The sequence below is a fragment of the Crocuta crocuta genome, unplaced genomic scaffold (assembly GCF_008692635.1).
Source record: "Crocuta crocuta isolate KB4526 unplaced genomic scaffold, BGI_CrCroc_1.0 scaffold190, whole genome shotgun sequence".
Taxonomy (NCBI): domain Eukaryota; kingdom Metazoa; phylum Chordata; class Mammalia; order Carnivora; family Hyaenidae; genus Crocuta; species Crocuta crocuta.
In genome coordinates, this window is record NW_027527955.1 from 8,255,382 (window position 1) to 8,327,470 (window position 72,089).

The window sequence follows — 72,089 nt, forward strand, 5'->3', positions numbered from 1 at the left end:
AAAAAAAAAAAAGNACACAAACATTCCCAAATATCCTCTGAGTGGGGGTGGGGTGCTACCATTTCACAGTGAGTTTAGATAGAATTTCAAGTAAATGTCTTGAAATTTCCATATATCACCTGCAGTAAAATAGAGAGAATTAATTGATTTTCCAAAAACAGAGGATACAACGTCAGAACCAGAAATCATGATTCAGATTGCTTTGCAATTAAAACCCCACCAAATCAGCCCATATCCCCAAAATTCATATATGGCTTTGGAGGAATGTTTGTACTGTCGACACAGTACTTAGCACAGAATAGGCACTCAGATAAATATATGCAGCACATACATGTGGTATAATTGGAAGGATACATAATCTGATTGGGTTAAAATATACTGACCTCTGATTACTATTGTTTTATAGCCAATTGTTTGCATGCCTGTCGTCACTCCAGAGTGAAGCTGTTGTAGCTAGGGATCATAACTTATTCACTTTTATCTCCCACAGTAGATCTGCAAGTAACAGGAAGTATCTTGAACATAGTAAAGGCCAATATCAGTGGAAAGATAGTAAGCAGTTGAATTAACTGGTAGCGTTGCTAATGCATTGCTCCCGTGACTCCTGGCTGTATTGCAGAATCACTTGGGGGGGAGGGAGGGTTGTTAAAACTCCAGACTCCCAAACCTCACATCAGACCCTCTGAAATCAGAATTACTGGGGCTAAATCGGCAGCATTTGTGTTTTTGTCAAACTCCCCAACTGGCTCCAATATGCCTGCCTGGTGCGGAGGGAAGCTGCATTAACAAACATCCCGGTGATTTTCATAACCAATCAGGATTACTAGCTTAAAGGGAGTGCAGCTTAATCCAGTCCTCATGCTGAGGGCTGGTTGTTATGCAGCACGTTATACCAAGAACTAACCAATACTCTTTCAGAAAGCTATTGAAGGATGTGCTTCGGCAAAAGATGACATAAACTAAGAAAGAGGAAGATGTAAGCGATATAGGAAGAAATATAAGCAACATAGGAGAGAAGGCCCCTTAGGAAGATGTGAACAGACATCCCAGGATAACACTACTCACCATGTGCGGTGTGCAGCCACTCCAGAGCAGGTGAAGAGCTCCAGGCAAGCCTCCCTCAGGGAGGTGAAACTGATAACGTGAGAAGCGGCTCAATATCTTCAGAGGAGAGATCTAGACCTTTAGAGAGTTTCCATTTAATTTCTCTGTTGTTAGTACAGTGCCTCTTATCAGAGCCTGGTATCCTCCAGCCCAAAACGTTTGTTTTACCCTCTCTGCAACACATCCCCAGAGGTAGATGAGACAGGCACCTAGCTTCCAGTGTTTGTTGTTATTGTTCTTTCTTTTTTTTTTTTTTTAAGTAAACTCTACCCCCAATGTGGGGCTCAAACTCATGACCAATAGTCACACACTCTACTGACTAAGCCAGCCACATGCCCCACCTGGCTTCTTAAACAGATTTTCAACCTATCTTCCTTATTTTGCCTATTTTCTTCTACCCTTGCCTCCAGAGGAATCTGGTGCAATCAACCACCAATTGTGGGAAGCAGGTAGGTTCTGTAGCATAAAATAGGTCGGTCCCATTTTCCTGGTCTGTTAATCCCTTATCACACATCCATTATCCATCCAGCCTCCAAAATGTTTTCATCTCTTCTCCATTCTGTCCAACTTTATGCACTTAGGCCTCTTTTGATTATTAAAGTTGTTTATTGGGGCGCTTGGGTGGCTCAATCGGTTAAGCGTCCGACTTTGGCTCAGGTCATGATCTCGTGGTTTGTGGGTTCGAGCCCCGCGTCGGGCTCTGTGCTGACAGCTAGCTCAGGGCCTGGAGCCTGTTTCAGATTCTGTATCTCCCTCTCTCTCTGACCCTCCCCTGCTCACGCTGTCTCTCTCTCTCTCAGAAATAGAAAAAATATTTTAAAAATTTAATAAAAAAATAAGTTATTTTTGAGAGAGAGGGAGGGGAGAGAACGAGCAGAGGAGGGGCAGAGAGAAAGGGAGACAGAGAATCTGAAGTGGGCTCTGCACTGTCAGCACAGAACCAAATGCAGGGTTCAGATTCATGAGCCATGAGATCATGACCTGCTCTGAAGTTGGACGCTTAACCGACTGAGCCAACCAGGCACCCTGGCCTCTTTTTTTTTTTTTTTTTAACATTTATTTATTATTGAGAGACAGAGAGAGACAGAGCAGAGCATAGGAGGGGCAGGGAGAGAGGGAGACACAGAATCTGAAGCAGGCTCCAGGCACAGAGCTGTCAGTACAGAGCCCAACATGGGGCTCGAACTTAAAAATTGTGAGATCATGACCTGAGCCGAAGTCGGACGCTGAACCAACTGAGCCACCCAGGTGCCCCTAAATTTTACTTATTTAAAGAAAAAATTCCTTTACAGTCATTTTACTAAGGCTTCAGGAAGGAAGGTAGATGGCATGTGTTGGGTACGTTATCTTTAGACAGAAACTCTGGTATAGATTGCAATAATGATGTATTTCAAAAGTTTTTTTTATGGAAAGTTTGAAGTACGTACAAAATACATATAATGTTAATGGCCTATCCCCACATTACCCATCACCAGTTTCAACAACTACCAATTCAAAGTCTTGTATCTTGTTTCAATCTACATCCCTACCTATTTGCCCCTCCTCCTGGATTATTTTGAATCAAATCCCAGGCATTATATCATTTCATTTGTAAATCAGTGATGGATTTGAAGTGTTTGCATAACTACCTCAAGTAATGAATTTCTGATTAGGGTACTTCAAATGCTAACTAATCCCCCCCCTAGAGTGTGGGTTCCTAATTAGGGTACTTCAAATGTGCACAGCCTCTAGGGTGTAGATTAAAGTTAATTTATACACACATACATCACACTGTTAATACTAAAGGATTTTAAAGTAAATCATTATACAGACAATTGGACACGGTGAAACTCAGAAGTCTAGGAGAATTAATGTGTTTTGTTGGCCAACTAGACAGAACACTAAGAGCTGATAGGTGCATTTTGCCCTTGGGAGAAGAAGAGAAGAGAAATACAGTAAAACCTTGGGTTGCAAGGAACTTGTTCTGCAAGTGTTCCGCAAGACAAACAAAGAATCCTAGGGGCGCCTGGGTGGCTCAGTCAGTTGAGTGTCCAACTTCGGCTCAGGTCATGATCTCACAGTTCGTGGGTTTGAGCCCTGTTTCAGGCTCTGTGCTGACAGCTCGGATCCTGGAGCCTCCTTCAGATTCTGTGTCTCCCTCTGTCTCTGGCCCTCCCCTGCTCGTGCTCTCTTTCAAAAATAAATAAGCATTTTAAAAAATGACAAGCAAACATTTCTAATAAATTTGAACTTGATATATGAGCAATGTCTTGCAATACAAGTAGTATGCAACGAAAAATGTCACGTGATCACAACCGAGCCAATCGTTCTTCTCTTTCTCTCTCTCATTGTGAAACTGGGTGATTGTCTCCCATGCTTGATACTTAGTCTCAGGCCGTGGCGTTTGGCAGAAATCAGTGATTTTTCAGAACGTTGGAAGGTGTGACAACTGGTACGAGTATATTTTTGGTAACTTCAAAGCACTTATGGACAGTCCTTTGCTTTTCTGTACAAGAAGTAAGCTTAGGAATGCTTTGCTTCATTCTAGGTCAGGCTGCCTGCAGATACAGACCCTTCCCTATGCTGCCTTATTGCCAGTTACATTAAAGACAGTGTATGACAAGAGTCTATTAATACTGTACTATATACTCAACATCCGTGCGAGCGTAATAGCCTCATGCAGAAAAAGGTTGAAAAGAAAGGTGGTAAGATGATGATTACGATGGAAATTAGGAAGGAAATCATCAAAGAAGTGTGAACGAGGTATGCTAGTGGCTGAGACTGTAAGCTTTTAAAGTCTACATCTGCATCTCATCTGCAGAGGAGAAGAAAAAGGCAGAGGAATCCCTCACTTCAAATGAGAGTAGGGAGATGTGTAAAATGTGGGAAACGGTGGAAAAATTGTGTACAAAAGCACTACTTGAATAAGGCTACATATAGCAGTGCGAGCAATGAATCTGTTTAATGACAATGCAATGTCACACGTTCACGAAATTCTCAAAAGGAGGCAAAAGCACGTGTCATTGGATAGGTTCCTTGTTACAGTTGCGCAAAAAGAAGATTCCATTGAGCCAATAGATAGCAGTGATTCTGTTAGTGATGGTGAAAGTCGTCCTACACAGTAACCCTCCTCTCTCTTGTCTCCCTCACACCAGCCACAAAGGTTTTCAAAGGTAAGTGTGGGTTAATTTATTTTTCTTTATATTTTGTATTTTCTTTATTATTTTTTTATATTACAGTATTGTAATCATTTCATATGAATATTTTTGGGTTGTGGAATAAATCATGTGATTTTCCATTATTTCTTATGGGGAAATTCACTTTGATATACAAGTGTTTGGATTATAAGCATGTTTCCGGAATGAATTATGCTCACAAACCAAGGTTTTACTGTATTAGGAAAAAGAGGTAATTTGCGGAGAAAGATGGAGAACTTGAGATAATGTTGGGCACAATGCAAGAAATAAAAGACAATTTGTTACTCCAGGATTAGGGCTTAGAGAGAGGTCAGCCTGGCTATTTGTATTTAATAATCATTCTTACGGAAGTAAGAATCAAAAACATGAGAACAAGAGATTTGTTCAACTAAAGAGAGTGGAAAGAGACCAGAATGTACAGAATTGGGGGATGGGGAGAGTAAAAGTGGTACCTAATTGACAGAAAGCGAGTTGGGTTATGATACCCGCAATTTCCATTACAATACTTTACTGTGGAGAATGTACTGTAAATTTAGTATAAGCCACACCCTCAGAGTAGGGTTCTTAACCACTTGTACCATGGACCTTTTCTTTAGACTTCCCCTCAGAATAATGTTTTTAAATGCCTAAAATAAAATATATAGGATTATAAAAGAGCTAATTATGTTGAAATATAGTTATCAAAGTATTTTTGCAATATAATATAATAATAAGAGTTATTACTTTATTGACACATTAAATAATAAGATCTAGTGGCAGGTCTAATAATTACTGTAATTTTCAAATAGTAATGAGCATAAATTATATTTTGAGATATCTGCAACAACATTCTAATGGGATATGAAAATAGCTGTGACTTCTGTGGGTGACAAAGTCATAGCACTGCTATTAAGACTGGGTTGGGATGTGCACATTTATAAATGAAGGGAATGCTAATTTTCTGTTAGAGGTGAGTGGAAATAAGGATATTTTTTCCTATCTAAGTTGACAGACACTCCCTCACCCTGAACTCTTTCCCAGACACACCGCCTCTCTTAATAAGACCTCCACCTTGGGTTAAGACCCTATTCTAATGATAGACAGTTGAATCTAGCTGAACCTTGAACAACTTGGGGGTTAGGGGCACCAACCCGGTAGATATATAACTTTCGACTTCTCCAAATTTAGGGGCACGTGGGTGGGTTAAGTGTCAGACTCTTGATTTCAGCTCAGGACACAATCTCACGGTTTGTGAGTTTGAGCCCAGCATCAGGCTCTGTGCTGGGCTGAGGTTCTCTCTCTCTCTCTCCCTTTCTCTCTCTCTGGCCCTCCTCAGCAATCTCTGTCTGTCTCTCTCAAAACATTAAAAATATTTTTTTAAAACTTACTAATTGCCTATTGCTGATCAAAACCATACTGATAACATAAACAGTTGACTAACCCATATTTAATGTGTTAAATTATGTTCAACACAGGGCTCAAACTGACAAGCCATGAGATCATGACCTGAGCTGAAGTTGGATGCTCAACTGACTGAGCCACCCACCTACCCCAGTGGCCGACTCTTGATTTCAGCTCAGGTCATAATCTCACAGTTTGTGAGTTCAAGCCTATGTTGGGCTCTGCACTGACAGTGCAGAGCCTGCTTGGGATTCTCTCTCTGCCCCTCCTTTGCTCATGCTCTCTCTCTTCCTCTCAAAATAAATAAATAAACTTAAAAAAAAAAAGAGAGCCATGAGGGAGGTCTCTGGAAGCAGTTATGCATGACATAAAGGAATGACTTGAGGCCAGAGTAGTCCACAAGGGAGGATCTCTGGGCTAAACTATGAAGAACCCTGTGACATGCAGAGTCCTCTGCACGAAGCCAACATGCCTTTCCAGGCTCTGCACCATCCATCCCTGTCTTCTGCAGTCCCCCCCTTTTTAAATATAACTTTTATTTATTTAAAAAAATTTTTTTAGTGTTTATTTATTTTTGAGAGAGACAGAGCATGAACAGGGGAGGGGAAGAGAGAGAGGGAGACACAGAATCTGAAGCAGGCCCCAGGCTCTGAGCTGTCATCACAGAGCCCAACACGGGGCTTGAACCCACGAAACATGAGATCATGACCTGAGCCGAAGTCAGATGCTTAACAAACTGAGCCACCCAAGCGCCCGTGCAGTCCCTTCTTGAACGACTCCCCCATCACTTCATCTTAATCTTCGTGTCTTCAACACACCTTCTTTCCTATCCTATGTTTTACAGCTTCTTCCTGTCTTCTCCTTGCTTCCAACACATACACACACATTTCACATAGCCTATTCCTAGTTGTTCTTTTCTTTTTTTAAAGATTTTATTTTATTTTTTTTTTTTACAAATAGTTTANCTAAAGATTTTATTTTTAAGTGATCTCTACACCCACCATGAGGCTTGAACTTACAACTTTGAAATCAAGAGTCACACGCTCTACCAACTGAGCCAGCCAGGTGTGCCCTATTAAGTTTTTAGCTCACACCTTAAACAGGCTTCTAGGAAGTTGTCCACAACTCTCCCCAGCTGCACAGTACAGTAGTTCAAAGTATTGAACCAGCCCTCTCTCTCTCTCTCTCTAAATAAGAAAGAAAGAAAGAAAGAAAGAAAGAAAGAAAGAAAGAAAGAAAGAAAGAAAGAAAGAAAGAAAGAAAGAAAGAAAGAAAGAAAGAAAGAAAGAAAGAAGAAGGAAGGAAGGAAGGAAGGAAGGAAGGAAGGAAGGAAAGGAAGGGAGCATTTTAGGAAGGAAAAGCACTTTCCCAACTTTGATATAAATGGCATTCATGCCCAAAGCACCTCTTGGCGCAAGCAGAACATTTTGAAACCACATTAAATCTAACCCATATATATTTGGCTGCTCTGCTTCGGAATTATTACTGAAGAGGCTGCAAGATCCTATAATCGGTAAATTTTCTGAGATGTAAGCTTTATAATCCCCAAACAAGCTTCCACCCGGTGTGTACATCTTGGTTTCTAAGTTATTCTCCAGTAAGAGAAATCAGGGTTTCTGAAGGAGCTGATTGACTCTGGGCTGGGGCAGGGACAAAATGAGCCTGGAGCATCTTACGGTACCAAACACCCAGGAAATACTTTATTTTTTATTTTTTTAAAATTTTTAATGTTTATTTTTGCGAGAGAGAGACAGAGCACAGGTGGGGTAGGGGCAGAGAGAGAGGGAGACACAAAATCTGAAGCAGGCTCCAGGCTCTGCACTAGCCGTCAGCACAGAGCCCGACGCGGGGCTCGAACCCACGAACCATGAGATCATGACCTGAGCTGAAGTCGGACGCTTAACCGACTGAGCCACCCAGGTGCCCCCACCCAGGAAATACTTTACAAAGGTGGGAGAATGTCAAAAGGACACAAGAGCCAACCCGAAAAAGGTTCTAAAGGCTAAAGAGAGAACAACTTGAGCAACACATAATAATAGTGTCGATACTTTGGTTTCTCTTCAGATCGAAATTTTTTTTTTTGCCTTTTACTAGAACAATAAAAAATAAATAATACAAGTGTTGGATTATAAGCCATGAAAGAAAACAAATAACCCTAGGTAAGTACTGATATAAATAACTGAATACATAAACGTGAGAGAGAAGGGCAACTCTTCTTTCAGAAGAACTGTGACTCATCAATGCAGAAGGAATGGGGAAAATACAGAATCCCCATTAGACCATCTTGCTGCAAGCAAGACCTCATGGGGGTTACAATCAACAGGCAAAAGTTTGCAGAGAGACAGGATGTTAGCACCGTCCCAAAGCACCTCTCCAAGATAGTTCTCATTACAAGGGGAAAAATCATAACATTATAGTTGACAAACTGGGCAGATATCACCTTAACCAACTTATCAGACTTCACTAGGAGTAAGTCATGTTGACACTGTGTGCCCCTAATATGAAATAATGAGAAGAGTAGTGCACCTCCGATATGTCCTTCCTCCGAGCCTATGACCTCAGTCCAACCATGAGAAAAACATTGGGCAAACTCAAATTGAAGGACATTCTAAAAATAGCTAACAAGTACTCCTCAAAAAAGTCCATGAAAGACAAGTGAAGACTGAGAAGCCAGCACGGACTGGAGGAGACTAAGACTCAGGAACTAAATGCAAAACATGGGATCTTGGGTTCTAGGCTGGAACACAAAAATAACATCACGGGGGAACATGGTGAAATTCAAATACAATCTCTAGTTTGCTAGTATTGGATCACTGTCCATTTTCTGATTTTGATCGTGAACTATGGTTATATAAATTCTTAACATTGGGAGGAAGCTGGATGCAGATGTATGTAAACTCTGTATTACTTTAGCAACTTTTCTGTTGGTCTAAAATTATTTCAGAAATAAAAATGTTAATTAAAAATAAGAATGTTTCATCTGCAGAGCAATTTTCATAGTGTACATTAAGAAAACACATGCTCCGGGGCGCCTGGGTGGCTTAGTCAGTTAAGCGTCCGACTTTCGCTTAGGTCATGATCTCGCGGTTCGTGGGTTCGAGCCCCGCGTCGGGCTCTGTGCTGACTGCCAGCTCAGAGCCTGGAGCCTCTTTCGGTCTGTGACTCCCTCTATCTCTGACCCTCCCCTGTTCACGCTGTCTCTCTCTCTCCTAGAAATAAATTTTAAAAAAAAACATAAAAATTAAAAAAAAAAAAAAAGAAAGAAAACACATGCTCCTGGGGCACCTGGGTGGTTCATTTGGTTGAGTGGCTGACTCCTGATTTTGGCTCAGGTCATGATCTCACGATTTCATGAGTTCGAGCCTCGCATATCGCTCTGTGCTGACAGTGTGGAGTCTGTTTGAAGTTCTCTCTTTATATCTCTGCCCCCTCCNCCTCCTGATCATGGCTATGCTGAGAATGTGAATCTTATTCAGAATTTATTATCTAAACTATGTGCTTTCAAAAAATGCTGAACTTTTTAAAAATTTTATTTATTTTTAATTTTTTTCTTTTTCTTTTTAGTTTATTTATTTATTTTGAGACAGAGAGAGAGTGTACAGGGGAGGGACAAGGAGAGAGGGAAAGAGAAAATCCCAAACAGGCTCCGTACTGTCAGCATGGAGCCCGACTCAGGGCTCAAATCCACAAACCATGACATCATGGCCTGAGTGGAAATCAAGAGTCAGAAGTTTTTTGTGTTTTTTTTTTTAATGTTTATTTATTTTTGAGAGAGAGAGACAGAGACAGAGACAGAGTGTGAGCAGGGGAGGGGAAGAGAATGGGAGACACAGAATCCGAAGTAGGTTCCAGGCTCTGAGCTGTCGGCACAGATGCAGGGCTCTAACTCATGAACCACAAGATCATGACCTGAGCTGAAGTCGGCTGCTTAACTGACTGAGCCACCAGACGCCCCTCTTCTTTCATCTTTTGAGTTTATTGAGTCCCCTGTTGTTCATTCAGAAAATAATTCTTACCAGCATAAACTGCTAATGTATGACACAGTGGACGCTGGACGCATCCCTGATCTGAGATCTGAGGTTCTTGTTTCTGCTCAGCCATAAATGAACAACAAAATCACTGGCAAGTTACTTCCTCTGGGCCTCAATTTTCCACACCTATCCAATGGGAGAATTAGAAAAAGAGATCTGTCTTTCTCAGTTTGAGAATCCGTGCTTCATTCTTCCTAACTCTCGACTTGGCTTGCCCTTCCTCTTCACGTGAGGCTCACAAACTGGTGTAGAAGTCACTCACCAAAGCTGTAAATGCCAGTTTGTGGCTCAAAACTGGCTCACTCCATCAACACATTAACCGAGATCTATTTACGTGGCAGAAGTAATTGGAGTCTTAATTTGTAATTGCTCAAAAAGTTTAATAGAGAGCTCTTTTTAAAAGAGCTTAATCTCATTGAAATCTCTTGATTTTACACAGTAATGAACAGCAATGAGCTACTTTCACATGGTGAAATTCAATCCATCTAAATCGGAAAGTTCATTTTAGGACGTTTCAGATTCCCTTCCCGTGTAAGCATTATCAGCAGCCAGAAGTACAGCACACCAGCTCCTTTCTTTTCTTTCCTTGGTCCCTCTGGGTGACGGTATAGGGGATAGAGACAGACTCCAAGTCAGACTCTAAATCACCAATCTCTGGATTATTACAAAGTGACTTACAGTCTAAAAGAACAGCCTCCTATACGCCCAGAACGACGCTGGAAAAGTGACTTCTCTTTCCGGTTGCTGTTTCTCACTTACCAGCCCATTTCTAAAATTCTTTTCTCATTGTGGCCATTGTGGCCTTTGTTCCACTGAGCCTTCTGGCTTTAATATTTTCTCCCTCGATCAGTCCCAAAGAGTCCTACCAATTAGCGTCCAGGAACTCTCTGATTGCACTGTTATTTCCACTCTTTAACCTCTTTAAAGATTTTTCTTCTAACCATTAACCACCACTCCAAAGTTCCTATGTTTGCCATCATCCCATTGGTACACCTCACTAAACCCTAATGAAGAAATTCCTATTCCCTTTACTCCGGATTATCCATAGAATTGTTCCTAAAATCTACTCTTAAGGGGTGCTGGAAAAATACTTGGGTTTGGAGCTGCTATCTAAGGTTTAAATCCTGGCTGCACCTTGGAGATTTTATTAAATTCTTACAAATGGGAATAATATCTACTTCAGAAGATGTTCCGAAAACTCGGTGAGATAATATATGTGAAGGACACTGCACCAGCTGACTAGGACCCCTCTCACCTTATCATGGTAGCGAGGACTCTAGCCATGATAACGAGGATGGTAATTACCCATAAACTAGCAGGAACAGAGCAATCCCCTTCTACTGACCTCAGTCTCCAGACCATACCCCTTCCTCTTTCTTTTTTTTTTTTTAAGGTTAACATTGTATATCAGCTTGCATCAGCCTTTTTTTTTTTTAATGTTTTATTTATTATTTGAGAGAGAGAGAGACAGTGTGCGCAGGGGAGGGTCAGGGAGAGAGGGAGACACAGAATCTGAAACAGGCTCCAGGCTCTGAGCTAGCTGTCAGCACAGAGCCCGACACGGGGCTCGAACCCACGAACCGTGAGATCATGACCTGAGTCGAAGCCGGACGCTTAATCGACTGAGCCACCCAGGCGTCCCAGCCCTTCCTCTTTCCTGCACCTTTAGCTGGCATGTGCTCTTTTCCTGGAATGTTATGTGGTTTTGAAATCAGCTTGAGAACAGAGCATTCCTCCTTCAAATGGTTGGAATATCTTTTTATAATTTAATTTTACGTATCATATTTTATTTTTTTGATTTTAATTTTTTAAAGTTTATTGAGAGAGAGAGAGAGAGAACAAGCAGAGGAGGGGCAGAGACAGAGAGATAAAGAGAATCCCAAGCAGGCTTTGCACTGTCAGCTCACGAACTGTGAGATCATGACCCGAGCCAAAGAGTCAGAAGCTTAACCGACTGAGCCACCCAGGCGCCCCTATTTTTTTATTTGACAGAGAGAGAGAAAGCATGAACCAGGGAGAGGCAGAGAGAGAGGGAAACAGGAGACCAGAAGCAGGCTCTGGGCTCTACCCACTGAACCACCCAGGTGCCCCTGGAGTATCTTTATTATGCTCATGGTCTGCACTTTATCATACAATTTTTTTAAATTTTAGTAATATATACATCAGATCTGCCACTTAGCCATCTTAAATGCCTAGCTCAGTGGTACTGAGTACATTCACAACTTACTATCACTATTAGCCAGAAGTTTTTTCATCTTCCCAAACAAAAACTCTGTACCCATTAAATAACCCTCCACCCTTCCCTGCTGCCACCCCTGACAACCACGATTCTACTTTCTGTCTCTATAAATTTCACTGTTGTAGGTATACGATGTAAGCAGAATCCTACGGAATGGGACCATGTGTGTCTGGCTTACTCTACTCAACTTTCTCTTTTCCATGAGCATGTGTCATTATCCATTCTTCTCAACCAAGTGGCTTTATTAAGCACCTATGTGGGAGCTAGCAATATGTTAGGTCATGAGCCCAGGCAACCGTGCTGACACAATCTCTATGTACCTTTAAGAAGATCAGGATAGGGAATAAGGAAGTCAACAGGGTGCTGTGTTAGCCAGAAAGCAGGGAGGCCACTTGACAAATCAGGGAGAGAAGGTTTTCCTGGGAAGTGACTTTTAAGATGACACTTCAAGGCCAAGGAGAGCCTCATCAGTGCATTTACACTCTGGGGTCTAGCAGAGGCCCGGCATATGGCAGAGCTCAGTAAATGCTTAACAATGAATGAGTGACAGCTGTAAAAACACTTCATATGCTATAAAAGTAGTGTGCAACTGTTAATCTCTCTCACTTGTTGATATGGGCAGATCACTTTTATTCTACATCCTGGGGATACTCAAAGAGATGTTGAGACAGACCAGAGGAAAAAGCCATTCATGAAGGATCTGCCCATTTGGACACAACTGGGCCCCTTCTCACCAGGAGTGAGCCTGGAGCTGTCAGGTAGAGGACTGAGCACCGAGCCACCAGAGAGGAGGCCCTTCTATCCCAACATGTGCCCGTCCCCATTTCCACCTGCGAAGGCAGGAGTCCACTACACAGTGATGACAATGGCGATAAGACTGTTTATGGATCTTGGAGGAGGAGGACAATACATCATAACTAAAATTGAGTGTCCTGTTCCACTGATGGAAGGTAATGGTAACAGACCTGACAGTGAAAATTTCAGGAGCAAGTGGCCGTTCCCAAGTAAATGTTGGATAGTGAATGACACACTAAACGTCCTTCCTAACATCGGGGTCCTGGGGAGGACAGAGAAAGAAGGCGGACATTATCTCTGAAGCACATAGGATGCGCCGGTCACTGTGATGTACGCTGCCTCATTAGATTCTAACACCCGCGAGTCCAGCGAGATGGGAATTACGAGCATCATTCACAAAGGAGGAACCAGGCTGAGATTAAGCCGTGTGCTCAGATCACAGCTCCTGCTGACACAGCAGAGATCTGAACCAACGCTTCTGACTCCAAAGCAGAGAAGACCAAAGAAAGGAGGAAAGTACAGGAAGGACACTGCAGAATTGTTAACGATTCAGGAGCAGGTAAGCAAAGGGACCATCAGAGCATTTGTTTGCTTCTTTGCTCTCCGAACTGTTCAGTAAATAGTAGAGCATGCAACGCTAACAGCTCTTTTAGACCAGCTGTTGCTTTCCGCTTATTTTTATTTTTAAAAAATATCTCATGTATTTATATTTGTAAATATTTATTTTTGAAAGAGAGTGCACGCATATGTGCAAGTGGGGGAGGGGAAGAGAAAGAGGGAGGGAGAATCTCAAGCAGGCTCTGCACTGTCAGCACAGAGCCTGACCGGGGGCGGGGGCGGGGGGGGGATCGAACTCCAAAACCGTGAGATCTGAGTCGAAATCAAGAATTGGATGCTCAATCAATTGAGACACCCAGGTACCCCTGTTGCCTTCCATTTAAAAGCAAGACAGGAACATTAAATTTGTCACAATTAAAACTGGTTAAAAAAAAAAAAAGCACTAGGAGATATATGGAATGCTCCCTTCTGGGGTACTGTGCCAGAGACCATGGCCAACTGTCTTATGTTCAACAGGAGCACCCATGTTTCATTCTCCACAAAGATACTACTGAAATCTTAGAAAACATTAGTCCTTTCTTTCTTGTGCAGTGAACAGGGGTTTTTTGGTTGTTTTTTTTAAGAGGCTCTAAATTACAAGCGTACTCCAACAGCTGCTTGCTTTTCCTAATACAGGACAAGCTACTTCCCCTTCTCTGCCACCATCCCCAATATTCTAGTTCAAGGAGATATTAAGAGACACAGTAAATTATTCACTTTGCAGAAACTGCGTAGTCCTTGAATTAATATATTCTAGAAAGCAGGTTTGCTTCAGCCCCTACGACTCTTGTTACTTAGAATGAAATCTTCCTAATAGTCAATTTGCATACATGTATAAATGCAAGCATTTTAAAAGCAACTTTAGGATTAAGAGGATTTTGTTGTCTTTATTTGCATAATTTAAAGTTAATTACTCAAAGAAATTCTGTATCGATTTTAAGAATGGTAACAAGGCAAGAATCTAAGGACAACACATTCTTTAGAACCAAGAATCTAAGGATAATAAATACATTTTTTTAGGTAGATCTTAACTTTTTTTTAAACGTTTATTTATTTTTGAGAGATGGAGCATGAGCAGGGGAGGGGTAGGGAGAGGGGAAGACACAGAACCTGAAGCAGGCTCCAGGCTCCAAGCTGTCAGCACACAGCCCAACGCGGGGCTTGAATTCACGGACCGTGAAATCATGACCTGAGCCGAAGTCAGAGGCTCAACCAACTGAGCCACCCAGGAGCCCCAATGAATACACTCTTTAAAGTCAAGTCAGCAAGTGGCCAAATAAAGGATGTTTTTAACATCGTAGTCTCAGCTGTGGAAATATCATCTCTATCATCTGTCACTACTATGGCTAAGCTCTGCCTGTCTTCCAGTTATTTACCCATTTCCATTCACTCCTTAGAATATTATGAAATGTTGTTACATACAAAAGAATATTTGTAACATAATAGAAATAATATAAAAGTAAAGCATGATAATAAGAGACCACCCGACCACCCGCGAACCTACCATCCAGCTTACTAGAATGTGGATATTACTGAACCTCCCTGTGTGTCCCTCCTCAAGCACAAAGCCATCTCTCCTGCCTCTCAGAAATACAGTGCTGTGTTCACCGTTCCCATGCGGTTTTTCTTTTTTTTTTAAATCAAATGTATGGTGCAAGGCAATATATTAAAAACGTGGCTTTTGAATTTTTTGTACTTGGTCCTGTATTATATACATTCCTCTAGAACTTATTTTTCACTCAACATCATTTCTGAAATCATACATGTTGATGTGTACAGCTCTATTTTAATGATTTTCACTTCGGCATAGTATTGCATTGCATAAATAAGCTACAATTTATCAGCTCTCTAAGCGATGGGCACTTTCTCCACTGTTTTCTACCACTTTGAATACTTTTTTCCCCCATTTTTTTAAAAGTAAGTTCCATGCCAAATGTGTGGCTTGAACTCCCAACCCCGAGATTAAGAGTTGCACGCTCTATCAACTGAGCCAGCCAGGTGCCGCTACTCTGAACAATTTCGTACATGCCTCTCAACACATAACTGCAAGGGCTCCTTTGGGTATGTACTCCAGGAGAAATAAGGTTATATAATTATATCTGTAAAACATATTATATACAATTATATACAACTTATACATATAGTTGCTATATATGTAGAATTGTTATATATTAATTATGTAATTCCAAAAGTGGTTGCCAATTTACAGCCCCCACAACAGTGTATAAATGATCCTGCCTTTTAATTTCTCACCTATCTAAAGAGTATACAAATGTTATCACAATATGGTTTTAATTTGCTTTTCCTTGAGCATTCTTCCATAGATTTATTAGCTATTTATATTTTTTCTTCTATGAAAAGCCTGTCTTTGTCTTTTGGCCATATTCTTTTGGTTGATTTATTTCCTTCTACTTGATTTTTTTTTTAATGTTTTTTATTTATTTCCAGGAGAGAGCGAGCGAGCGTGAGCAGGTGAGGGTCAGAGAGAGAGGGAGTCACAGACTGAAACAGGCTCCAGGCTCTGAGCTGGCAGTCAGCACAGAGCCCGATGCGGGGCTCGAACCCACAAACCGCGAGATCATGACCTAAGCGAAACTCGGACGCTTAACCGACTAAGCCACCCAGGCGCCCCATCCTTCTATTTGATTTTTAGGAACTCTTTTTATATACCATATACAAATTAGTTGGTGATTATATGTAAGGCATTTATCTTCATGTCTGACGCTTGTCTTTTCACTCACCGCACTGTCTTTCTTAATTACAAGTTCCAAATGTCAACAGTATGGGGTGGCACCTGGTGGTTCAGTTGGTTGAGTCTGACTTTTGATCTCAACTGAGGTCACGATCTCAGAGTTTCAGAGATTTGAGTCCTGCATCAGGCTCTGTGCTGACAGCGTGGAGCCTGCTTGATATTCCCCCTCTCTCTCTGCCCCTCCCTTGCTCACACTCTCTCTCAAAATAAACTTACAAAAATTTTTAACAGTCAAATTTAGGAATCTTCTCCTTAGAGACTGACTGCTTCCCATCGTGGGGTTCCAACTCACAATCCTGAGATCAGGAGTCACATGCTCAACGGACTGAGCCAGCCAGGCTCTCCTTTTTTCATTATTTATTACTTACTATGTTTCATTACAGTTTTTAAAGTTTATTTCTTTTGAGAGAGGGAGACCCCGTGCAAGTGGGGAAGGGGCAGAAAGAGAGGAGAGGAGAGAATCCAGAGCAGTGCAGAGCCTGATGTGGGGCTCTGATGTGGGACTGCAAGATGATGACCTGAGCTGAAGTAGGATGCTTAACAGACTGGGCCACCCAAGCACCGGGTTTCACTAAAGTTTAGGAAGATTATTTCACAAAGATCCTACATATCTTTCATTAAGACTTTATTCATTTATATTTTTGGTGCTATCTTCTAAGTCATATTTTATCTGTTGCCGGCATCCAGAAATGCAGTTGCAAACTTGCTAAATTCTCTTAGTTCTTATAATTTACAGACTGTTTCTTTCTACAGAATCATACTCTCTGACAATTTTGTATCTCCTTTTCTGTGTCAATTTTCTACTGGCATGTAACAAATAACGTCAAACTCAGCGGCTTAAAACATGCACAGTATCTCCTGGTTTCTGTGGGTCACTTGGCTGGGTCCCCTCTTCGAGGTTTCACAAGGCTGCCAGCAGGCTGTCAGCCAGGACGTGCGCCTTTGCAGAGCGTGGGGTCCCCTTCCACGGCTGGTGGCGGAACTGGTATTTGAGGCTGTAGAACTGAGATCCCCGTCTCGTTGCAGGCTGCCCCGTGCTCCTGGTGGGCCTGCAGTTCGCCACGTGCCCGTGCACAGGCCTTCTCACAGGACAGCAGCTTCTTCGAAGCCGGTAGAATTGTCACCCAGTTGGCTAACAAGGAGTCTTACATAATGTAATGTAGTCACAAGAGCGACTAATCCTGTCACTTTTGCCACAGAACATAACCCAATCAAGGGAGTCACCTCTGCCACAGTCTATTTGCAGAAGCAAATCTCACGTTCTCTCCACACTCCACCGTGAACGGATGTCTTTCATAAACTGTAAAAAAATTTGCCTCCATTAACTATCCAAAGATAGCTTCTGACCCATTTCTTTTTTTTTTAACCTTCTGGAAATCTGATTGAACAAATATTACTTTTTTCCCCCTTTCTTTCTTTTTAAAGTAGGCTCCATGCCCAACACGGGCCTTGAACTGAGTTCAAGAGTCACATGCTCTACTGACTGAGCCAGCCAGGTGCCTAACAAATGTTACCTTCTTATACCAATCTTTACCTCGCTTTCATATTTCTTTTCTCTTTTCTTCTCTCTACTACATATGGATTTCTTTAGATCTATTTTCCAGTATCTATTCTGTTACACTCCTTCACTAACTGTTTTTCCAAAGTCTAATCACTTTTACTGTCTCTTGCCCTATGCTTTATCTTATATATATAGTTCATAGTGTAAATATGATCAGCCTGGTATTTAGAGGCTTTACAAAGTCTGTTTTTGTAGTCTGTTTCTCCTTGTGTGCAATCCTGCTGCTTTGTTTCCTTTTATGTTTTATAATTTGAATCCTCAGTTTACGATGGCTTCCTTCACAGGATTTTCATTTGCTTACGCCAGGGACCTGAAACACTATTAGGCTGGGGCCACTGTAAACTGAACTCTTGTTTTGAGTTTTGAATCTTCAATCTTTTGAGTTGTATGAAACCAAGTCACACTGCTAAGCACCATAGTAGAAAAATAAACAGTTCTAACTCTGGCATGAAGACCTAAAGGACTAGAAGGGGTTAGAACAAGCTGCTTATTTTTACAAGGTTGCTTCTCGCTGGTGACCCAGACTTACGCAAGGGTCACTAATTTATGGTGAAAAACATAAAAATATATAAATATGTATATACACAAATATATAAAATGTGTGTATGTAGATATACATTTTTGCTGCATATAAACCTATCTATAAATCATCTCAATTGTTACAGCACCCTGACATCAACAGATATGTGGCTAATAATTATATTTCAAAGAAGTATGGTCACTGAAAACAAAATTGCTGGAGGAAGCGGTCTTAAACTTATTACTAAGACAGTCTTCTGTTAAGAATTACTAACTGATTCTATGAATGTTGATTTTTCTCCATCCAAGAATATTCTTCAGTTACTATTACTTTTAAGCAATTTAACATTTATATCACTCAAATCAGATGTAGTAATTAACATAATATAGGAAAACTTCTGGTAAAATTAGTTAATTTAGTTGTATCTCCAGCTTGAAATAGAAATTTTGATAGTCTTCAATTGAACTGTATGCCACTTTCTTTTAGAATGTCTTGTTTTTCATTAAAATAATTTCTAAACCACTCTATATGTTCAACCTTCTGCTTAACACTCAGATACGGATTTTTGGAAAGGCCACAGGTCACCAGCTCCATGAAGTGGCGAATTGGTCCTTGTTTTGGAAAATCTTCCAGATATTTATCCAGAAATATATGTTCATGAAATTCTGAACCATCATCATCAAAACCTAGGAAATGAGATAAAAATACATTACAATTTTGATGTAAAACATCTCTCATAAAATTAACATTAATGGGTATTACAGTTAAAGGCATGAGCTTTGTAGTCGGACCTGGGTTTGCCTACCAACTTAACAACTGTGTGACTGCGCAAATTAATTAAGTTCTCTGAGCATCAGTTTTCAGGTATAAAATGAGGATTGAAATAGAACCTTCCTCATGGGGTTTCTATAAAGATTACGTAGACACAAAGCTTATAAAACCCTTTTTATAAGACTTAGCACATTATACATGTTCAAAGGTAGCAACAATTACTGCTAGTGAATATTAAAAAAAAATTTTTTTTAATGTTTATTTTTGAGAGAGACAGAGCATGACTGGGGGAGGGGCAGAGACAGAGAGGGAGACATAGAATCTGAAATAGGCTCCAGGCTCTGAGCTGTCAGCACAGAGCCCGACGCGGGGTCCGAACTCGGGAATGGTGAGATCATGACCTGAGCTGAAGTTGGACACCCAACCAACTGAGCCACCCAGGCTCCCTGCTAGTGAATATTTTAATACCTAAAGCAAACCACTAAGAAAACTATACAATTAATCTAAAAAAAAACTACATAAACAAAATATGATAAAATCTTAAAACATGTTCAAGCAGCCCACAGGAAGCTCAAAAAAAGGAATGAGAAATGGAGAAAATGAACAGAAGACAAATAATAAAACAAGAGACTTAAGTCCTAACAAATCAGTAATTACTTTTTTTTAATTTTATTTTTAAGTACCCAAGGTGGGGCTCGAACTCACAACCCTAAGATCAAGAGTCTCACACACTCTACCAACTGAACCAGCTAGGCATCCCAATCAATAATTACTTCAAATATAAATGGTCTAAATACACCAATCAAAAGACAGAGATTGGCAGATGGATATAATAACATGCATCCAACTATATGCTTTCTATAAGAAACTCACTTCAAATACAACATAGGTAGGTTAAAAGTAAAAGGATGAAGAAAAATATATCTTGTTAACATCAGTTGTTAAAAAAAGAAAAGCATGAGTGGTTGGTTATACAATTAACAGATAAAACAGACTTCAGAGCAAAAAAAAATCACTAGGAAGAAAGAAAAATGTTATATAACAAATGGGCCAATCCACCAAGAAGATATAGTGCTTTGAATTATGTATGCACCAAACAATATAGAGTTTCTAAATATGTGAAAGAAAAATGATAGAAATAAAAGACTAATAGAAAAACCCACAATGATAGTTGGGCATCTCAAAAGTCCACTGTCAGCAATTCTGAGAACTGCAAAGTAGAAAATTAGCCAAGACAGAGAAGAACTGAACATCAACAAACGGTACCAAACTGATGTCTACACAGCACTCCACAGAACTACTGCAGAATACAAATTCTTTTTAAGCATTCATGGAACATTCACCTAGGTAGACCACATCCTGGGTCACAAACTGCAATACATTTAAAAAAATTGGAGTGATACATAGTACATTCTCTGATCATAATGGAATCAAACTAGAAATCAGTAACAGAAAGACAACAGGAAACAGTTAAAACTTAAACAAGATACTTAAAAATAATGCATAGGTCATAGAGGAAATCTCAAAGAAAATGTAGAAAAACACTCAGAATTGAATGAAAATGAAAACACAATATATCACAATTTGTGGAATGTAGCTAAAGCAGTCCTATAAAGGACACATACAGCACTAAATGCACATACAGAAGAGGAAAAGTCTCAATAATCTTTTTTTTAATGTTTATTTTTTTCGAGAGAGACAGAATGTGAGTAGGGGAGGGGCAGAGAGAGAAAGGGAGACACAGAAAATGAAGCAGCACAGAGCCTGACAGAGGGCTCAAACTCACAAACCGTGACACCATGACCTGAGACAGGTGGTCCATTCAAGTCAGTAATCTAAGTTCCCACCTTAAGAACCTAAAAAAGAGCAAAATAATCCTAAAGCAAGCAAAGGAAGGAAATAATAAACATTTGAAATGGATAAAACTAAAAATAGGAAAATAGAGAAAAATCAGTGAAACAAATACTTAGCTCTTTTTAAAAAAAAATCTTTATTATTTTTTTTTTTGAAAGCAACAGAGAGAGTGCAAGTGGTGGAGCAGTAGAGAGAGAGGTAGAGAGAGAATCCCAACCAGAGTCCTCACTGTCAGTGCAGAGCCAGATGTGGGGCTCGATCTCAGGAACCATGAGAGCATGACTCGAGCCGAAATCAAAAGTCAGATGCTTAACCAAGTCAGTGTCTTAATCCAAGCCACCCAGGTGCCCAGCCCCAATACTTAGTTCTTTAAAAACAAAATCAGTAAAATTCATAAGTCTCTATTAAGTCTGATAAGGAAAAAAGGAGAGGAATGAAATAGAAATGAAAAGGAGATTATTGCTACAAATCCTGAAATCATTAATGGCATAATAAGAGAATACCACAAATAACTACACACTAAAATTTCAACAATTTGGGGAAGAAAAAAATGGACAACTTAAAAAAATCAGAAAATTCAAACCAAAATATATAACCTGAATACTTGTAACTATTAAAGAAAAGGAATTTGTAGTTTAAAAGTTCTCAAGAAAGAAATCCCTAAGCCCAGACGGCTTCACTTGAGAATCTTATTAAACACCAAAAGAAAAACTAGTATCAGTCTTACACAAACTTTTCCAGAAACTAGAACACTCCTAACTCATTGTATAAGGCCAGTGTTACCTGGTTACCAAAATCAGACAAAGACACAACAACAAAACAAAAACAGAGAGAGAGAGAGAGAGAACTATGAACCATTATCTCTCATGGACTTAGAGGCAAAAACTTTAAACAAAATTAGCAAACAAATCCAACAATGTATAAAAAGATTTATATACCAGGATCAAGTGGGATTTACATCAGCTGTGCAGGGCTGATTCAACATTTGAAAACCAATGTAATTCGTTTCAACAGGTTGAAGAAGAAAAGTCATAGGACACAACACCAGTTTTTGATAACAACTTTCACCAAGTTAGAAAAAAAGAAAAATGACTTCAACTTGATAAAGAACATCTATAAAAAATCTGCAGCTAATATCATGCTTCATGGTGAAAGACTGAGGCTTTTCCCCTAAGTTCCATGAGCAAGACAATGAAGTCAGCTCTTACCATGATCTTACTAAAAATTTTAGCCACTGTAATAAGGAAGAAAAGACATAGAGATGGCAAAGGAAAAAATAAAACCATTCCTATCTGTAGATGACCTGCTTGTCTACACAGACAATCCCAAAGAATCTACAAAAAAACCTCCTGGAACTAATTAGTGAGTCCAGTAAGGTTACAGGATACAAAATCAACACACAAAAAATCAATCACATTTCTAATTAAACTGGAAGACTCAATCTATTAAGATATTAATTCTCTCCAAATTTATTTATATGTTTAATGCACTTCCTGTCAAAACCTCAGTAAGGTTTTACTACCGACAAGTTTACTCTAAAATTTACATGGAAAGGCACAATCTTGACAGAGAAGAATAAAACAGGAACAATAATGCTAACACTTACTGAAATAGCTATAAAAATCAAAAGCATAATACTGGCCGAGGGACAGACACACAGATTGATGGAACGGCAGTGAGGGCCAGAAACAGACCCTGCTATGGATCGAAATATGTCCTCCCAAAATCCATAGGTTGAGGTCCTGATCCCCAATGACTATATTTAGAGACAGGATCTTTCTAGAGACGAGTAAGGTTAAATGAAGTTGTAACAATGGCGTTCTGGTCCGATAGGCCTGGCGTCCTTATAGGAAGAAGAGGAGAAACCCAGAGAGCACACAGAGAAAAACAATCATGTGAAGATACAACAAGGAGGCAAATATCTGCAAACCGAGAGGCCTCAGGAGAAACAAAACTTGCTGGCACCTTGATCTTGGATTTCCAGCCTCCAGAACTACAAAGAAACAAATCTTGTTTAGCTACCCATCCATGGTATTTTGCTATGGCAGCCCTGTAGTAAGAGACCCACGCAGTCATGGCCAGCTCTTTAAACAAAGGTGCAAAGACAATTCAATGAAGAAAGGGTAGCCTTTTCAACAAATGGTGACAGAGCAAATGGATATCTATTGACAAACACACAGAAAGAACTTCAACCTAAACCTCACACTTCATACAAACGAACCCCAAATGGATCATGAATTTAAATGTAAAATTATAAATCATATAGAAAAAAAAATAGGGGACAGGCACCTGTCTGGCTCAGTGGGTAGAGCAGGAGACTCGTGATCTAAGGGTTGTGCATTCGAGCCCTATGTTGTGTGTAGAGATTACTTAAAAATAGAATCTTTTTTTTAATGTTTATTTTTGATAGACAGAGCGTGAGTGCAGGAGGGTCAGAGAGGGAGATACAGAATCAGAAGCAGGCTCCAGGCTCTAAGCTTCCAACATGGGGCTTGAACTCAGGAACTGTGAGATCATGACCTGAGCCAAATTTGGACACTTAACCAACTGAGCCACCCAGGCACTTCTAAGTTTATTTATTTTGAGAGAGTAGAGGGGCCGGGGGAGAGAGAATCAGCAAGGGAGGGGCAGAGAGAGAAGTAGACAGAGGATCCAAAGCAGCTCTGGGCTGACAGCAGAGAGCCTGAGCAGAGCTCAAACTCCCGAACCATGACATCATGACCTGAGCTGAACCAACTAAGTTCGGATGCTTAACTGATGAGCCACTCAGGTGCCCTAAAAATAAAATCTTAAAAAAAGAAAAGAGAAAACATAGGGGAAAATCTGGTTCAAAGGCTGGCAAAGAACTTGATAGCAAAAGCACCATCCATAAAAGGAAAAACCAGACCCCATCAAAATTAAAAACTTTTGCTCTGTCAAAGACCCCATTAAGAGGATGAAAAGACAAACTATGGACTGGGAAAAAAAATTTGCAAACCAAATATTCAATAGAGGGCTAGTATCTGGAATATATATAGATGTATATATATATATCTATATATAAATAAATTTTATAAATACAAATAAATTATACATATATACATATACAATTCTTAAAACTCAAGAGTAAGAAAACCAGACAGACACTCCAATTAGAAAATGGGCAAAAACCAGAAACAGACATTTCATTAAAGAAAATATACAGATGGCCAACACACACACACACACACACACACACACACACACACACGCACACGGTCAACTGCTGTAGCGATTAAGGAAATGCAGATTAAAACCATAATGAGCTATCAATACATATCTATCAAAGGTAAACAAATCTAAAAGACAAACAGACAATATCAATTGCTGGAGGGAATATAAAATGGCACAGCTACGCTAGAAATCAGTTTAGAAGTTTCTTTAAAAAGAAAATATGCGGGGTGCCTGGTGGCTCAGTCAGTTAAGCATCTGACTTCAGCTCAGGTCATGATCTCACGATTTGTGGGTTTGAGCCCTGCGTTGGGCTCTGCCCTGACAGCTAGCTCAGAGCCTGGAGCCTGTCTTCAGATTCTGTGTCTCCCTCTCTCTGACCCTTCCCTGCTCATGCTGTCTCTCTCTCTCAAAAATAAATAAAACAAAAAAAAAAGTAAATATGCAACTACCATATGACCCAACAATTTCACACCTAGGTATTTACCCTAAGGAAATGGAAATTTATATTCATATAAAATTCTGTACACAGGTATTTATAGTACCTTTATTCATAATAGCTCCAAACTGGTAACAACCCAGGTTTTTTTTTTTTTAATCAGGTGAATGCTTAAACAAACAAATAAACCCACAAACATATTGATAAATGTAACAGCTTGGATACATCCCCAGAGAATTAATCAGGTGGAGTAGAAAAAGAGCCAGTCCCCAAAGGTTACACATTATATGGTTCTATCTGTATATACTTTTTTTTAAGTCTATTTATTTATTTTGAGAGAAGAAGAGAGAGAAAGAGAGTACTCCCACAAGCACACCAGGGAGGGGCACAGAGGGGGAGAGGGAGAATCGCAAGTAGGCTCCAAGCTAAGGACATTAGGCTCAATCTCAGGAACCAGGAGGCCATGACCTGGGCCGAAATCAAGAGTCAGATGCTTAATTAACTGAGCCACTCAGATATCCTGTATGTATTTCCTGAAGTGAGAGAATAATAGAAATGTAGAAGCATTTTAATGATTGTCAGGGATCCAAGACAAAGAAGGGGAGACAGTGGGTGGCAAACAGGTGGTGTCATAAAAGGCTTATACAAGGGCTCCTTGAGGAGCCTGACTGTGGTGGTGGTCACGTGAGTCTACATATATGACAAAATTGCATAGAACTAAATGCGTACATACACAAGAGTACTTGTCAACTGGAGACATCTGAACATGGCTGAAGAACTATCAATGCCAAGTGCCTGGCTGTAATATTAGACAATGGTTCTGCAAGAAGTAACTATTGGGAGAAAACAGGTAGAGGCTATCCAAGATATTTATTATTTCTTCAGTGGCTGTGAATCTACAATTAACTCAAGATAGAAGGGTTGAAAAATGCTTTCTAATTGCCTGGAGTTAGTTTATATTTACTGAAAGAGATGTTTTAAAAAATTTATTTGGACATTTAAAGATCTATACATTATTTTTATTAAAACAAAAGTAAATAAAAAAGAAGTCAAGGTGGTAGATGGACAAATGGCCACACATCATTCCTATGCTTCTATACATGCCCCTTTACAGTGTGACTTTGCCATTCGTCCCGTAAATAGGCGGAGCCTGTCTCTCAAACCGTGAATTCAGGGTTGGCCAAATGACCTGCTTTGTCAATGGGATATTACTAAACACAGTGCAAACAAAAGCTTGAGAAGCACTTACACATCAATCCTTGCTCTTCCTTGCTGTTAGGAACCCAACCACAGCCATGTGAAGCCCAAGCTGGGCTGTGAAATGGTGAGTGATATACAACCCAGGTACCTCCATCTCCCCTGACGACAGCCAGCACCAACAACCAGACATATGAGACCAGCCAGCCACTCTAGAAGGATCTACCCTCAGCTAAGCTGCCAAAACCATTCAGAAAACCCATAAATTCATGAGCAGTTCTAACTTAGTTGTTTTAATAAGTTATGGAGTGGCATGTTAAGCAACAAAAAACTGATACACTTCAGAACATGATTTGGTAGCATATGTATGGCTAAAGAATATTCAAGGGCAAGACTCTGTTAACTGGGTAAAAATACGGTTAAAAATATGGTAAAAATACGATTAAATTTAAAGCCAAAGCTAAAATAAAAATGTTTTTATTATCAATCCAATATAAAATAATGACTATAAAATCTAAGTGGGAATAATGCCACCTAACTGCTCTTGTAAATCTCTCTGCTGGCAAAGCAAAACAGAAGGGACAAACCAGTTCTTAAAAAAAAAAAAAAAAAAAAAAAGAGAAAAAAAAAGCTACTTCAAATTGGAAAATAATTTATGTTTTCCATGGCAAAACAACAAACTGTAGTTTTTTATATAAATGAAAAACAAAACACTGGGAAGTGAAGCTGTAAACCCAGGACATATCATTTCGTCATTTTCAATATTAGGTTCAGAAAACTGGCATGGCCTGCCTCTAGAAATAAAACCCCTTTCCCCAAAAGCATCTAAGTAAATCTTCATGAAGCCAAGTATTAGCAGAGAGAGCATGACATTTTATTAATCTTAAAATTTTAAAATAAGAAATATAGCAGAATCTTATGGAACTGCTGAGGCTCCAAATTTTAATGCCAGTCTCTTTAAGGATTCTGAAGTTCCTAAGTGTATACTGAGGGGAGTGATCAAAGTGAGAAAGTTTCCACAGTTCCTTTCCTGTTTTTCATTCAGATAACAATTGCCTTAAAGAGCTGGAAATGAGATACCTCCCTTTCCCACCATGAAGCATCAATAATATGTACAGTGTGTATGGAAACTTGTCACATTTATCTCCCCAACCTGACCAAAAGACATGTTATTTTTCCTTTTGTAAAAATCAAACTCTCTTAAAAATCAGGTCAAATTTAAGATAAGTTCCTTTGGACATTCAAGATTTTGATGAGCTTAAGTGTTTTATTTTTTTATTGTTATTTTTTTATTTATTTCTTAAAATTTACATCCAAGTTAGCTAGCATATAGTGCAATATATGCAATATAGCATATAGTGCAACAGTGATTTCAAGAGTAGATTCCTTAACACCCCTGACCCATTTAGCCCATCCCCCCTCCCACACTCCCTCCAGCAACCCTCTGTTTGTTCTCCATATTTAAGAGTCTCTTATGTTTTGTCCCCCCTCCCTGGTTTTATATTATTTTTGCTTCCCTTCCCTTATGTTCATCTGTTTTCTATCTGAAGTCTTCATATGATTGAAGTCATATGATATTTATCTTTCTTTGACTAATTTGGCTTAGCCTAATACCCTCTAGTTCCATCCATGTAGTTGCAAATGATAAGAATTCATTTTTTGATTGCCCAGTAATACTCCATTGTATATATATGTATGTGTATATATACACGTATATACACACCAACATCTTTATCCATTCATCCCACCGATGGACGTTTGGGCTCTTTCCATACTTTGGCTGCTGTTGATAGTGCTGCTATAAACACTGGGGTGCATGTGCCCCTTAGAAACAGCACACCTGTATCCCTTGGATAAATACCTAATAGTGCAATTGCTGGGTCGTAGGGTAGTTCTATTTTTAATTTTTTAAGGACCTCCATACTGTTTTCCAGAGTGCCTGCACAGTCTGCATTCCCACCAGCAGTGCAAAAGAGATCCTCTTTCTCCACATCCTCACCAACATCTATTGCTGCCTGAGTTGTTAATGTTAGCTGTTCTGACGGGTGTGAGGTAGTATCTCAGTGTGGTTTTGATTTGTATTTCCCTGATGGTGAGTAATGTTGAGCATTTTCTCAGGTGTCAGTTGGCCATCTGGATGTCTTGAATTTAAAATGTTTTTTGATGATAATGTACACCAACCTATAATTTCCTGTTACCCTATTTGGTGATTGCTAAAAAATACATATCCTCACTAACAGTTTGAGATTTAAAATCCTTAGAGTGTAGTAAAATCCTCTCACAATACTGTTGTTGTAGGAACCGGGAATGGTGACAGTTGATGATGCTTTACTTGTACAACCTCACTTATTTCTCAGAAGAATCCCATAAAATAAGTCCTATTATTATTTCCATCATTTCACAGACCAGGGAAGTGAGGCTTAGAGAGATAATGCATACAACTTACTCGAAACTTGAACTCCTAACCACGATCTCTCCTAAATAAAGTCACATGTTATTCTGCTTCAATATTGGGTTTTAAAACCACGTTTTTAACCATGAGGACTTGGAACACCCAAGTTTCATCAAATAATGAAATCTTCCCTTAATATTATATACTGTATTTTGTTTTTTTCCCTACAACTTTTTAAATGTTTATTTATTTCTGAGAGAGAGATAAGGGAGTGCGAGCAGGGCAGGGGCAGAAAGAGGGAGACACAGATTCTGAAGCAGGGTCCAGGCTCCAAGCTGTCAGCACAAAGCCTGACGTAGGGTTTGAACCCACAAACCACGAGATCATGACCTGAGCTGAAGTCAGATACTCAACTGACTGAGCCACCCAAGTACCCCCTCAAAAATTTTTAATTTATTTATTTTTAGTTTTTTAATGTTAATTTATTCTTGAGAGAGAGACAGAGCACAAGCAGGGGCAGAGAGAGAGAGGGAGACACAGAATCTGAAGCAGGATCTAGGCTCTGAGCTGTCAGCACAAGAGCACAATGCGGGGCTCGAACCCATGAACCATGAGAGCATGACCTGAACCGAAGTCAGACACTCAACCGATTGAGCCACCCAGAAGCCCCTCTAAATTTTTTTAATGTTTATTTATTTTTGAGAGAGACAGAGCACCAATGGGGGAGGGGCAGAAAGAGAGGGAGGCACAGAATCTGAAGCAGCCTCCAGGCTCTGAGGTGTCAGTACAGAGCCCGACGTGGGGCTTGAAGTCACAAACTGTGAGATCATGACCTGAGCTGAATGAAGTTGGTTTCTTAACCAACTGAGCCACCCAGCCACCCCAGTTTTTTTCACCTCCTAAAATCCTATGTTCATACAGGAGGGAAAATGAACGAACCCTTCTTCACATGTATTATATGCCAAGAACTGTGCTGAGCAAACCAGTTAACTTTGTCCTATTTCTTACACTCTTCCAGTAAAGTATCTTTAATTTTACAGATGAGGAAACTAAGGCTCAGGAGGTTAAACAGGTTCCTTAAAGGCAAATGGCTACGCAATGAGAGAGCTCAGATCTGTACTCTGTACAACTGAAAAGTCCTTGGGCTTTTTTTTCACCTTTCCCTGACACCTATGAGTATGGAAAGCATACTACTTTGGGAAACATACATGTTATGTAACAGATGAAACATGGCATCCTTTATTACTGCATATACCACACAAAAACATAAAATATTAAGAATTTGCTAAGGAACTGTAAGTCTCTAAAAACTTTTCCTGTACAAAGTAGCACTTCATCAAGACAGAAGACAAAATATTTCTGATATTTAAGTTTCTGTTCCACTTATGAATCCAAACAAATGAAATGTCATCAAAAAATAAGATGCTGAGTTGACAGCATAATACTACAAAGGTTAAAATATAGGCTACACTTTCCTAAGACTTACTGAGGTGTTTGCCACTCCTACCTAACTGCACCAGAAAAGTAAACGAATCTCTTCTAGTTGGAAACATATCTAAAATGTTTAACTGATGATGACAGAAAACTTCCACAGAACGTACGTAGCACAGTGCAACACTGTTTTCCTTTTGAGTGAGAAAGAGGAATCATCTCCAGAATAATCTCCAGGAAAGTAGGTAACAGCATCTAGTAGCTCAAAGCATCTAGGTGGTTGCAACCAGAGTTCTAGAACATTTCAAAGCCTTCCAACATTTTTGCTTTGAGTGGTTTTCAAGTACGAGAAGCTTGTACCTCATTAATGGCATGGTTTTATGAGTAAAAGATAACCCGCATAAGGCTTTAAGAGTTGTAACGTTCTCTAAAATTGAAATAGAACATCATTCCCAGGATTTAATATATAAGATTTTCCAGGAAATCCCGGCTGAGCAACTAGAGAACTGTCATCATTTGCAGTCACCAATTTCATGTCCCAAAGCAACTCATGATGCATTTCTGCCATATAATTTTACTTCATTTTCCTTGTCAAACATCTAGAATTAAGGGAAGTTCTAACACTCCTTTTATTTTCTAAAGATTTTATTTTTATGTATTTTTAAAATTTTTATTTTTTTAGAAAGAGAAAGTAGGGGGCGGGGAGGAGCAGAAAAAGAGGGAGACACAGAATCCGAAGGAGGCTCCAGACTCCGAGCTGTCAGCACAGAGCCCGATGCGGGGCTCCAACTCATGAACCGCGAGATCATGACCTGAGCTGAAGTCTGACACTCAACTGACTAAGCCACCCAGGTACCCCTAAAGATTTTATTTTTAAGTAAAGTCTACACCCAACGCGGGTCTTGAAGTCACAACCCCGAACCCCGAGATCAAGAGCTGCATGCTCCATTACCTGAGCCAGCCAGGCGCATCTCTACATTCCTTTTAAAAACACTGTGAGGGGGCACCTGGGTGGCTTAGTCGGTTAAGCGTCCGGCTTTCGCTTAGGTCATGATCTCGCGGTTCATGGGTTCAAGCCCCGCGTCGGGCTCTGCGCTGACTGCCAGCTCAGAGCCTGGAGCCTGTTTCAGAGTCTGTGACTCCCTCTCTCTCTGACCCTCCCCTGCTCACGCTGTCCCTCTCTCTCTCTCCTAGAAATAAATAAAAATGTTTAAAAAAAAATTAAAAAATAAAAACACTGTGAGATTTTTTTTTTCAGACACCACAAAGAAATTTATACAAAGTTCCGAAATTCATGTAAATAACTAGACTCTATGACTGAACATCTGTCAGGTTTAATCCCCATCACTGAATTTTATAAAACTCTGAAATTAAGACTTACCTGCTTCATTGTTAATTGGAAACTCCCACAGTTTCCCCTCTTTTGTCCACTGGATCATCTCCTCAAAACCATTCTGCAGGGGCTGTTCGTTTACCTGGGCTAACTGCTTAGCAAACTCCACATCCCAAAGTGAAGGTGTGGTCTCTGTATAATAAAAACATTTCAAATAATCACAAGTCAATGCATATATAGCTTTATTTTTACAAAAATGTTATAATCAACTCCAAATTGGTAAAACATTTCAGGCCCTGAGGCATATACATAAACAGTATACAATGAAAGGTCATTCTCTCAGAGCTAAAACTGTACAAAAATGACATAAAAAGCCTGCAGCAATAATAACTGCAAGTCTTAGCTTTTGTTTTACTACACTGCTAGGCAAGCAACCCCTACAGTCTTACTGCCCCCTCTACTGGAAAGGAAAAAATATATATTTTGTTTAAGGATGTATTCATGAATGTGAATATTTTTATAAGACATGACTTTGATATTTAAAGCCGAGCCTGTTTACCTTTTAGTCTATCGAAATACGTCACTAATGTACAACAAATAAAGACCACAGAAAATAAATTAACATAATACTACTACTACTAACAGACATGGAGCACTTATTGCACGCTGTGCAAATGCTTTTTCTTAGTTCATTTAATCCTCACAACGAACCCTCTGAGTTTAAAGTTAATATCATGTTAGTTTATAACCACCATCATATCACATTTTAATCATTTTTATTTGCTTTGGAAAAGTAAGACATCTTTGGAGAATGAACTGTATTCCCACCAGTCACTGTTGGTGGGAATGTAAAATGGCACAACCTCTTTGAAAAAGTCTGGCAGTTTCTTAAAAAGTCAAAAAATAAACTTTATATACAATCATGTGACTCCTAGATATTTACCCAAGAGAAAACATATGTCCACACAGACTTGTATGTGAAAGTTCATATACAACCATGCCTGACTACACACTGACTGACTGCTAGACAGATTTTAATTATGTTGGCTAGAACATCTCATACAGAGAAAAGGTCACAGCAGTGAGGCTTAATTAGCCACATTTCCAGAGTAACCATAACAGCAAAATAACTTAATTATCATAGTCACCTTTTATAGATTTATTCAATGGACACTGATCAGCCTATATCTTCTCCATGATCATGATCATCAACACCATCACTTTTTAAATTAAAAAAACTTTTTATACTTTATTTTATATTTGAGAGAGAAAGAGAGAGAGAGAGCACACAAGCAGGGGAGGGGCAGAGAGAGGGAGACACAGAATCTGAAGCAGGCTCCAGGCTCTGAGCTGTCAGCACAGAGCTCAATGCTGGGCTTGAACTCACAAGCAGTGAGATCATGACCTGAGCTGAAGTCAGACGCTGAACCGACTGGGCTCCCCAGGCGCCCCAACACCAACATCACTGTTACTGCTAATAGCCACATCTATGTACTGAATGTCCACTGTGCTCCCAGCACTGTGCCTGATAATTTACTTACATTAGTTCATTTAATCCTTGAGAGTCATGTGCTAGCCGTATTTTATAGACAGAGAAAAGAAAACTCAAGAGGTTAGTATTGCAGAACTTGAATTTGAATAATCCACATCTATCAAATACCGAAAACTCCCTCCATTAAGCTATATGGCCTCCCGGCTCTAAATCACTCCAGGATGAGCAGTAGGGTCTATGACTATATCCTTTGCAGCAGTGGTAGGAACATGGAGGGAGCAAATGTGGGAATCCTGGGATAGAAGAACTCATTTATTCCGTCAATAAATAATTACTGAATGCCAATTATATGTCAGGCATTATTTTAGGTGATAGGGAAACAGCAGTAAACAAACGCTAAATTTAAGTCTGCATGTTGTTGCTACTGTATTTAATTGAGAATAAAAGACATTCTTTAGACTCATTCAAGTATAACTAATTAAAACAGTACCTTCATTAGAGTAAATTTTCATAAATTTGCATATTACTTTCCTTATTAAAGTATAATCATTTTATACTGTTTTATAAAAGTTCAGTACTTCCTTGCCAGCTAATTTCAGTTTTAGGAATAGGATTTCTGACTGAAAAAAGCAAATTGGCTTCTTCAAGAATCCAAGTGCCTCTTCTGGCTGTTCATTAGGTGGACAACAGCAGCTGCCCTCAGAGTAAATTCCCTTTTTTAAAAAAATGTTTCTTTATCTTGAGCACGTGCGAGCTCAAACAGTGCAGTTTTCACAAGAGAAGGAGGGTTGTTCTCTTAGCTTCACCTTTAGTTTAAATGAAGAAACACTGATTGAATTAATGTAAATACAAAGTAAAGTTAGATAAAGTGATTTCAAGTCATTCAACTTTTCCTCTATGGGTAGATATTGTAGAGTTCAATTTGTTCAAAAAAAAAAGTTACAATTTAACATAACGAATTCCTGTGATCTGTGAGTCACCTGCCTAGGTGCTGCTGCGTACACAAAAGTCAGTGACAGCTAAGCCCTAACATCTAAAAGTTTATTGAATATTGGGAAAAATCAGAGGTTTATAGAAGTTAAGTGATAGATTAAATGAGCCATTGGAGTCTGGCCTCACAACTTAAAAATCAATGATAAAATTATTTCTAACTAAAATTATTTCTAAATAATAAACCTCTGAAGCTAACTTAGAGGTTTTTGGAAATGAGAGTCACTTGTAAGCTGAAGACCATTTGTACTGAATTTCCTCATCTATTTTGTCACTAAACCATATTTAATGTCAAGCAAGAGGACATCTCATTTCTCTTTTAATTAGACTCCAAATGATGAATTTGAAGGATCTGACTTCTTACCCAAAGAAGAAAGGGAAAGACTAGAGAACAAGGACTGGCTATGTATTAAGGAAAAAAACACAAGACTACTGAGTATGTTTCCTGAATGTTCTTCTTCCCAGCTCTGGAACAATCACCAAATCACTTCACTACGTTACTGCTATAAATGCTATCTCCTCTTCTGGACAGCAAGCTGCTCTAGGGCAGAAATCAGGTTCTACTTTGTAATAGCACAGCTGCAAATGGTGGGGGATCATTCTCATCCAAATCAGTGGCCAACTGATCACTCTGGATTCGTGAAGTTGGGAGGACTTTCCTCCTGCTGTCTCCTTGCATGCAACACGTCAAGGGAGGAATCTGACCAGGACTAACAATGTCAACAACTACAGTCATAAGCAGGACCCAGGCCAATGACAGAGTGGCATATTACAATACCTGACATATGTAATCAAAACATTAAGCACATTTTGAAAGGACATTTTTGAAAGATGGAATGTTTCTATACTTGAGAAACAGTGTTCTTCTTCTTCTTCTTTTTTAATGTTTATGTATTTATCTTGGGGGGGGGGGCAGAGAGCGAGAGTGCATGTGCACGGAAGAGAGAAAGGGGGAGAGAGAGTCCCAAGCAGGTTCCGTGATGAGAGGCTTCGTCCCGCAAATCATGACCTGAGCCAAAACCAAGACTTGGACCCTTAACTGACTGAGCCACCCAGGCACCCCTAATAGTGTTGTTCTTAACAAACCTGTTTCAGGTGACTCTTCAGTAATAGCCTTAAGGTCAAAAATATTAAGTCTCTTTCCTTTGAGCATATTTTTCCTAAGACTGAAAAAGAAAAAACAATTTAAGTTAATATTTTTATAAATTACCAACAAAGAATTATTTATGAGAAGAAAATTTTACATGAAATACTGTAGAGATTTTAAAAAATTCCACTGACCCACACCCAAGCCTTTCGACTAAATCTCCACCTCTTTACAACTGACAATGAGAAAGCGGAACAAATGCACTTGAATTTTTGCATCATGATACAATAAAGCAGGTTAAGTAGTTTAATTTCTAAAACAGCTAATTGAAAAGATTAGCTTAAATTTTTACGTGATCCATTTCATAGTAAGGTTTTAGAAAACTCAACATTAGAAAGCTATTAAAACATGCATATTTAACAAACGTTTGTTAAAGTCAACGTTTGTCTTAGTTTAAGGGCAGAAAACACTGCATGTTTAATTATAAACAGTAATTATAAAAGATGGCATAGATAAATCAAAACATTCCCACTTATAAAGCAATCATTCTGTAATTTTAACATAATGATTAACTTTATGTAACATTTTTAATTAACTATTGAAATTAATGTCAGAAAGTTAATAACTTTTCCTTGTATATTTTAATCAACTGCTTCATGCATTAATTCACATTCATACTTATATAAACTTACTGGCAGATTAAAAACTAGTTTGAGGGGCACCTGGGTGGCTCAGTCGCTTGGGCAACCAACTTCACTCAGGTCATGATCTCAGAGATCATGAGTTCAAGCCCTGCATCAGGCTCTGTGCTGACAGCTGAGAGCCTGGAGCCTGCTTCAGATTTGGTGTCTCCCTCTCTCTCTACCCCTCCCCCGCTCACATTGTGTCTCTCTCCTCCAAAAATAAACATTAAAAAAAATTTTTTTAAGTGTAAAAACTGCAGAGTTAATTTTAAAGTAATTTTGAATTCTTTTCTGGATCACATTACTTTTCTCTATGAAATTACACTAACTGAAAAAACTGCAAATACCATATTAAAATTAGATAAAGTGATCTCAAATCACCTCAGTTTTCCTCTAGCAGGTCCCCAAGTATTTTTTTAAATGTTTTCATTTACTTTTGAGAGAGAGAAACAGAGTGTGAGCTGGGGAGGGACAGAGAGAGAGGGAGACACAGAAACTGAAACAGGCTCCAGGCTCTGAGCTGTCAGCACAGAGCCTGACATGGGGCTCAAACCCACAGCCGTGAGATCATGACCTGAACTGAAGTTGGACGCTCAATCGACTGAGCCACCCAGGCACCCCGTGGTTCCCAAGTATTTTTAAACAAAGGTATTTATGCTCCAGAACTATCCTAAGGGCTCTGCGTTCTTCTCAGTACCCAGCAGTCCACTACTGTGCATCAGGTCAACAGGACAACAGATTAAGGCGACTCACGGTAAAGAGGGAATGACCTGGTGAAGCATGGGATTTTAGAACGAACTAAAGAGGAAAGGAAAGGAACAGACATTTGCTGTGCGTCTACTGTATGTAGTCTGTACATTCCTTTCCTAGTTCTCAAGAAAGCCGAGGAAAGAGACCAGCGAGGGATGAGTCTAGCGCAGCGCCGAGACGGAGGTATGCCAGAATGACTCCAGAGCCAGTGCTCTGTACACCCCACTTCTCTGTCTCTTACTGAAGGCATTAGCCCAGGGCATACTAGTGGTGGACTGTCTCAGGCTGTCCCAGGACAGAGCAGGGACAACAATTTGGTACCTTGCCACTGCTTCCCCTGACTCTAGAGTCCCTCAGTCAGTTTTTAATACAGTCATTATACGCACATGAATCCTGCTCTACTTTTTTAGCTACTCCCTTGCCACCTTCAATTTTTTTTAAGATTTTGCTTTATTTTTTTAATTTTTTTAATATTTATTTTTGAGAAGGAGCAAGAGTGAACGAGTTGCACAGGTGGGGGGAGGGCAGAGATGGAGACGCAGAATCAGAAGCAGGCTCGAGGCTCTGAGCTGTCAGCACAGAGCCTGACGCAAGGCTTGAACCCACAAACCATGAGATCATGACCTGAGCTGAAGCCAGACACTTAACTGACTGAGCCACCCAGGCATCCCTGTAAGGTTTTACTTTTAAGTAATCTCTCTATCCAACGTGAGGCTCCAACTCATGACTCTCAGATCAAGAGTCACACACTCTACCAACTGAGCTAGCCAGGCACCCGTCACCTTCTAGTTTTAATGACAGCTACTATCATTAAGAATCAAGCTATGATAAAGCATTTGGATGTAGTCGCATGGAATCATTTCAACAAAGATTCATTCAAACAAGACTGAAATTAGATATTCTTTAAGTAAGGTCTATACCCAACGCAGGGCTTAAACTCACAATCCCCAGATCAAGAGTTACATGCTCTATTGACTGACCCAGCCAGCCACTCCTGAAATTAAATATTCTTGAGGAATCTTAAGTAAAACTCAAGTACACATTCTATTTTATCCAATATGTCATAGGTACTTAAATAGGTATGTCACTTTAAATTAGTAATTCAAATAATCTCCCAAAGTCACTATAACCTCTTGAACTTCTTTTGTTAACCAGTGACCATCTTTTACAATTTTCCAGTACAAATTAGTAGTTTAACTTCTGAAAAGAGCTAACTCACGCTGCTGGAGTTATAATTAAAAGAAAATCCACGGAACACATTAACACATCAAAAACACTCCACTGTAGGTATCCCCTCCTACAAAGATCAGTTAGTTTTTGTCACAGCATGCTAAATATCTGGGTCCCTGTCCCCAACTATCACTTTATGGGCCTGAAGAAAGCAGAAATTTTATGTGAATATAGACAGCTTTCTATTATGATAATAATTATGTAAAACATGGCTTAGCATCTTAAAGTCTGCAAATTACCAAATTCAAATTGCCACAAATAATCTACCACTTTCAGATGTTATAATGGATCCTCCTTTCTTTCTTTTTTTTGATGATAGGTTATTTCTCTAAGATATGAATAATGACTATTATATAAAGAAATATAAAGAGCATATGAATATACATTGTTATATATGAGTCAGAATGAAAAATAATGCGTCTCAAAAAATGTTCATTTGTTCAGAATTAAATCAGCTCCACTTATCCTAAATCAGGAGACTCCTATTCATCGTGGGTAAACGGTAGGTGGGACCCATTAACCCAGAACATCTTTCCCTCTGTAGGAAGTGGTACATGCAGAGTGAGAAAACAGATATAACACATCCATAATGCTCAAACACCTATCAGCAATGACATGCACAGAATAAAGGAAACCTCCAGAGAAACAAACAAAACAAAACCAAAGAGACTGCAAAGGCTGATACCTTTTTTTAAGGTCATTGGTCCTCTTTGGGCCCAGGCACTCACTAGATCCTTCATCAAACTGAATTTGATGCAATGGTCTTGTACGATCTTTAGCTGTGGCAGATTTGGCAATTTTCATATCCGATATTATGTTACTGACACTGAAATAAGAAAAAGGTCAAGTGTATTAGAAATTTTAGCTACAGAATAGTAATAAACTTTCTTACAGGAGATTCATATCGCTTTGTTTACATCTCACTTCTATGCACTAACACATATGCATATGCACATATTACATTTCAGTAAAAGATTTTTGTTTTAAGTTTATTTATTTATTTTGAGGGGGAGGGCAGAGAGTGAGAATCCCAAGAAGGCTCTGCACTGCCAGCGCAGGGCCCAAAGTGGGGCTCAAACCCACCAACTGTGAGATTATGACCTGAGCTGAAATGAAGAGTCAGGCGCTTAAGTGACTGAGCCACCCAGGTGCCCCTTAAATGAAAGATTGTATGTCATACATTATTAACATTCACACTCCACAGATCACTAAGATTTATGTTTCCTTTTGAAACATAAGTTTTGAAGTGCTCTTCAGACATGTGCATTTAAAACACAAATTAAAAGTGTTTATTAAAAAAAGTGTCACTTATGAAAAAGTATCAAACATTTGAAGTCATATATCAACTTCAAACCTGGCATCAAGTATGAGGTGAAAGGGTGAATGGAAGGTGTCAGGTAAACTAAGGCTAAGAGCAAACACGGAAGGAAACCGGCCTGCAGATGATCGCATTCTGCATAAGACCTACAAATTATTTAATGGAAAAAAATTAATCTCCTCAGAGAAACGGTCTTATTCTGTATTTGTTTTTAATAACATTACTGAATTTAGTCTCTTTTTTCAGTAACAAGAAACTGTGTAACTTTGCAAAAGAAAATTTTAACTATTCCATTGATCTTTCATAAACTGCCATCTTACTTACGATGTATTTTNATAAATGTATGAATATAATTGTATATTACTCACCACTTGCATGAACACAGCCTATTTTGAGAAACCTGCATTACCGACAAAACTATTTGATCCACTAACCTAATTTTAGCTCTTTCTCCATCTTTCTGAGCCTTCGAGAGCTCCTCGTGCTGCTGGAGCTGCCTGAGCAGCTCTGACTTGGTCATCTGCTTATCCAACGGGAGAATGTCTGCAACAGCAGCTGCGGCTGCTACCAACTCAGGGCTCAGGGACTTGGTTCTAAGAAAATGAAAAACAGATGAGAAAAAAAGAGGCATTACTTATTATGCCCTTAGTTTAGTGGAAAGTAAAATGATTTTTTTTCCAAAGACAACTTTTTGGTCACCAAAAAAAAAAAAATTCAATTTGTGGGGTGCCTGGGTGGCTCAGTCGACTAAGCTTCGGACTCTGGCTCAGGTCATGATCCCATGGTTTGTGAGTTCAAGTCCCAAATCAGGCTCTGATCCTTTGCCTCCCTCTCACCCTGTCCCTACCCTGCTTGTGCACGCGCTCTCTCTTGAAAATAAAATATTAAAAAAAATTCAATGTCTGACAAAATCAAGAATTTGTAAATGTTAGGTATTGGTTGTATGTAAACTTTAAAATGCTAAAAGTTGACGTTAATGACAACATGCAGAAGAATGAAACTATATCATTTTCTCATACCATACACCAAAATAAACTCAAAATGGATAAAGGACCTGAATGTGAGACAGGAAACCATCAAAACCCTAGAAGAGAAAGCAGGAAAAAACCTCCTTGACCTCAAACGCAGAAATTGGTTACTTGACACATCCTCAAAGGCAAGGGAATCAAGAGCAAAAATGAACTACTGGGACCTCATTAAGAGAAACAGCTTCTGCACGGCAAAGGAAACAATCCATAAAACTAATAGGCAACCGACAGAACGGGAAAAGATAGTTGCAAATGACATATCAGATAAAGGACTAGTATCCAAAATCTACAAGGAACTCACCGAACTCCACACCCAAAAAACAAATAATCCAGTGAAGAAATGGGCATAAGACATGAACAGACACTTCTTTAAAGAGGACATCCAGATGGCCAACAGACACATGAAATGAGGCTCAGCATCCCTTATCATCAGGGAAATAACAAATCAAAACTGCACTGAGATACCACCTCATGCCGGTCGGAGTGACTAAAATGAACAAATCAGGAGACTATAGATGCTGACGAGGATGTGGAGAAACGGGCACCCCCCTACACTGTTGGTGGGAATGTAAACTGGTGCAACCCCTCTGGAAAACAGTATGGAGGTTCCTCAAAAAATTAACAATAGAACTCCTCTATGACCCAGCAATAGCACTGCTAGGAATTTACCCAAGGGATACAGGAGTGCTGATGCATACATAGGGTAACATGTACCCCAATGTTCATAGCAGCACTCTTAACAATAACCAAATCAGGGAAAGAGCCTAAGTGTCCATCAACTGACACATGGATCAAGAAGATGTGGTTTATATACAATGGAATACTACATGGCAATGAGAAAGAATGAAACCTGGCCATGTGTAGCAACATGGATGGAACTAGAGGGTGTTATGCTGAGCAGAGAAGGACAGGCAGAGAAGGACAGATACCATATGTTGCACGTATAGGTGGATTAGGAGGAAGTTAACAGAGGACCATGAGGGAAAAGAAGGAGAAAAGCAGTTGGGGAGAGGGAGGGAGGCAAACCATGAGGGACTCTTGAGTGCTGAGAACAAACTGANATCAGGGAAAGAGCCTAAGTGTCCATCAACTGACACATGGATCAAGAAGATGTGGTTTATATACAATGGAATACTACATGGCAATGAGAAAGAATGAAACCTGGCCATGTGTAGCAACATGGATGGAACTAGAGGGTGTTATGCTGAGCAGAGAAGGACAGGCAGAGAAGGACAGATACCATATGTTGCACGTATAGGTGGATTAGGAGGAAGTTAACAGAGGACCATGAGGGAAAAGAAGGAGAAAAGCAGTTGGGGAGAGGGAGGGAGGCAAACCATGAGGGACTCTTGAGTGCTGAGAACAAACTGAGGGCTGATGGGGGTGCGGGAGAAGGTAGGGAAGTGATGGGCATGGGGGAGGGCACTTGTTGGGATGAGCACTAGGTTTTGTATGGAAACCAACTTGACAGTAAACTATTCAAGAAAAAAAAAGTTTAAGTTAATGGATACTTGGTGAAGCACGATACTAACTCAGAACAATGTATTAAATTAGAGGGAGAAGGAAAAGAAAAATCAAAGTGTGGGGGGGTAAGGGATCAGCCTTAATAATAATTTGCTGGATTTTTATTTTACTATTTATTATTTTTTAAAATGTTTATTTTTGAGAGTGCTTCAGCATTACTGGAAGCTGCAGGAAAGGGGATTTTTGTTTAGCAACATCACTGCTTGTATTAAGGTGGAAAACAGGAAATAAACTCAATGAATTGGATGAGCCAATCTAAGGAGACTTCCAGTGTTGAAGGTGCCTCTTGGCTTCTTAGCTGCAGATGGTAAAATGTAAGAGATAAGAAAGAACTGTTCCATATAAAGAGGCCAAGACTTGCTGATATCCAAAATAAAACAGTTCTCATCCTCAGCCCGTCCAGACAACAAATGATGCTAAAATCTAGAAATGGTTTCTGAAGAGGGGCGCCAGGGTGGCTTGGTTGGCTGAGCGTCTGACTTGATTTCGGCTCAGGTCATGAGATGGAGTCCCCTGTTGGGCTATGTGTTGGGTGCAGAGCCCGCTTAAGATTCTCTCTACCTCTGGGACACCTGGATGGCTCAGTTGGTTAAGCATCCGACTTCGGCTCAGGTCGTGATGTCACAATTGTGGGTTCGAGCCCTGCCTCAGGCTCTGTGCTGACAGCTCAAAGCCTGGAGCCTGCTGCAGATTCTGTGTCTCCCTCTCTCTCTCTGTCCCTCCCCCGCTCATGCTCGCTTGCTCTCTCTCTCTCTCAGAAATAAACATTAAAAAAAAAATTCTCTCTCCCTTTGCCCCTCCCCAACTCATGCTCAAGGTCCTGTGTTCTTTCTCTCTCAAAAAAAGAAATGGTTTCTGAACAGGGATCAAATTCAGTGCAGTGTCAGGAAAACAGCTATAGGCATGACTGTAAAACCCTTTGTTAAGATCTTACAAAGATTATTATTTTTTTTAAAGATTTTATTTTTAAGTAACCTCTACACCCAGCTTGGGGCTTGGGCTTACAACCCCAAGATCAAGAGTTTCATGTTCCACCTACTGGGCCAGCCAGGCACCCCAAGATTTAAAATGGTGCCTCAGAGTTTTAAACAAACAGGAATTCTAAGAAACTTGTGGGTGTGGTCCTACAGCCTTGCACAGGGAGCTCAATGTAGAATATGATCTTGGTTCCCAAACTACGCCCTAAGGAACCCTGGAACACTGTAGGGAAGTATAGCAATCTGTCAGTAACAGAACTACTAAGTCAAGGTAGTTCATGGCTTTAACACTAGACTACTGCATGCCTTCTGATGACATCATATCTTTGTGGAGATGGGTTTTCTGGCATTGCTATGGTAAAAAAAGGCAAGTGCCCCTCAAAAATCAGTATGAAACAGGAAAGGAGAGTGGCAGTGTCCAATCTGATTCCAAGGCTACCTCACAGAAACAATACAAATTCCTCCTGGCTCACTTTCTCTTGGGACACTCGCCCTAGGAACCCAGCTGCCAGGCAGTGAGGAAGCCCAGGCCACACAGAGAGGCCGCATGTAGGTGTTTCTGGGTAAGGTCTCTGCTAACAGCCAACTTCAACTGTCAGAGCTATGAATGAGCAAACCTTCAGATGATTCCACTCCCTGGACTTGCAAGTCTTCTGAGTAAGGACAGCCTGGACAGGGCTACCCTTCTCCACTGTGCTCTGTCCACATGCTGACCCACAGACCCCAAGAGCATAAAAACATGGTTGTTTCATGCCACTACATTTTGGGGTGATTGTTTTGCAGCCATACTAACTATATCAATGGGGACTCAGTATATAATACAAATTAAAATGCTAAAAACAGGCCATGCATAGAACAACAACAGTCATCATGAATCAAAGATGATGATTTATCCAATTATGTGCATCTGGGATCCCTTAAAAAAAAAAAAAAAGAGTGGGGAACAAAATCATTAAAAGATACATTAAAAAATTTTTATTAAGGAAACTCTATATCCAGCATGGGGCTTAAACTCATGACCCTGAGATCAAGAGTCACATGCTCTACCAAGTGATCCAGCCAAGTGCCCTAAAAGATTCATTTTGAAAAACTCAAAATGAATGTTTCTCATTCACCAATCTTTTGACGCAAGACTAAAGCCTCCTTGAAGAGAAGTTCCAACATATATCTTTTATATATACACTGACCCATGGTACCTCCTCCAAGAGTTCCAATTTTGGTTTCTTTAAAGTGGAAACATGGAGAAGAACTTAAAAATGCTTACAAAGTAGTATGAATGCGGAGTTTTCTTACATTTTTCTGCTTGTCTCATTCATATCTAATTGGAAAGGAATTTTTAAAAATTCCTTTCCTGAGTCTTTCAAAACATTCAGCTCATTTTAACCATTTCTATAATAGATAATTAAATTGTATAATTATAATAAAAAGCACAATGGGTCACAAACAGGTCTGGAAGCTAAAAAAACCCTCTTAGTAAGTGTTTACATATATATACGTATGTATATATGTATGTATGTATATGTATGTACGTGTGTCTGTATTATCTAATTCTATATACTTTAAAAAGTTATTTTATGGGCACCTGGGTGGCTCAGGTTAAGCATCTGACTTTGGCTCAGGTTATGATCTCACAGTTCCTGAGTTCAAGCGTTGGGCTCTGTGATGATAGCTTGGAGCCTGGAGCCTGCTTCAGATCCCTCTCTCTCTGCCCCTCCCCCACCCTTGCCCTGTCTGTCTCTTTCTCCTTCTCTCTCAAAAATAAACAAACATTTGAAAACATTTAAAAAAATTTTTTTAATTTTTATTTGGGAGTATTCGTGTGTGTATGCGTGCACATGAGTGGGGGAGGGAGGAGAGAGGAGGAAAGGGAGGAGAGAGGAGGAGAGGGAGGAAAGGGAGGGAGAAGAGGGAGAGAGGAGAGAAGAGAGGGAGGGAGGGAGGGAGGAGAGGGAGGAAAGGAGGGAGAGAGAGAGGAAGGGCAAGAGAATCTTAGTAGGCTCCATGCTTAGCACGGAGTCCAATGTGGGGCACAATCCCATGACCCTGGGATCGTGACCTGAGCTGATATCAAGAGTTGGATGCTCAACTGAGTCACCCAGGCACCCCTAATTCTATATACTTTTATGTAATATTGTCTTATTTTGTTTCTAAAAAGAAGGAAGAGGATGGGGCACCTGGCTGGCCCAGTAGAGTGTCTGACTCTTGACCTCAGGGTCGTGGTTTCAAGCCCAAGGCTAGGTACAGAGATTACTTTAAAAAAAAAAAAAAAAAAAAAAAAAAAAAAAAAAAAAAAGAAAGAAAGACAGAAGGAGGCAGCTATGACGGCCACTCAGTGATGGACCCAGCCTTTTTCCTACCACCCAGTTATGCTTTCCAGAGGTAGTTTTGAAACAATATGATACAATATAGAGACAAGAAGTTTCATAATAGTATTACATTGTTTTGGAAAATAGGAATCTACATTATCTATTGATTCTGCTAAGGGAACTCAGAGATGGGGATCTTCAAGCCACATACCTTCTTACTTGAATTGACATTAAGAAACACCATTACTTATCTATCATTAAAACAAAACACTGTCATTTAAACCACAACACAATGCTAAAATATTACTGACTGTACTTAAAATCAATTATTTGAGGAGCACAAATAATTACAACATTTCAAGGAAATCACATAAGTGGAGAGCACTGATGGTTTCTGGTCAAAGGAAGTCCTATAAAATAGTTGTAATCAACATGCTCACATTCTATCCTAGATGGAAGTTTTGAATGGAAATTTTAAATAAACAAGCCCTTCAGAGACCCGAAGCTACTTCCTTATCAGGATATAAACAATTTGGTAGTTAACAATTTAAAGAGGCAGTTAAATGGCAGTTAATAACACAGATGAGTATATAAGAGAATATGTGGAATTCTCAATTAGATCTCTACTCTTTTCTCTCTAGACTGTACGCACATGTTCCCTTCAGATTTAAATACAGAAGGGTAACAGTATCTTTCAAGTAAGTATTAAAGTCTCCGAGTTTACAAACTGATAATCTTCATGCAGCATCTCCCAGATCCTCTAATTTAAAATTCTTTTCTAAAAGAAAAAGGAGTTTCAAAAACTACTTTTAATGTAGTTGAAATTCCCTTCAGTTTACCTCTTTTGGGGGGTAGCTTCTGGAGCTTTGTGAAGCCTGTCAATCATAGCCTCCATACCCTCAGGTTGTCTTCGGCTGGGTGGCTTCGTTGTTTGTACATTGACTGTGCTTAATTCGACCTTCATGCCCTTAATAATACCTAGGAAGTCTTTTTTCCTTTTCTCCTTTACACTCTCTTGGGTCTCTGTGTCCTTGGAAATCTCCTGCGTCGGATCAGACTGCTTATCTTTCTTGCTGTAGATCACGTTGTTCGTGCCAAAGTATCTCTGGACTTTATGTTTTGTCCTAGAAAGATGTGTTAAGGAAAAAAAATGAAAAATACAATGCAAAATAATAAAGTAAGAACTCAGAAACATTGTTTCTGTGTGTTTTAAAATTTTCCAATTCAAACCCTTCCCTTTTGCTTTTTATTATTATTGTCAGCCATCGTAACGATTGCAATTTTAACATTTATTGAATACATAATATGTGCCCACTCTGGTGCAACATATTTTACGTACATTTTCTCATACCCGCATCAACTCCATAAGGCAAGTATTGTCCCCATTCTGCAGATAAGGAAACTGGAAACCAGAGAAGTGAAGTGATTTACCCAAGGTCGTGTAGCTTAAAGCTCCCTACGGCCTAAGACATGCTGGTGAGTCACAAATGGGTTACAGATGTGCTGAGATACTGATTGACCACCTGGACCCTGGGGTAGCTGAGTGAGGCCTGGGGGCCGCTGGGGGTGCACCTAACTGGTGTCTCCTTCCATTCACCTCACGGTGAATCATTTTCTATATGAAGATCATTTTCTATTTGTTCCATGACATTAAAAAAAGGTCGCAACTTTCTGATCCACTCTCAGCAGAACGGCCACCAAGACGCACATTTCTGTGAAAGCCCTTATGGGGAAACCATCACTCTCCAGGATGATCCCCTGAATACAATAGAAAATGTAAAGGCCAAGACCCGGGACAAGGAAGGAATTCCTCTTGATCAGTGGAGACCCATCTCCACAGGCAAGCAAGGGAAGATGGACATACCAGGCCTGACACAACATTCAAAAGGAGTCTAAGCGTCACCTCGTGTTGAGATTTGATGGTGGTGTTAAGAAAAGGAAGAAGTCTTACCCCGCCCCCAAGAAGAAGCAGAAGAGAAAGAAGGTTAAGGTAGTCGTCCTGAAATACTGTAAAGTGGATGAGAATGGCAAGATCAGTTGCCTTCATCAGGAGTGCCCTTCAGATGAACGTAGTGCTGAAGTTTTTATGGCAAACCACTTTGACAGACTGTGACAAATGCTATCTGACCTACTGCTTCAAGAAATCAAAAAGCAAGTAATTGTACACATGTTAATAAAAGACAGGAACATTAAAAAAAAAGGTTACAGACACTGACAGGAATAACAAATTTCACTTATTATTTCTCAAACCCCAAACTGACTGACTGTTAAGTCTTTACCATGATTTAACAATACCTCTTTAAAAGGTATAAAAATAAAGCCATTTCTAGTAATAAAGAAAGGTTACTTTCTTTAAAGAAAAAAAACATGTCTGGGTAGGGGTTCCTGGGTGGCTCAGTTGGTCAAGCGGTCCACCTCTGGATTTCGGCTCGGGGCATGATCTCCCTGCATCGGGCTCCACAAGCAGAAGCCTGCTTGGGATTCTGTCTCTCCCTCTTCTCTGTCTGCACCGTCCATTCCATACCTCTCGCAGGTGTATTCTCTCTCTCTCAAAAATAAATAAAAGAAAAAAAATTGTTTAAAATAAATCAAAGGGGCACCTGGGTGGCTGAGTTGATTAAGTGGCAGACTCTTGATTTTGGCTCAGGTCATGATCTCATGAGTTCGAGCCCCATACTGGGGTCCACACTGCAGTGGAGATTCTCTCTGCCCATGTTCTCTCTCTCTCTCTCTCTCTCAAAATAAGTAAAATAAGATTAAAAAAATACAAAAATAAAAACCATATCTGGGTATTATTCTAATCTGATTAACTTTCTCATTGAGCTACATGTCATTTAACCAATCACCATTTGTACAATTTGTCTTCTACATCCAGCTGTTACTTCCCATCCCCACTTCTACCAACCTGCTTAGAGCTGCACTTAACCAGACTGGCCCCAAATCGATCTGCAAGGGCTATATGCAGTAAAATTAAATGTTCATAAGGATGAGCGTTCTCAGAGAAGAAATACCAACATAAAGTATGCATAACTACCTTTTCTTGACTGGCTAGCTTCAATCCTTGGTCCCCCTTCACATTTTACCGGACTTCTTTTCCAGAAAGGATACTCTGAATCTTTCTTTCCTACAACGGTTAGCTGTCCCGACTAGGTCACCCAGCAATGACTTGTATTAATAAAGCAATGTGTGCTACCTACACCACCTCAGCTTTACTCCGCGGTACTGGAATTGCCTGCCTGATGGAACTATAGGTTCCGTGATGGCACGATCGTTTTTATTCGGGATTTAACACCGGTATTGGTACACTGTAAGTACTTTCAGTACTGAGCCAGAGAATATATGGAGGCTGGAATGAGACCACTAGACTCTTGGGAAGTAAAATAAATAAAAATAGGACAACTTCACTTCCGGAGCCTGGACTGAATGAGGGGAGAAGTGGCAAGAGGTACGAGGGGCGGTATGTAGTAGAAAGAGCACAGAACAGCAGACTATGCATATAACCGGAGCTCTGTTTCTCGCTCACATTATGACCTTGGGCAAGTCATACCTTTCCGGGATTTCCCTTTCCTCAGACTTAAAGCAACGACTCCTAGGATCTCGCGGGTAATCACATCGACCCCAGGAAGCCGGAAAAAAATCACTGCGTGCACCGGAGGGAGGCCGGGAGTTGCCTCAAGACCTGCGGGGCCAACAGCGCCGAAATGCCGTACCTGACCGTTCCGTGCGGGGCGCCGAGTCGCACAATCGCAGCCGCCCGCGCCTCGGAGCCTGCAGAGCGTAAAGGGACGCGGGAGAGGAGGCGAAGAGGCATGATCGCGGAGACTCTTGGAAACATCGCCGAGAAACAGGCGTTACGGCGAACACAACGGAGTAGTGCGTCCGTCTGCTAAACACGTCCCTCGCTCTCTCTTCCGTTCCCCAGCCTGGCGCGTTCCTTCCCTTCCGGTTCCGGTGGGCAACAGGGGCCGGTACCTGTGTTCCGGATTCGCCCGCCTGGGGCCGCTACGTCCGGCGGTTCTAGGCGAGGAGGTACAATCGATGCCTGATTTCAGCTGAGATACCCTGGTTGAGGCAGGACCCAGCCGGGAGAGGGAGAGTGTGGAGGGAGGGGGTTACTGAGCAAATGCTACTTTGGGGGCCAGTAAGGTGAGGCGGAGAACTGACCTTACCGGGCGGTTTTGTGGGGAGAGGATCCACAGCGTTCATCACATGCTCTACGTGATCCGTGGCCACAAAGGTTAAAAACGAGAAATTACCGTAGGACACGCTGCCGATAAATTCGTATTTATTTTCAGGCCTTGTTCTTGATGTAGAGTCAAGACACGTGAGACATATATGTTTTGCCTTTTCAAAAATGGTTTTAGAGATAAAAATCTACAAGAGAAAGGCTTGGGTTTTTCCTGCCCTTCCTAAAGGCAGGGAACAGGGAATCATGTGGGGTGGTCAAACCTGGCAGGGCGTGAGCATAAGCCCGCTGGGAGAATGCCAACTAATAGGTCACGTGGGAACCTCTAGCTTATTTTTTAAGTTTATTTTTATTTTTTTTAATGTTTTATTCATTTCTAGGAGAGAGAGAGAGAGAGACAGCGTGAGCAGGGGAGGGTCAGAGAGAGAGGGAGTCTGAAACAGGCTCCAGGCTCTGAGCTGGCAGTCAGCACAGAGCCCGACGCGGGGCTCGAACCCACAAACCGCGAGATCATGACCTAAGCGAAAGTCGGACGCTTAACCGACTAATTCACCCAGGCGCCCCTAAGTTTATTTTTTTAATTAAGGAACTTTTAATGCTTATTTATATTTGAGAGAGAGAGACAGAGTGCAAGCAGGGGAGGGGCAGAGAGAGAGGGTGACACAGAATGTGAAGCAGGCCCCAGGCTCTTCGCTGTCAGCACAGAGCCTAACGCAGGGTTCTAGCTCACAAGCTGTGAGAGCATGACTGAGCCGAAGTTGGAGGCTTGCCCAACTAAGCCACCAAGGTGCCCTTATTTTTTTTAATTAAAAAAAATTTTATTTTATTTTATTTTTGAGAGAGAGGGAGGGGCAGAGAGAGAGAGAGAGAGAGAATTTTAAGCAAGTTCTGCGCTGTCAACGCAGACGCCCAACCAAGGGCTCAAACTCACAAACCCATGGGATCATGACCTAAGCTGAAATCAAGAGTTCACTGCCCAGCTGACTAAAGCATCCAGGCGCCCCTATTTATTTATGTTGAGAGAGAGCGAGAGAGAACAAGCTTGTACACACTTGTGAGGGGCAGAGAGAGAGAGAGAGAGAGAGAGAGAATTCCAAGCAGGCTGCACTGTCAGTGCTGTTGGTGCTGAGCCCAACTCGGGGGCTGGAACCCAGGAACATGTGAAATCATGACCTGAGCCGAGATCAAGAATCAGATGTTTAACCAACTGAGCCACCCAGACACCCAGGAACCTCTAGCTTAGAATTGCATGCGGATAGTTGAATGCTGACATCAGCTTTTCCCCTACAATTTCAAAAAAGAATCGAGATCGGTGGCAAATTCTTTGTAATCTGAAATACCAAAAAGTGGGAGTCATAAACATGTTGAGGAAAATGTACTCAGAATTAACTGGCCGATGTGAACCACCACCCAGATGAAGACAGAATATCACCAAGGGAACATACTTAATTTAATATCACTTGATATCTAGTTGAAAACCCATTGAGTGTAATAGTCCATTAAAATCACATTAAATTTTTTAAAATATTTATTTTTGAGAGAGAGAGACAGTATGAGTGGGGAAAGGGCAGAGAGAGGGAGATACAGAATCCGAAACAGTCTCCAGGCTCCGAGCTGTCAGCACAGAGCCTGATGCAGTGCTCACACTCACGAATAGCGAGATTATGACCTGAGCCCAAGTCAGGCGTTTAACCGACTGACGCACCTAGGTGCCCTCAAGTCACATTTAATAGTTACTTCATCCTTTTTCCAATTTCTTATAATAACCCTCAACTTTTTTTTTAAGGTTGACAAAGGGGACTGAAACTGCCATCTCAGATTCACAGCTTCTCTGAAGGTAGATCCTGTCCCAATTATCCTGATCCTAGTCAACTCTACGGCAGTATATACCCTGCATATGCCCTACCTCCTTCTATTAGGGCAGATAGGATGTGACCTCTATGAGAGAACCTGGCTAAAGGAAACAAGTAGGGATTGAAATTCAGCCTTGCTCAACGCTGACTCCTTCAATGGTCACTTTCCAAAAGAGGCCTTCTTTGATTTCTGTGGTTAAAATAGCATCGTGAGCCATCCAGTCACACCCTCTGGCAGGGATTGCTGTCTCCCAATCCCCATTTGCTTCTTCCTCTGGAGCTTTAGCTCAACACATAGCCACAGCAGAGACTACATTTCCCAGCCTCCCTTGCAGGCAGGTATTTCTGCATCTAATCAATAGAATGTGAGTAGCCGTGATGTGCCCTTAAGAAATGGGCACAAATTCCACACAAACTTGTCTCCTTCCTCCCGGTTGGAATATAGACCAGATGATAGCCAGGGAATGGAGAGATGAAGGATTTCAGAGATGAAGATGACAGCCATCCTACCTCTGTCCTTAACCACTTCCTCCAGACAGTCACAAAGTAAGGGGGGAAGACCACTTCCATCTTGTTTAAATGTAGTTTTGAGTGTTTTTGTGACAAGTAATCTAGATCGTCTCTTAAAACTAAGGTACCTTCTGTGTCAGAATCTTGTTCCATTTTCTACAGAGTATCACTAAGTGAAATTAATCCCATATTTATATGCTTAAATGCTTATTATCTCACTCTGACAGAATGTGTGTCCCATGAAGGAGTGGACTTTGTCTTATTCATTGCTGCAATCCTAGTTCTTAGAGCCATGCCTGTCATGTCATAGATGCTCAAAAATATTCAGTGAATAAATAAGTTATTTCCAAGTACAAAGAGAAAAAAAATAGGTGCAGAGAGTTTAAGTAATTTGCCCAACTTCCTGCAGCTAGTCCACAGCAGAGCAAGATTCAAATTCAGAACCAGTTAACTCTGATACTTTTGTTCATTTTGGAAATACCTGGCAGTTTATGATTTTATTCATGCATAAAAGTAGAGGCGCTTACTGATACACATTACTGAGAGGCTCAGAAGATCTGAATCTGAGATTCAGCACCCCAGGTGATTCTGGTGCTGGTCTTCAGACAAAACTGTGAGGTATACTGCAATGATCCTGTGGCTTATTTAGTCATTCATAGCTTTGTATACACTTAAAGAAAAAGTATTAAAAGCCCTAATCAGATTATTAATTTGCATGAACATCAAAGTCATTATGCTAAGTTAGTGGAACATAAGGCCAAGAGCCCACAGATTGTATGAATCCACTTAAATAACAATGTGAAGAAGACAAAGCTAGAGGGACAGAAATCAGATCACAAGTTACCAGGCGGTGGGGCCACTCTGGAGAACAGTATGAAGACTCCTCAAAAAACTAAAAATAGAACTGCCCTATGACCCAGTAATTACACTGTTAGGTATTTACCCAAAGAATACAAAAATACAGATTCGAAGGGGTACCTGCACCCTGATGCTGATAGCACGTTTATCAACAACAGCCAAACTATGGAGAGAGCCCACATGTCCACCGACTGATGAAAGGATTAAGAAGATGTAGTGTGTACAATGATAACATTACTCAGCTATCAAAAAGAATGAAATTGTGTCATTTGCAGTGACACATTGCAAGAATGAAATTGTGTCCATTTGTGAATGCCGCTAGAATGTATTATGGTAAGCGAAATAAGTCAATCAGAGAAAGACAAATGCCATATGATTTCACTCATATGTGGAATTTAAGAAACAACCAGATGAACACATGGCAAGGTTGGGGGAACGAGAAGAGTAAGAAACTACAAGAGACTCTAAACAATAGAGAACAAACTCAGAGAGTTGATGGAGGGAGGTGGTTGGGGGATGGGCTAGATGGGCGATGGGTACTAAGGAGGGCCCTTGTCTTGATGAGCACTGAGTGTTGTATGTAAGTGATGAATTGCTGGATGCTACTCCTGAAATGGTATGTTATTGCACTGTATGTTAACTAGAATTTAAATTACAAAAAAAATAATAAGTAAATAAAATAACAATGGTAAAAAAAAAAAAATTACCAGGAGATGGGACTGGAAGGAGGTGACTGAGTATGACAGAGCATGAGGGAACTTGCAGAACTTACTGAAATACTGGCATGACTCTGGCGGAGGTCGTGGCTTCTCAGTTACCAAAACTTAAAAAACTTGTACACCTAAAATGTGTGCATTTTGCTGTATATAAATGATATTTCAACAAACCTGACTTTAACAAAAAAGGTAGTTAAAGCAATTCTAATTGGCCACAAAGTAAGCCACAGGGGAATTTGAGAATATCCTAAGGAAAAGAAAAATAAGCCTATCCTTTGAAAAAACATAACCTGTGCAATTGTCCAGAGCAATCATTAATGAGAGCAACAAAAATGTAGCCTGAAAGTAGAAAATGTTTTCCCTCCTTCTATTCTGGCATTGACTCACCAGTCATTTTCTTCTTAGTACTCCCTTGAAATGCACTTTCTAGAACCTTTGGCAAGAGGCAGCAAATCAACTGAAATAGGTCCTGATATACACCAGTGACTTCTTCCCAAATGTCTCATGAAATTCTACACTGATTAACTCAACAAGCCTTCCATGAAAACAAAACACAAAGTTATTCTATTTTCCAATTATCAATTGCTGCATAACAGATCACCCCAAAAAAGCAGCTTAAAACAACACTTTATTTTCTCTCACTGTTCTGTGGCTCACTGCGCTCAGCCGGGCAGTTTCTACTTGGCGTCTGTCATGTGGTTGCAGTCAGACAGCAGCTAGTCTGGATTGGATGTCCCAGATGTTTTTCTTTTTTAAATTTAAATGTTTGTTTGTTTGTTTATTGAGAGAGACAGAGAGCATGAATAGGAGAGGGGCAGAGAGAGAGGGAGACACAGAATCTGAAGCAGGCTCCACTCTGAGCTGTCAGCACAGAGCCCGACGCATGCCTTGAGCTCACAAACTGTGAGATCATGACCTGAGTCGAGGTGGGACATTGAGCTAACTGAGCCACCTGGGCATCCTTGTCCCAGATGTTTTTTTCATTCACATAGTTGATGGTGCAGCTGGGATGCTGGCAGAAGCAGGGCTTGGCTGAGTAATGTTCTTTCTCTCCCTCTCTCACTTGCTTTCTCTCCATATGACCTCCAAAGGGTAGCAGAATATGTGACCCTAAAATACACCATTTTGGCATAAAGATCATCATGAGCCATGGACACATAAGAAGCAAATACAAGGAGCTCTCTGCTTTCCCCTTTTTTGCCTAAAAACAGGACATAAATTTGTGAAGGTGTTCCCCTCCCTTGTCTCCCAGGAAGCACAGAAGTTAATCACTGCATACAGCCCTAGACCCTTGTCAGCCCAGAGAGGACACTGAAGGCATCTATGTTGCCAACTCTGCTCACCAGCCCTAATCTTACATTAGTTCCCCATATATTTGCCTTTGTCAGGTTTGCTGCCCTTGAAAGTCATAGTCCTTTGCCTTGGTGATGTCACTTCTCTAAAAGTTCACTGCTGTTTTGTTAAGATGATACGTAAGCCCAAGTTCTAACCACTCCTTTGAGTTACTCATCTCTGAGGGTTCGTGTGTGCGCGCACGCGCGTGTAGTGTATGCATTATTAACTTCTGTTTGTTTTTGTCTTGTTAACCTGTCTTTTATCAGTCTAATTTACAGGGTCCCAGCCATTGAAGCTAAGATGAATAGAGGGTGAAGAGATCTTTTTCCTCCCCCACCCCTCTCTAGCAGGCTAGCTCGGGCTTCCTTACAGCATGGCATCATAGAGTATTTGAGTTTTTCACAGAGAAACCACCCTGCTTTGCCGTGAGTGTTTCATGAGGCCCAGGCTAATTTGCACAACTTTTTAGTACCTAGGATTAGAAAGTACATAATATCCTGAGGACTGATGGATGTGGGGGGAGGGGGGATGGGCATGGAGGAGGGCACTTTGGGGATGAGCACTGAGTGTTATGTGGAAACTAATTTGACAATAAACTATTTGTTAAAAAAAAAAAAAAGAAAGTACATAATATCACTTCTATGACATTCTGTTGGTAAAAAAAAAAAAGAGTTGCAGGGCAAGCCCCGATTCTAAGGAAGTGAACTATACTTCCCTTTGAATACCAGGAGGAGTGGCTCATTGGGACCACCTTTGGGGACTTACTTCCACCTCCTGGCAAACTTTTAATTAAGTCGATTCATTTTATCAGCCTAGTTTGCTTTCCTGTTTATCTCTTTTTTAAAAATTTCCAATCATCTTGATTTTTTAAAGCGTATTTATTTATTTTGAGAGAGAGACAGAGACAGAGAAAGTATGAGCAGGGGAAGGGCAGAGAGAGGAAGAGAGGGAGAGTCCCTTGCATGCTCCATGCTATCAACACAGAGCCGATGTGGGACTTGAACCCACGAGCCATGAGATCACAACCTAAGCTGAAGTCAACGGTAGAGGCTCAACCAACTGAGCTACCCAGTGCCCCTTGATTATAAGAATTTCATTTTTCAGTTTCTATACAATTTTGCAAAGAACTATCACATACATTATTTAATTTGATCATCATGATAATAATTGAGGTAGGCAAGGCAAGGATTTTTATCTCCAGTGTTCTAACAGGAAAAATGAGCCTCAGAAAGGTTAGGTGAGGCACCCAAAGTCACATGACTAGGAACTGCCAGCCCGCAGCCTGCCAACCAATCTGGGCTCTTCGCTGTCTCCCATGCCTGCTTAACAGCATGTGTGTGTTCCATTGGCATCATTCCAGCCTGAATGTCAAAGTCCACTCGACAACATCCAGGTGCTGGTGTCAGCAAAGCCACACTTCTGAGATTAGTGTGGTAAGACAAATTTTATTTTTTTTATTAAAAAAAATTTTTAATGTTTATTTATTTTTGAGAGAGACAGAGTGCAAGCTGGGGAGGGGAAGAGAGAGAGGGAAGCACAGAATCTGAAGCAGCTCTGCTCTGAGCTGTCAGCCCAGAGCCCAATGTAAGGCTTGAACTCACGAACCTTGAGAGAGATCATGACCTGAGCCGAAGTTGGATGCTTAACCAACTGAGCCACCCAGGCACCCCTAAGTTTTTTATTTTTTGAGAGAAAGAGAGACAGAGAGAGGGAGTGTGGGGGGGAGGGGCAGAGAGAGAAGGAGACACAGAATCTGAAACAGGATCCAGGCTCCGAGCTGTCAGCACAGAGACTGATGCAGGGATTGAACCCACTAATCACAAGATTGTGACCTGAGCCAAAGTAAGATGCTCAACCAACTGAGCCAGCCGGGTGCCCCTGTATGGGGAGACAAATTTTATAAAAGCAAAAGAAATGTTAGGGACCTATCCACTAGGGACTATCCATTTTAATGAGAATGTGCTTCAGATGCAGATTGTAGGTGCTGATTGTACTCTTTAAAAGAAGAGCCTTCTTTTTAAAAATTTTTTAAACATTTATTTATTTTTGAGAGACAGAGCATGAGCAAGGGAGGGGCAGAGAGTGAGGGAGACACAGAATCCGAAGTAGGCTCCAGGCTCTGAGCGTCAGCACAGAACCCACACAGGGCTCAAATGCAAGAAACGTGAGATCACCACCTGAGCCAAAGTCAGTCGCTTAACCGACTGAGCCACCGAGGCGCCCCAGGAAAAGGCTTCTTGATTTAGATTTTGTAAAATATGAGATAACCCTTTTGAAAAAAGTAGCGGTAAGTTTGCCATTAGGCACTAATGTTAGAGTTGATGCCAAAGTCACCTAAAACAATACATAGACAAGTCATGAATGCTCAAAGGCTAATGAAAATATTCTGCCTTTTGAGGTTTCAGATATTAATGCTGGTGATTGACAAGGCCAAGCAAATGTCAAAGTCAACCAAAAAAGGATATCCTGTTACATGTTAGAGAGTTAACTTCATGTGTCTCCTTACCTCCTTAATACCTGGAGGCAGGCTGAGACAGGGCTCAGTACTAGAAGCAGATAAAACTACTTCAAGTGTGCCATGAGACATAGATCACCCACAAAATTCTTATAATTAAAGAAAAATAAGCTCTAGTACACATTTTTTAAAACATTCATAATTTTTCCCAAAAAATTGAAAGCATAGAAATAAAGAATAAAGCAGTCACACTAAAACTCTATAGCTCAGGGTTTGCCTGGCTGGCTTGGTCAGTAGAGCATACGACTATTGATCTCGGGGGTGTAAGTTCAAGCCCCATGTTGAGTGTAGAGATTACTTAAAAATAAAATCTTAAAAAACCCAACAATTCCATAGCTCAGGTAAAATAGGCACAGCGGAGTATAACGGTTCTGGGATGGGCAGAGTGGGGGACTAGGCTCTGTCCCTTTCTTTGGGACTTTTGGCAAGTCTTCCTACCCTCTTTGGGCCTCAAATGCCTTATCTGTGGAAAGAGAATAATAATAGCACCTATCTTCAAGGTGGCTGTGAGGATTAAGCAGGTTAAAATGTCTATAAGTGCTTGTAACAGTGCCTGAAACACATTAAGCACTATAGAAGTATTTGCTACTCTTAAAGTAAAATTTGAAAAGTAATATCCTTTGAAAGTTTAAAAATCAAAGAACCTGTGCAGAGGACAAGTCTGTAAGTTTTTTGTTTTGTTTTGTTTTGCTTCTTGTTGTTGTTTTTAAAGTAAGCTCTATGCACAACGTGGGTCTCAAACTCATGACCTTGAGATCAAGAGTTGTATGTCCTACTGACTGAGCCAGCCAGGCACTGGCACCCTGACCATTTTTTAAATAAACTTGCCATATTTAAATAATTGTAGACATGGAGAAAAAATTGCAAAAACAGTATAAATATTTCCCTTTTATAGTTAACCCAGACTACCCAAATGTTAACAGTTTATCACATTTGTTTTATCATTCTCATTCTGTCACCTATTATTTTTTCACAAAATGCTTGAAAATCAGTTACAGAGATAATTTCCTTTACCTCTAAATAATTTGGGGGTATATTTTCTTAAAAAAGAACATTCTCTTTACAAGAGTACAGTACAATTATAAAGTTAGGAAATTAACATTAATACCAAAATTCAATCTACAGACCTTATTTAAATTCTGTCAACTGTCACAGTGATGTCCTTTATAAAAAAAACAGAAAGAAACTCTTTTCCTGGTCCAGGACCTGATCAGAAATCGCAGATAAGAAATTCCATGCCTCTTCATCTACTTTGACTCAGTCCATCTTTATTTTTCATAACCTTGACTTAAAAAATTTTTTTTAATGTTTATTTATTTTTGAGAGAGAGAGAGAGTGTGAGTGGGAGAGAGGCAGAAAGAGAGGGAGACACAGAATATGAAGCAGCCTCCAGGCTCTGAGGTGTCAGCACAGAGCCCAACACGGGGCTTGAACTCACAAACCATCAGATGATGACCTGAGCCGAAGCCAGTCACTCAATGGACTGGGCCACCAAGGCGACCTGTGACCTTGACTTTTTAAATCGAAGTATAGTTGACACACAATGTTACAGTAGTTTCAAGTATTTGACCTTGACGGTTTTGAAGAGATGGGGCCAGTTAATTTGTAGCACATCTCAATTTTTTTCTGTCTTCTAGTGATTAGGTGTAAGTTATTAGTTTTTTAGCAGGAGAATCACAGAAGTGAAGTTATAGTTTTCACTGTGCTTCATAGCAGCTGGCATCAGTGTTTATCTGTCCCATTACTAGTGCTGTTAAAAATGAACAGCTGGATTAAGAGGTGCATAGGGAAAGGTCTAGAAGAGTCCTGGGCACACCAGCTCTTGTCCCATTGGCTTGGTGCATACCACCCTCCTGGCACATAGAAGTGTTAGTCAAGTCTGAAGCTCCTGCAGAAAGCCATTTTGGTTGAAGATTTTAAACTATCTAGAAGTCTAGTAAGCACTGTTCTTTATAAGGATGTCTTCTGATTTCAAATGTAGACTCCTACAGAACACCAACGCCAGTTTTTTCAGCATTTACTACTTCTGGACTTAACAGTAAACTTTCATCAGTCAACTCATACTAGAGAGTCCAGGGAGAATACATTGTCATTGTTGTTAAATATTTTTAAAAAATTTTTAATGTTTTATTTCTGAGAGAGAGAGAGAGACAGTGTGAGCAGGGGAGGGTCAGAGAGAGAGGGAGACACAGAATCCGAAACAGGCTCCAGGCTCTGAGCTAGCTGTCAGTACAGAGCCCGATGCGGGGCTCGAACCCACGAACCATGAGATCATGATCTGAGCTGAAGTCGGATGCTTAACTGACTGAGCCACCAAGGCACCCCTGCTGTTAAAAATTTTAATATAGTAATACATACAGGTGCTTAAGAAAATGGAATGAAAGAATTTTTTTTAAGAAATAAGGAGACTATTGTTTCCAGCCAACTCATGGTGCTGAAGATCTCTGGAATCTATTCAAAGATTAGATTCCAAAAATGATTCAAAGGCAGAAATTTAGGTAAAAGTATTACTGATGTTGCATTCAGTTGTATTTATTTGTATTTTTTAAAGTTTATTTGTGAGGGAGAGAGCAGTCATGAACCTGTGAGTGGGGGAGGGGCAGAGAGCGAGAGAGACACTGTCAGCGTAGAGCCTGATGTGGAGCTTGCTCAGTCTCACAAACCATGAGATTATGACCTGAACTGAAACCAAGAATTGGACACTCAACTGACTTGAGGCACCCAGGCGCCCTACATAGTAAGCTGTATTTTAAAGCAATATATACACTTAGCATTGGATGTTGAGAAGAGTTTTTCAAATATTCTGAATTATAGCACATCCTTGGACAAGGCCAGCCTGAGGGTTTAGGAGGGGTCATATCCTGAGACATAGATAAGCATTTTTGGTTCTCTGCAATATGAGGCAGGCAGGAAGGACCAGGGTTGAGAATTAGACCTTCCTCAGGTGTCACAGAGGTGCAAAAGGGAAAGGACTGGCCCAGCTATCAAATGCAGTATTTGAGGTCTATGCTAACGGCTAACTAGAGTACAGTATGGTAATTATATTTATTGCCGTAACACACACACACACGCACATACACACACTCCCCTCCCAAATTTTATGTATCTATAGTACTCTGGATCCAAATCACTCAATGAATAAATGATCATTGAAGTTTTTTAGCTAATGAGTTAGAAGTGGAACTCAATGACTAGTGGTTCACTAAGCCGAAATCCAATGTTGGACATAGTATTAATAATTATACCAAAATATTAAAAACAGGAATATTTACACAAAGTTACAAAATAGCAGCAAAGATATTTGAATAGCAGGTCAGCTTAATGGGAAAAGCAATTTCACCCCATCCTAATGCACTTACTTCCCATACTATCGAATCTACCCCAGATTCATGTGCCAATTCCAAGAAACACTGTCAATCTAAGTAAATAATACATCTTGGAAAAACTTAGACATAATCTGCCAATCTGCCATTTGCTGCTGATCTGTTCATACTGGCGGACCACACCAGGGCAAACGGGGAAGCCACTGCTCTCTGGCGGGACAGTGGAACACACACGGCAGGTTACAGCTTCTGTGGCTGCTTGTGTGTGCATTCATCAGAGTGTTTGCACTCGTTTCATTCCATTTTCCATCACGCTTGCTCTCTGTGTACACTTCATATCCAATCAAGTTTCGTTTACTGATTTATTTATTTAAAAATGTTTAATCTTGGGGCGCCTGAGTGGCTTAGTCAGTTAAGCGTCCGACTTTCGCTTAGGTCATGATCTCGCGGTTCGTGGGTTCGAGCCCCGCGTCGGGCTGTGTGCTGACTGCCAGCTCGGAGCCTGGAGCCTATTTCAGAGTCTGTGTCTCCCTCTCTCTCTGACCCTCCCCTGCTCACGCTGTCTCTCTCTCTTCTAGAAATAAAAAAAAAATGTTTAATCTTTATTTCTTTTTGAAAGAGACAGAGTGCGAGCAGGGGAGGAACAGAGAAGGAGAGAGACACAGACTCTGAAGCAGGCTCCAGGCTCTGAGCTGTCAGCACAGAGCCCGACGTGGGGCTGGAACCCACGAACCATGAGATCATGACCCGAGCTGAAGTCAGATGCTCAACCTACTGAGCCACCCAGGTGTCCCTCAAGTTTCATTTATATTATGAATTATTTTTCAGTCAGTAGCCTTACCTGTCTATGTGATTCATTTTCTAATATGTACATTGCTTTGTTCTCCATTATATACCAGTATTTGCTGATACCAACACACTTGTATTTTTTAGCGATGGATTTTATATTTTATCTTCAGTGTTGGTACATGTTACTGAATATCTGGATGAATACATATCCAGAATTTGTGATTCCATCTATCAATAAAAGAGGGTTATTTTATATGTAAAATAATCCTCTAAAATCAACTCTAAATTAACTTCCAATGCTCCGTGTAAAAGAGTGCATAAACCTTTTCCGACAAAACTGGGAGGTACATTCCACACCTGCCATATGGTGACTGGTGATAATAACAACACTAACTGCCATCGGCGAGCGCCAAACAATCTATAGCTGTTACCTCACTTAATTTTCTGAGTGACATCAGGGTTATCCAGTGCAAGGTAATTGTGTACCACAGCAGAGGGATGACGCCATGGAAGAAGGAGTCCAGGAACAGTCAATACTTGGAAACCCAGCTAGCCAGGCTGGCCGTGGTATTGGTACACTAGGGTTGTTCTTTGTGCAATATGCCTGCGGAATAAGCCCACCCATCAGCATTTTTAGCCAGTCATTTCAACTTACTTGTGACCCCACCAGCAAAAGTAGCACAGCACTATGAACACCTTTGCCAAGACTATGTATTGGCCGGAGGCCCAGAGAGGAGAAATGAGTCTAGCCGGGCTCTCTGGGGGCATAGCTTGTCACGACATTTCCTGATCTGGGTGGGGAAGGGGTGGCTGGGGGCGGGGGGGNTTTCGTAGATGGGGCAAGAGCTGTTTTGTTTCCACACCTTCCACAATAGGAAATGTTTATCTTTCCCTTCTATATAAATGTATTTCCAGCTAATGTAGACTATAAACCCAGTCAAATAATAGTATCAAACACAGCCTAAAATAGGTGAATGTACGTGTTTATGTAAAATAAATGCAGATATATGGTATTAGCATAAATATGTAACACTTGCTATGTGAAAATCAAGTTTTGGTCTTAGAATACAAAGATGGGTAAGACTTCATCTCTGCATCCAGGGGCTGGTGATCTGGTCAGACCCACAGATAGGTTAACAGGAGGTGCAACAATATTTATAAGGCATCAAAGTGGCACAGTCACGGCGGTGGGGGGTGGTTTGGGGGCCCAGGTGGAGGAGCTCCTGGATCATGGTAGTCTCCTCAGTAGCCTCTTCACTAGGTCTTCAGGGCACAAAGCCAAAGGACAGCGTAAGATGGGAGGGGGGAGGGAGAGTCCTGCGTCAGGACACGTATGGGAAACAGGACGGAAGAGGAAGTGGTTTTGTGCCCTTCAGACCAGACTGTCTAGATGCTTTGTTTTCTCCCCTCTGTGTAAAATGACTCATTCTCAGTAGATTTATGCGTAAAATTGCTTTGGATTTTATCAAAGAGCAGGATCATGTCATTCTAACATGGATTGTGCGGCCTAAGACATAGAACCACGATGAAACAGTGCTTAGCAAATGATTTCTGGAGATGACAGAGACGTTTCCAGACAGAACTGTCCTCAGCCCAAATTCTGAAGCATCTGAAAGTTCCCTGGTTGCCCCACCCCCAGCCCTTGCCTTTTCATGCTCAATCTGTCCCTGGGGCTGTCTATACCTCCCAGCTCTGGGCGTCACTCAGGCCTGGCACCCTGGCCAAACCCCTCAAAATGAGGCTTCTTCTCCCCTCACCTGCCTGTCAAACTGCCTCTGTCTCATGTATGCACTGGAAGGATAGTTATGTAATTCAACTAACACAAATGTGTGAAAGCCCAGATTGCCGTTCTATTATAAAGCCGTTGCAAGGAAATTCCGTTTTTAAAAGAAGAGCTTTTAAATTCCAATAAGCAAAGACTGTAGCTCCAGATGAGATTGCTGTTTTTGCTTTTCTGGCCCTCTCAAATTATGTCCTAGGGAAGGGGCTTCTCTGCCCAAGATTTAACTTGCTCTGCCCCTGGGATGTATTTGTAAGGCTCAAGTGCCCTCTGGAGGCAGAAATAATCTCATGCTACATAAAACATTTATGCTGTGGTGTGTGTGGTGTATGTGGTGTTGTGTGTGTGCGTGTGTGAGTACGTGTATGTGTGATGTAGCGTGTGTGGTGTGTGGTGTGTGCATGTACATCCCCACCAAAAGACTACAAATGATTGGCATCTGATCTGGGGGGTTCCCTCCTACCTCCACCTCCCGTTCGAGGCCCCCCAGTCCAAGCCACCATTGTCCTGGGCTTTGACCATTTTAATAGTCACCTAATGGACCCCCTTTCTGCCACTCTCACTCTCCTGCGATTTCTTCCCTACCCAGCCACCAAAGCTATCATGAATAATTTAATTCAGACCATCTTTTTCACCTGTTTAAAGTCCTCAACTGCCACCCCTTTGCACTTTAAATGTTTTCCCCCCAGAGGGTAAGATTTCATTTTATTGTCACATCGATCTCACAAGTAAACCCAACAGAGCCCGAAACACTGAGCAGGGAAAGCGCCAATGAGGAGGCCTGCCACCAGCAGGAGAGAGGAATCCAGTCTGTCTCCACGTCCCCAGCCTGGAAAGATCGTTCTATTACACAGGAGCGAGGGCAGCTGGCAAACACAGCAATGCACTCTGTGGGCATTTTGAGCCGAGCAATAAAACAGCTTCCCAGGCGGCTTCTGTGCAGGGCAAGGAAATGGGCCTAAATGCCCTGCATGCTCTGCTCTTGCCTGTGGCTTCCACCTCCTGCCCCACCCCGCCCTCCCCCTCGCTCGCTCGCTGCATTCCAGCAACTTGGACCTATTCTTCACAGGCACAACACAGCTTTGCTCTAGGACATTTAGCTTTGGCACGGAATATCCTTTTTCCTGGACTGTTCTTCTCGAAGGTTCTCCCATGATCGCCTCCTTCACCTCTTTCTAACTTCAGTCAATAGCCACTTTGTCAGCGGTGCCAGTCTCCTCACCCATCGTGTTGCCCAGTCCCTAGTGCTCATCACCATCTGAAATGATCTTTCATCCCCTCGACACATTCATCGAGTGCCTACAGGAGGCTCTGCGTCACGCAGTGGGGCTATATCAGGGTACAAACAGATAATCTCCCTCCCTTGTGAAGTTTACACGTCTTGTAATCCTCTTGTTTACTTATTTATTGTCAGCCTCCACCACTAGAATATAAGCTCAGAGCAGAGACCCTGGTCAGCCTTGTTCACTGCTTTATTCTCAGAGTCTAAAACTGCCTAGCACATTGTTCGTGGTCAAACAATGTTTGTTAAATGAATAAAGTGTTTATATTTTTATTAGAGTACACGGACATTTTAAATTCCTATCACTGTGACAAATTTAATTCATTCGATTACTATTTGAGTATAAAAATAAGGCAGGAGCACCTCAGTTAAGTGTCCAACTGTTGATTACGGCTCAGGTCATGATCTCACAGTTCATGAGTTTGAGCCCCACACCGGGCTCTGTGCTGACAGCATGGAGTATGTTTGGGATTGTCTCTCTCCCTCTCTCTGCCTCTTCCCTGCTTGTGCATGCACTAGCTTGCCCTCTCTCTAGATAAATATTTAAAAATAAGGCAAACAAGAAACCTACTTACTAATTATTCCAATGATCTACAATAATAGCACTTACTGACCACTTATTATGTGTTAGGCACTATAGCAAGTGCTTTATATATTTCGCCTCTTCTTACCTTCACAAAATTCCATGACACAGCGAGGATTGTTCTCCCCTTTTGTAAGATGAGGAGTTTGGGGCTTAAAGAAGCTGTCCACCATCACAAAGCCATCAAATGAGAGCCAGTCTTCAAGGACAGGACAGTCTGGCTCCAGAGTCCATGCTTTCAGTCTCCTTTCTGCTCTAACCATCCACATTTACATCACAAAGAATGTTTATTCTCTGGCTCCCTCTACCCCCTCTGAATAAACTCAACACTCTTAGCAGGGTGTGTGGGGCCCTCGGAGATCAACCCTGCTCCTTGCCAGCCTCTTCTCCTGTTACCCTCAGCTCCTATCCTGCACTGAACCATCGGGGCTCCTAGACTGCCGTGCTCTTTCTCCCTTCTTTTCTTGCAACTGTATGGTTTTTTCCCCCTTTGAAACTCCTACTCATAACGCCTTCTCATACTTCAAGACTCAGCCATTACCTCCTCCAGATATGGCCTTCCTGGCTCCCTGGGCTTGGTTATGTGCCCTTTCCCTGGTGCCCGCTGGCATTCTGAACACGCTTCGACAAAACTCAGCGAACGCCTCTCCTCGCTGCAGTCCCAGCTATTTGGGACATGAGACTTTGCTCTTCATCTCCAAACTTCCAGCGCTTAGCACGAAGCTTGGAACAGAGATTCTGGCTACTTGCTTTGAATGGTGGTTATTCACTTGGGGATTGGCTGAATGCCGTGTTTTAGTATTTTACACATAACAGGGAAAGAATCCTATTATAAAGAGAGAGTTAGAAGGTGAGTCTTCATTGGTGAGATCACATGGGCATTGGGGATAGCGGGGATGGGGCAGCACACAGAGCATCAGTTGGTAGAACCGTATCTTTCCCTCATTCTCACCCCAAGAGACTTATTCTAATCATCCAGCTGGAAAAATAGATGCTGGGATTTTCCCCTCAGGCCATCTGACTCCAGAGCCTCCAATAATCTCTAGGCTATATACTGGGCCTTCCAAAGAATGGATGCATCCCTTGATTTGTGTATCCTTTCAGTGGCTATATCTATGTTTTTCCAGAGCAATCAATTTTCTAAAAGCGCTTTTTATTTTTAAATTAAATTAAATTAAATTAAAAAACTAGAACCCAGGCATCTTTTCCTCCTCCCCCCCCTTGTCCTCTCCTTCTTCTTTAAAGTTTATTTATTTATTTATTTTGAGAGAGAGAGAAAGAGAGAACATGTGCACACATGTGCTCGGGGAGGGGAAAGGAGAGAATCCCAAGCAGGCTCCACACCACCAGCATGGAGCCAGAGTGGGGCTAGAACCCACAGTCTTTGGGATTGTGACCTGAGCTGAAGTCAGATGCTTAACAGACTGAGCCACCCCGGTGCCCCTAAAAGCACCTTTTAAATGCTTATAAATGACTAAGTGTCTAGTGATGGGTGCACAGAAAGATTAAATAATTTACCCAAGTTTATACACTACTAATAATAGAGCAATTTGCCTTTATTTAAAAAAAAAATTATGTTGTTTTTTTTAAATTTATTTCTGAGAGAGGGAAAGAGACAGCATGAGCAGGGGATGGTCAGATAGAGAGGGAGACACAGAATCTGAAGCAGGCTCCAGGCTCTGAGCTGACTGTCAGCACAGAGCCTGACGCGGGGCTCGAACCCACGAACCATGAGATCATGACCTGAGCGGAAGTTGAACCTTTAACCAACTGAGCCACCCAGGCGCCCCGCAATTTACCTTTAGACTCTTAGACTATCTTGTCTTAAAAACAACTTAGCCATTCAGTTACTCATTCTACAAACATTTGAGTGGCCCAGCATGTCAGCTATTGTTCTAGATCAGCAATGTTCAATAAAACTGTCAGTGTTATTGAAATGCTCCTCATCTGTCTTGCCCAATATAGTAGCCACTAGCCACACATGGGTATCAAGTACTTCAATGTGGCTGGTGCAACTGAAGCAATGAATTTACTTTGTTTCATTGTAAGTTCAAGTTAAGTAGCCACATGTAGTGGCAGGGTACCAGAAGGGAGAGTAGGGAAACATGAGTTGAAAGCCAAGATCCTTGATCTTGGCGAGTTTACATTTTGGGATGAGGGTAGAGGTGAGCGGGAAAGAGAAAGACAATAAATAAGGGACGTAATAAATAAGTAAATGCTATAGCGTGTACAGCGCAGCAAAGAGGAGCTGGCTTGCATTTTAAAATAAGGTGGTCACATCACTCTTAGAACTTTCCTCTCCTTTGGTTAGGATAATTAGGTCTGATCCAATTTCAACTCCAATTTCTCTCCTTCTTTCCTCCCCTTCCTCTTCAGAGCTCAGTTCCCCAAAGATGGGGCAGAAAGGGGATAGAAAAGGCAGGCTTGCCTTTTGAAGTGGCTTTGCTCTGGGTCCAGCTGATGGCTGGTGATCTCTACCTGGGTGAGGGCTCTTTAGAGAAGGTGGTGTGGTTCTCTAGGGGTAGTGTGCAGGTTTTCCCGGCCCCCTCCATGGTGGAGCACCCCCTGAGACAAGGGTGGCCATGCTTCCCTTCTGCTGCCGTTAGGCTACCCCCAATGCCCTCTTCAGGTGATGAATTCCGTCCTTTGGCTCCCTGGGCAGCCTCCAGGCTCCTCCCCTTCCTGTAACCATATTCCCCTTCATGTGGGGCCATGGTAATGGCTGAGAGCCCTGTTGTCCTTCACCAGGCCACTATCCCGGCAAACTATCTGGTCAAGCCTCCCTACCTTCAGAAATGTCTCTATGAGAAATAGACATCTGTCCTTATGTCTATGAGGCCCGTACACTCCCACTGCCCCAGGACGCACACCAGGCCCTCCCGAGACCCCCTCATCATGCTCACCTCTGCTTGGACAGTACTGGCCATGGGGGGTACAGACTTGGCAGCTCACAGCTGCCAGCTAGCTGGGGAGAGAGCTAAACATACGCCCTTCAATTTTTTTAAATGTTACTTGCTGTTTTCTCTCTCTCCTCTCTCTCTCTCCCCATCATCAATTTATCTGTCTATTTATTTAGAGAGAGTGAGAGAGCATAGAAGAGGGTCAGGGAGAGAGAGGGAGAGAGGGAATCCCAAGCAGGCTCTGCACTATCAGCACAGCACCTGACCCCAGGCTTGATCTCACAAACCATGAGATCATGACCTGAGCCGAAATCAAGAGTTGGATCCTTAACCAACTGAGCCACCCAGGCGTCCCAATTCCCTTCAAACCAGCTGGGTGGCTCAGCAGGTTAAGCATCCAACTCTTGATTTCGGCTCAGGTCATAATCTCATGGTTCATGAGTTCGAGCCCTGCATCAGGCTCTACTTTGACAATGCGGAGCCTACTTGGGCCTTTCTCTCCCTCTCTCTCTCCCCACTTCCTCCCCTGCTTGTGCACTCTCTCTCTCAAAATAAATAAACTTAAAAAATTTATTATTGAAGTGTACTTGACATACAATGTTATCTTAGTTTCAGATGTACAACATAGTGATTTGACAATGCTCTACTTTGCACACAACACTCACCCTAAGTGTTGTCACCAACTGTCACCATACAACGCTGTTACAACATTATTGACTACATTCCCTCTGCTGTACGTTTCATCTCTGTGGCTTATTTATTTGATAACTGGAAGGCTGCACTTCTCAATCTATTCCTCCCACCCCTCCCTTCAATCTTTTGGTGACCCACGTGATTTTGTGAAGGGGAGGACAGGCATTTCGACGAGAGCCCTGCACTCTCCCTACCCCCCCCCCCCCCCCGTNGGCTGTGACGGTGGAACCTGGACAAGAAAGGCTGGGCTGATGCATGAGAAGGCAGCGAGCGGGTTGTGCCTCCTCTTGGTCAGCCCTACAAGGATGTAGTGCTCTCCACTCATGGTGGCTCTGTCTAGAAGACATGAAATTTAGCACCTCTTCCCCTAAGCTTTGAGTCTTAGCACCAGTTCAGGACAAGAAAAATCAGCCTCCTCTTACCCTTCCTGGTGTTAAATCACAAGTGTAATTTTTAACCATATATTAAGTGATGAGTCAATACAACATCCCTGGGATTATGATATAATGACTTCCTTTTTTAAAAGTTTATTTACTTCTTTTTGAGAGAGAAAGGCAGAGAGAGGGAGAGAGAGAATCCCAAGCTGGCTCCGCACTGTCAGTGTGAGCCCAACATGGGACTTGATCCCACGAACCAGGAGAGATCATGACTTGAGATGGCTCAACTGACTAAACCACCCAGTCGCTCCTAAAGACTTCCTTTTTTAAGGGGCACCCAGGTGGCTCAGTCAGTTAATCAATGGACTCTTGATTTCGGCTCAGGTCATGATCTCCTAGTTGGTGAGACTGAGCCCCATGTTGGGCTCTTTGCTGACAGCATAGAACCTGCTTGGCATTCTCTCGCTCCCTCTCTCCCCCGCTCATTCTCTTCTGTCTCTCTTTCTCAAAAGTAAATAGGTATAAACATTTTTTTTAAAGACAGATTATTATTCTTTTTGGCTCTCAAGCCATATTTTATTACCATTTTCAAAAACGGTTATGATCTTACATCTAAATGAAAGTATCATTGAAGAACGTGTATGTGCCTCTTAAGAGTTAGTAACTACATACTTCCCATATCTAAAACAAATTAGCCTTTAGAAAAGTATCCGTTGCAGATGGGCCCACTTGTGGGGGAAGATCATAGGTACCTATGATATTCATAGTGGTAAATGGTATGACAGTGACGCAATTCAACAAATTTATTGCAATGATTCATTTTGATGAGAGTGCCTTAAAACCCACCATGGGCAAAACCCAGGCCAAGGGAGAAATAAGTCACAGCTTGCGCCTTAGCAGAGGACACTAAGTAGATGCCACTACAGGAGTCCTGAGGGCTCAGCAGGTGGCTCCTCCCACCCATCCAGCTGAACCTTCCAGGATCTTGCAGAGCCAGACTGCTACAGTTCTCCAAATGAGTTGTGTTGCTTTCTGCTTTGCCTCCTTCACACATGCAGTCTCCTCTGTTACACATACACACACACACACACACACACACACACACACACACACACACAAACCCCATCTGGAATCATTGGAATCATCTGCCCCCCTGGGACAGCAAACTCAGACNACACACACACACACACACACACACACACACACACACACACACACACACACAAACCCCATCTGGAATCATTGGAATCATCTGCCCCCCTGGGACAGCAAACTCAGACTTAATTACAACTTCTACTTATCCCAGGAATGTGACCTTTCAACAGGCAATATGCAATTTCCTAATCAGCACTCTTGAGGTGATATCTCCGCGTTAAACCCCACTGTTCCCTTTCCCATAGAAGAAGATTTACCTGGGCTGAAACAATCCTTTCTTTTCTTTTGCAAATAACTTCTTGTTCCACCTTCGCTCCTACAAAAACCTTCCATTTTGCACAATTCCTTGGCACTCCCCTGTACTTGCCCGATGGAATGCTGTCTGATTCATGCATTACTTAATAAAGCCAATTAGATCTTCAAATTCATTTGGTTCAATTTTGTTTTGTAACAGCTCTGATGGGAAACGTCAGCCTGTCCGAAGTGGACGTGTGTCATGTTTTCTGGATGCTTGGCATTGTTTTATTTTTTAACATAATTTATTGTCAAATTGGCTAACATGCAGTGTGTACACTGTGCTCTTGGTTTTGGGGGTAGATTCCTGTGGCTCATCGTTCACATATGACACCCAGTGCTCATCCCAACAAGTGCCCTCCTCAATGCCCATCACCCATTTTCCCTGCACCCCTGCCCCTCCACCCTCACCACCCTCAATTTGTTCTCTGTATTTAAGAGTCTCTCATGGTTTGCCCCCCCTCCTTCTCTGTTTGCAACTATTTTCCCCCATCCCTTCCCCTTCATGGTCTTCTATTAAGTTTCTCAAGACCCACACATGAGTGAAAATGTATGATATCTGTCCTTCTCTGACTTATTTCACTCAGCACAATACCTTCCAGTTCCATCTACATTGCTGCAATTAGCATGATTTCATTCTTTCTCATTTGCTTGGCATCGTTTTGAAGCCCTGCCTACATTCAGGGAGTTTCCTACGAAGTGATACCTTCCTCTTCAAGCCAAGCCAGAAATCTCACGTTCCCCACCCACTTTGCAGAACCGGGTACAGACATGTGCCACAGGGTCCATCCATCAGCTGTATCTACATGATTTATCAATTTGGAAATGAGCGATATAAGGAGATGGACATGGTGTGGCAGTGACCTATGAGGCAAAGCTGGTAGCGAATGTGCCCAGCTTTGGAAAAGCAGTAGTTGCCACACAGAGTCCCTGGCACAAAAGGGACAGTGGTACAAACTACAACGTCTAGAAGCTCTGAAAGAGTTGCTGCGTGGTTTCCACGACCAAACACTTCTTCAGCGCGTTTTGGGATTTGTTTCAAGACGTTCTTCAGGGCACTCCATCTCCTCATTCAGTGATTGTGAAAATCACCTAGCATCCTTTTTTTTTAATGTTTTATTTTTATCTTTGAGAGAGTACATGCACATGTGTGTGCAAGTGGGGGAAGGGCAGAGAGAGAGGGAGACAGGATCTGAAGTAAGCTGACAGCAGACAGCGCGATGTGGGGCTTGAACTCACAGAACTGTGAGATCATGATCTGAGCTGAAGTCCCACGCTCCCCCAGGAGCCCCTATCCAGTATCCTTACAATGAATTGTTTCTGTGCTCCAGCAACTAAGCATTCTGAGTGATGTGTCAACAGGCTTTCCTCCTAAGAAAGGGCCATTTGTCTTTCAAAACCCACCCTGACGTGGGGAGGCCTCCAGGGTCCTGAAACCCTCTTTTCCACGCTCTATTTATTCCCTTCTCTAGGACGCCATGCTACGCACACCCCTCTTGCTGCATATCCTCCCCAAATTCTAATTCTTTGTTTCTTCCTCCTCTACTTGGACTGAGGTTTCTCTGAGGCTAGCCATTGTCTCTTTCATTTCTGTCTTTCCAGCACTTCGTGTAGGTTCACACAGAGCCAATCAGTGCTAAATGAATGTTTGTTACTGATAGGAAGTAGTGAACAGATTTGTTTCGGAGAACAAGGGATCATGAAAAGACTTTTGAGGTGCCTGTGTCTAGTATAGGTCTTGGTAAATAGTCGGGGTATTTCAACAGATAGAAATTGTTGGGATTGTTCAATTGCAGTCCATAGTGACTTTCAATCTGCTTTTTAAAAATGATTATATCCCTAAGCATTTCCCCATATGCTTATATGGTTCTGGGGAACATTCCTGATTGCCTTACAGAATTCTGTCCCCTCCCCACCTGGGTCTGCAGTGATGATGTCTCACTGTGGGCCTCTCCCACAGTCCCAAGTGGATAAGTCATCATTGGTCAAAAACAGGGTTGGTCAAAAACCAACCAAAGCCTGCTAGCCAGATCTGGCCTGCCACTTCTTTTTGTATGGCCATGAACCATCCAAAACATTTTTTAAAGTTTTAAAAAGTTGAAAAAATCAAAATAATATTTTGTGACAGGTCAAAATTACATGAAACTCAAATTTCAGTGCTCATAGATAGAAGTCATTCTCTGACTTATTTCACTTGGCATAATACACTGTAGCTCCATCCATGTCATTGCAAATGGCAAGATTCCATTCTTTTCAATGGCTGAGTAATATTCCATTGTATATATATACATTGTGTGTGTGTATATATATATATATACCACTTCTTTATCCATTCATCAGTTGATAGACATTTGGGCTCTTTCCATAGTTTGCTTATTGTTGATAGCACTGCTATAGGTACCGAGATGACTATAGCCCTTTAAATCTCTATTTTTGTGTCCTTTGGGTAAATACCTAGTGGTGCAATTGCTGAGTGTTAGGAGGACACTTGTTATGATGAGCACTGGATGGTGTATGTAAGTGATGAACCACTGAATTCTACTCCTGAAACCAATACTGCACTGTATGTTAACTAGAATTTAAATAAAAATTTGAAAAAGAAAAATAAAAACTTTAATAAAGTTTTATTGGAACACAACATACTTTTTTCTTTACCATGTCTCTGCCTGCTTTTGTTTACAGCAGCAGAGTTGAACAGATGTGACAGAGATTACATGCCCTGCAAAATATTCACTAAAATATTTACTAGTTGGTTGGTCCTTTCCAAAGTTTGCTTGTTGACCCCTGTTCTAAA

The 72,089-nt window shown here is 41.2% G+C and overlaps 1 protein-coding gene and 1 pseudogene across 2 annotated transcripts; one reads left to right on the forward strand and one right to left on the reverse strand.

Annotated features, from left to right (window-relative positions):
- Positions 1 to 16,682: 16,682 nt before the first annotated feature.
- Positions 16,683 to 48,037, reverse strand: MRPS31 (mitochondrial ribosomal protein S31). 2 transcript variants are annotated; one of them, XM_077752578.1, is made up of 7 exons: positions 47,857 to 48,037; positions 44,986 to 45,270; positions 38,746 to 38,904; positions 37,679 to 37,819; positions 34,330 to 34,409; positions 30,810 to 30,953; positions 16,683 to 18,841 (listed from the first exon to the last, which is right to left on the reverse strand). In XM_077752578.1, the coding sequence occupies exons 1-7, from the start codon at positions 47,979 to 47,981 to the stop codon at positions 18,612 to 18,614; spliced, it is 1,164 nt and encodes a 387-aa protein (XP_077608704.1). In that variant the 5' UTR covers positions 47,982 to 48,037; the 3' UTR covers positions 16,683 to 18,611. The 2 variants fall into 2 exon arrangements, with proteins under 2 accessions (XP_077608704.1, XP_077608705.1); XM_077752579.1 differs by lacking the exon at positions 38,746 to 38,904.
- LOC144222068 (ubiquitin-ribosomal protein eS31 fusion protein-like) lies at positions 43,350 to 46,305 on the forward strand (annotated as a pseudogene).
- Positions 48,038 to 72,089: the final 24,052 nt, after the last annotated feature.

Bases quoted from the DNA above. Each gene is read 5' to 3' on its own strand.
- MRPS31 (XM_077752578.1), bottom strand. From the start codon at position 47,981: ATGTTTCCAAGAGTCTCCGCGATCATGCCTCTTCGCCTCCTCTCCCGC. The intron at 37,820-38,745 runs GTTAGTGGATCA...TTCTTATTTCAG, and splicing joins GGAGAAAGAGCTAAAATTAG to TGTCAGTAACATAATATCGG. The intron at 34,410-37,678 runs GTATCAGCCTTT...TTTCTTTTTCAG, and splicing joins ACCAATGACCTTAAAAAAAG to TCTTAGGAAAAATATGCTCA.